General features: G+C 37.6%; 5 protein-coding genes and 2 pseudogenes across 7 annotated transcripts; 4 read left to right on the forward strand and 3 right to left on the reverse strand.

The window, feature by feature from the left end:
• The first annotated feature begins 1,291 nt into the window (after nt 1–1,291).
• LOC126631350 (uncharacterized) lies at nt 1,292–1,909 on the forward strand (annotated as a pseudogene).
• Nucleotides 1,910–7,314: 5,405 nt separating this feature from the next.
• Nucleotides 7,315–7,785, reverse strand: LOC126631351 (uncharacterized). Its single transcript, XM_050301506.1, has one exon. It carries the CDS (start codon nt 7,783–7,785, stop codon nt 7,315–7,317), a length of 471 nt encoding a protein of 156 aa, XP_050157463.1.
• A 9,871-nt stretch (nt 7,786–17,656) lies between these two features.
• LOC126631799 (uncharacterized) lies at nt 17,657–24,600 on the forward strand. The gene is made up of 19 exons (XM_050301946.1): nt 17,657–17,824; nt 18,291–18,407; nt 18,500–18,727; nt 18,817–18,903; nt 19,043–19,132; nt 19,220–19,346; nt 19,499–19,599; nt 19,859–20,027; nt 20,160–20,281; nt 20,797–20,925; nt 21,066–21,164; nt 21,292–21,349; nt 21,429–21,504; nt 21,582–21,711; nt 22,275–22,432; nt 22,758–22,830; nt 22,913–23,107; nt 23,258–23,351; nt 23,523–24,600. The coding sequence occupies exons 2-19, from the start codon at nt 18,333–18,335 to the stop codon at nt 24,401–24,403; spliced, it is 2,892 nt and encodes a 963-aa protein (XP_050157903.1). The 5' UTR covers nt 17,657–17,824; nt 18,291–18,332; the 3' UTR covers nt 24,404–24,600.
• Nucleotides 24,601–26,545: 1,945 nt separating this feature from the next.
• On the forward strand, nt 26,546–27,357 carry LOC126631802 (calmodulin-like protein 3; annotated as a pseudogene).
• A 4,801-nt stretch (nt 27,358–32,158) lies between these two features.
• LOC126631800 (basic leucine zipper 9-like) lies at nt 32,159–35,422 on the reverse strand. Its single transcript, XM_050301947.1, has 6 exons — nt 35,081–35,422; nt 33,946–34,066; nt 33,634–33,796; nt 33,351–33,426; nt 33,037–33,162; nt 32,159–32,666 (listed from the first exon to the last, which is right to left on the reverse strand). Exons 1-6 carry the CDS (start codon nt 35,342–35,344, stop codon nt 32,376–32,378), a joined length of 1,041 nt encoding a protein of 346 aa, XP_050157904.1. The 5' UTR covers nt 35,345–35,422; the 3' UTR covers nt 32,159–32,375.
• A 9,655-nt stretch (nt 35,423–45,077) lies between these two features.
• LOC126631801 (glycosyltransferase family protein 64 C3-like) lies at nt 45,078–47,321 on the reverse strand. Its single transcript, XM_050301948.1, has 2 exons — nt 47,174–47,321; nt 45,078–46,964 (listed from the first exon to the last, which is right to left on the reverse strand). Exon 2 carries the CDS (start codon nt 46,865–46,867, stop codon nt 45,842–45,844), a length of 1,026 nt encoding a protein of 341 aa, XP_050157905.1. The 5' UTR covers nt 46,868–46,964; nt 47,174–47,321; the 3' UTR covers nt 45,078–45,841.
• A 711-nt stretch (nt 47,322–48,032) lies between these two features.
• Nucleotides 48,033–49,858, forward strand: LOC126631803 (uncharacterized). Of its 3 annotated transcripts, none has more exons than XM_050301949.1 (4): nt 48,033–48,211; nt 48,348–48,401; nt 49,229–49,379; nt 49,470–49,858. In XM_050301949.1, exons 1-4 carry the CDS (start codon nt 48,126–48,128, stop codon nt 49,761–49,763), a joined length of 585 nt encoding a protein of 194 aa, XP_050157906.1. In that variant the 5' UTR covers nt 48,033–48,125; the 3' UTR covers nt 49,764–49,858. The 3 variants fall into 3 exon arrangements, with proteins under 3 accessions (XP_050157906.1, XP_050157908.1, XP_050157907.1); XM_050301951.1 differs by having other exon boundaries at nt 49,229–49,375; XM_050301950.1 differs by lacking the exons at nt 48,033–48,211; nt 48,348–48,401 and adding an exon at nt 48,939–49,108 and having other exon boundaries at nt 49,229–49,375.
• Nucleotides 49,859–71,645: the final 21,787 nt, after the last annotated feature.

Here is a 71,645-nt window from a genome sequence, read left to right on the forward strand (position 1 = left end):
CTGAGGTGGAGAAGAGGGCACCTCGACAGGCAAAGGCTACTGTGGTGAAGACTTCAGAGTCTATGCCCGATTAGAGGCCTCAGCCCCGACTTGCTTTGCCTGGCCCGAGGGCAACCATCACCAAGAAAATGACCAAGTCAGATATCTCTTAGGCTTCCGAATCTTCATCTACCCATCTAGATGAAGCGGGCAGGAAGAAGCAAAAATCCTCCAGTAAGTGGTTTCAGCCTTAGTCTTCCTTTCTCAATTTCGACTTTCCACAAGTTTGAACCAACATTCCCCATCTCTTGCTTCTACTTCCCAAGGATCGCAGTCAGGCTCATAAGTACGACAAGAAGACAATGAGGTCATCGACACGATCCTCGAGGAGTTGAAGGTACAGTTTTCATTCCTTTAGCACTAAGTTACTTTTGAAGTTCACTTTCTTTGACCCTTGTGTTAATCCTTTGCTTGCTTGCTTGAAATATGACACCCTAGGTGAAGGGATCTCCCAGCCCGATGCTTCTTCTCCTCTAGCCCGATTGGTGCATTTTTGCCCCTTCTCGGGCCAAGCTCTTAAAGGTATACTTCTTTTCTCAATCCTGGTCCAGTCTGTTGGTTTTATAACTCTAAAACTAACCACCACTTTTATTATTTTCTAGGCAAAGGTTGGGGTACCTACACCACAAGTCGGTCAAACCTCAGCCCCTGCCTCTTCTACTCCTCCTCATCCAGCTATGGTGGTGACTCCCACTTCTTAGTTTAGTCCAACAACTGGGGAGTTGCTACTCTTCGTGAAGGATGACAATACTTCAGTAAGCTTTCTTCTTTCTCAAGCTTTTTTGAATTTTCTTCAAATTTCTTTCCTTGACTTATACTTTGCTTTGTCTTTTCTCAGTCTTCTCTAGTGCATGAGGCCACCAAGAAACCACCACAAGCCTTTGAGGAACCTGTAGTCCCTGTGGTCTCAGAAGTGACTAGCCTGAAAGCTTCTCAAGCTGCTTCTCAGGCCAGTCCGCCTACTTCTCCCAAAGTAGCTACCACAACAGAGCCCCCACAACCTAAAACACAAGGGCCAGCTCAGGTATAAAAGTCTTCTCACTTCTGCTTCTTCTTTAATTTAAGTATATCTCAATTTGACTTATTTTTCCCTTGGCTTGTAACAGGTTCTGGCGAGGGCTTGGGCAAGTCTCCTTGGCTTGCAGCTCGTAAAGTGGTCATTGCTCGGCCTCTCAATGCCTTTGGATTTACATGGATCATCATCTCAACTGAAGCTGCCTCCGCTGTCGTTGCCTCCAAGTGTGCTGGAGTGATGCCTCTACCCCTTGCCTCCATTCCAGTTACGGGTTTCTTGCCCGAACTAGTCAGAAAGTTCGAGCAAATTAGGACCAAGCTGAGGTCCTCAAGGTGCCCCTTTGAGCCTCAATCTTCAAGATCAACACCAGGTTTTCAAATAGTGGATGCAAATGGACTTCACCGCCTTCTTCAGCCTCAAGGCTCTCCAAGAAGCTGAGAAAGCACTTACTGAGTTGTATCAAGCTCAATAAATGTTAAAGGTTCAATACGAGTCATTCCTTTCATTCTTCAATAACCTAAAGGCATTGAAGGACCAGCACATTCGAGCAGAGATGCAATCCAACAAAATCAAGTGCTACAAATAGAAGCACTCCAGAATTTCATTTCTCTGCAGCAATTGGTGGATGAGAGCTCAGCCATGGAAGACAGAATCATGGTGGTAGCCTTCATGATCCAGAAGTTGGAAGAACAACTCTCAGCATTAAAGGCTGAGCAAATGACCCTCTCGAGCAAACTCTACCGGAAGATTGAAGAAGTGAAGAGGGTCAATCAAAAGGTGGAGAATTTTGCGGCCCAACTTGCCAGCAGCAACATTGCCCTTGAAGAACCTGGCCAGATTTTTACCATTATATAAACCTATCATTCTAGGATAGCTGCATTAGCTAGGGATGTGAACTTGTTAGGCTAGAATTTTTGTAACTTTTCCATTATGAATGAAATATCCCATTTGCCTCATTTGACTTTTCCATCTTTATCTAACTATTTTAAATAAAAATGACCTAACATCTCTACCAATACTTAAACTTCATCAATGTAGCAGTCTCTAACATCCTACAGAGTTAGGTGATATTTCTTTAAAAACTTGGCATTAACTGGATGCCTTTGCAAGTTTCCTTCCAAATCTGCCAAGTAGTATCCCCATCTTCCTGTCACTTTATTAATGATAAAAGGGCCTTCCTAAGTAAGGCTCAATTTCCCAAATCCTCTAACTTGAGCTCTGAAAGGTAAAATTGCTTTCTAGACCAACTCTCATTCATTGAAGGTTTTCAACTTCACTCTCTCGTTATATGCTCGGGCAACAACCTTTTTCCCTTTTTGGATTTTGTTCAAAGCTTCAAATCAGGCTACATCTAAATCTTCAATCTCTTGACACATAGCCTTAATGTTTCCTTTACTGTGTAGACCAAACTGGTTTTAAAGCCTGACAGAACTTACATTGATTTCCATAGGGAGTACAACATCTTTCCTAAAGGTTAAGGCATAAGGGGTAGTCCTATTTCCTGCCCTCTTTGAGGTTTTGTAAGCCCAAAAAGTATCTCTTAACTTCTCATGCCATCTTTCAAGGCCATTTGCCACCATTCTCTTAATAATATTCACCAAAATCTTATTGCTAGTTCTGCTTGGCCATTTGATTAGGGATAATAAGGGCTAGACTATATCATCTTTATCTTGAATTTGTTTGCAAATTCCTCCACTTCCTTCGAGATAAAAGATGGCCCTCGGTCTGTAACAATTATCTCAAGCACTCTATATCTGTGTAAGATCTTGGTCTCAATGAATTTCTTCACAGCAGCTGAAGTGATAATCTTCACAGTTGAAGCTCCCACCCACTTGGTAAAGTAGTCAGTTGCCATAAGTATGAAGGTGTACCCCTTGCTGGAAGCTGGGTAAATTTGTTCGATGAAGTCTATTGCCCACTCTTTGAAAGGCCAAGGCTTCACCATTGAATTTAAGGTTATTGATAGTATGTGTTGGAGAGGCCCATGTCTTTAACATTCTTCACAACCTCTGGCATAAGCTTTACAATCTTTTTCCATGTTGGGCCAAAAGTAGCCATACCTTCTCAACAACCACTTTATCTTAGTTCTAGCTTGATATGCTTCACAGATGCCTTCATGCACTTCAGCCATCACTCTCATTGATTCTTCTAGGCCTAAGCATTTCAACAGAAGTCCATCTAGAGTCTTTCTTAACAGAATTTTGTCCTACATAACAAACTTAGTTGCTTGCTGCCTAATTTTCTTACTTGTGGGAGAAGAAAGGTATTTCAAGTACTGGATGATGGGTGTTCTCCAGTCTTCTATGTCAGCTTCTTTAGTCATTATATCTAGGTTGAATCATCTCTCAAAGATAGAAGGGAGACTTCTTCTCTGTACCCCTACATCCACCTCAAACCGTCTATTTTGAACTTGTGCTCCGAAAGCCAACTGTGCCATCTCATTAGCAATTAAATTTGCTTCCCTGGGAATATGATTGACTAATATTTCAGTACCTCAATAACTTAACAACTGAGTGGTTGCCAAATAATGACCTGCCATTGTGATGTGTCTGCACTTGTAATCTCCATTTAACTGATTAATCACTAACTCTAAATCACCAAACACCTCGACTTTAGTTGCCCCTAACTCTATCAGGATTTCCAAGCCAATTATCAGTGCCTCGTACTCTTCCTGATTGTTGGTAGTATCTTGATAATCTAGCAAGAATGAATAGCAATGTTGAACTCCTTTTGGATCAATAATGACAATCCCGGCTCCAGCAACATGTTGAGTACACGACCCATCAAAATACAACCTCCAAGGAGTGATCCATAGGCTGGTTATTGTCTTTACCTCTTGCTGAATCCATTCTTTCTTGCCCGAGTGATCTTTACATAGGTGGGATCCAAAGACTGGCCACTTCCAAAGTTCCTGGGATGTTGACAAATTCACCCTATGATTCTTGGTGCTCGATCAAGAAGTCTGCAATGCTTGCCTCTTTATTGCTCTTTGAGGCACATATTGAAAATTGAACTCTGAAAATGCTAGAATCCATTTCCTAATTTTTTCAGTTAGCATTGGTTTTGACAGCATATACTTGATCACCTCGGTCTTTTGACAATGATATGAATGTGGTAAGGCAACATGTAATACCTTAACTTGCAGACAGTGAAGTATATAGCCAAACATAGCTTCTCAATTAGGGTATATCTTGTTTCTACCTTAGTAAGGATCCTACTAAGGTAATATACTGCTTGCTCCTTCCCCCCTTCATTGTTCTGACCTAGCAGGCTTCCTATTGACTTTTCAGAGGTTGAAATATAGAGCTTCAAAGGTTTCCCCATCTAAAGGGGCATGAGCACTGGTGGAGAGGCTAGGCAAGTTTTTACTTTGTCAAAAGCCTCTTGGTGTTATGGGCCCCATTCAAACTCTTCTTGGCCTTGGTAAAGGAGCCAATGATTGGATTTTGCCCGCCAGATTAGCAATAAATCTTCTTAAAAAGTTGATTTTCCCCAATAGTCTTTGTAATTGCACTTTGTTGGTGGGGGAATATGACTCCATTATAGCCCGAGCCTTGTTCTTGTCTATCTCCACACCTCTCTGAATGACAAGGAATCCCAAAAAGTTGCCTGATTTGACTCCAAAAGCACATTTCTTAGGATTCATTTTCAACTTATGGGTCCTCATTCTTACTAAAGCTTGTCTGAGGTCTTCTAAGTGTTGCTCTTCAGTTTTAGACTTCACCACAATGTCATCAATGTATACCTCAATACTATGCACGATTAAATCATGAAAAATGACATTCATTGCTCTTTGATAGGTAGCACCATCATTTTTTAGCCCGAATGGCATGATTACATATTCATATGCTCATACATGTCCTTAGCACCTAAAAGTTGTTTTATGTATATCTTCTTTAGCCATTTTTATTTGATTATAACCAACATTCCTATCCATGAAAGATAAAACTGTGTGCTTTGCAACTACATCTATGGATAGGTCAGCCATATGCATGGGGTATTCATCTTTAGGCGTGGCTTCATTAATGTTTCTATAGTCGACACAACATCGAATTGCATTAGTTACAACTTTTAATACAGGTACAATGTTGGCCAACCATTTAACATACTTTGCAGGCCATATAAATCCTGCCTTCACTAGCCTCTCGATCTCTTCTTTGACCTTTTCTTCTATCTCATTCGACATTCTCCTTGGAGCTTGCTTCACAGGTTTGTATCATTCCTTGATAGGCATTATGTGTTCTACTAAATTGGGGACCAATCCAGGCATTTCTATGTAATGTCATGCAAAGTAATCTTTGAATTCATGCAGAAGGTCTACTATATTTGCCCGATCTCCAGTTTCAAACAAGCCACTTAGTTGTATTGGCCTTGATCCTCCTCAGTTCCCAAATTAATGGTTTCCAATGGGTCTTTTACTTCTGGTGTTGGCTTATCAGGCTCTGTACGCAAAAATTCAACTGACTTTAGACCCTCGGGCACTTCATCTGGCTAGTCCAAGTCATATATACACTCAGCCATGTGTATGGCTGCCTCTATTTCTTCTCCCAAAAACTCTTCTTCCTATCTGTTCTTGGTGCTTGAAGCCTCTTTCTCCCACTCTATTTCATCATTGACTGAGTTCTCTCTCACTTCTTTTCTCTCTCTTCCATACACCAATAGTTTCTTAATTAAGGACTTGATTGTAGTCACTTGGTCATTTGTCCTCTATTATGACATCATTAGTGTTGGTGGACTGGAACAATGTGAGGCCTGTCTCATTCCTCCTTAGTCAAAGACAATCCTTGTTCTATGAACTTATGGGCCGTCACCTTGGTAGGGCGGTCATTCTCATCAGCTCCTAAACACTTCAAGATTCTAATACTAGGGTTGTAGAAGTTTGCATCTGCAACATTGGCTGTGGGGAAAAATGGCCGTGACTTAGCCTCCACAATCTCCCAAAACCCTGGTTGATCGGCTCTGGACTTGTGGTTGACAACAACTTGTTAATGTAAAGTAGATGGCACAAACAGACTTTGTTGAATCCAATATCTCCCTGGCAATGCTCCATAAATAGAGCTACTATCCACCATAAAAAATGCCAAGTCAACCTCCAAGGGTAATATCCCATAGGTTTTGGTGATGGCTCCAAAGAAACTAGAAATTGTTAGATTAGTGGGAATAAGATATTCCTCTATTTTACACAGTCTCTTCATTTGCTTGAGTGGAAGCACATTGACCGCTGCTTCACCATCTATCAACACCATCTTGAAGGGTATTCCCTCTAGATGAGTTGTCACGTATATGGGATTGAGATGGTTGGCTAGGGCCAGACTTGGATTACTGAACACCATTTGGTCAGAATATACCCTATTGGGCTCATTTCGTGCAGGTTCGGGCAAGTCTGCCACACTTGATCCTTCTTTTCCACCTTTTTCAATGTTAACAAGTGCCATCATTGGTTTTGGTGCCAAGTAATCACCCTCCATTATGGCTGGTTGATTTGGTTCGGTGCAAAACATGGCTGATAAAACATAAGTCATGTTTACATAGAAGTTGTTGGGTTCAAGTACCCCTTATTTCTTTCCTTCAATTTGATACACAAACTTGTCCATCCAAGCCTGAGCATCCTTGGTTAGCATCAATTCGGGCACCTCATCCTCTACTGCTATGTCAAAGTTAAGCACCTGCTTTGGGGTTTCACATGGTGCATCTTCCAGTATAGGTGGGGTATCCCCCTCTCAAGGGAAATGGTCCCAAAACAGAGAGGTTCTGGTCTCCAGCCTGGTGTAAGCATCATCACTACACTCTTCTGAGCTCTTCTCAAGACTCTGTACTTTCCTGGATGGAGATTCTGAGGTACATGATCTCCTTGACCCTTTATTTTACTATTGGCTCTTTTTATCTTTTTTTTTTGCTCTTCCATTGGAGTTATCTTCTTCCACCTTTTGTGGCCTCCTCAAACTTAACATTCCCAGAAGCTTCTGAAATAGTGGGGATTTTCATTGAGTTTATGTGAGCCTTATGCTGTATTTAGACTTTGCTGATCATAGATGCCCTCATCTCTCAAACAGGTCTTCCATCTTTCCCAACTATGTACCACTTTCGGCCAAGTCGGGCTGAATCTTTCTTGGTAACTAGGGGAACTGGTTTTATGGTTCTCTCTTTCTCCATCCTTGCATTGCACTACCATGATAACTTGGCTGGGGATGTTTCACTTTTACCCACTTTGGCATCTTGGCTTCATTCTTGGCTGCCCAAATAACACATCTGCGGGTATCTTATTCTTTTATCTCTCTTCTTCTAACTAACTTTCGGTCAATAATGGCACCTAATGCTGGCACTTCTAATTCACATTCACATTGACATTTACTGCATAAGACCACTCCATTGATTACAGCCTTTTGTGGTCTATCGGGCAATCTTCTAACACCTTCAGAAGGTCTAACAACTTGCCTTCTCTCACCCTTCTCTTCCCAAGTAGTTTTTCTCTTTCCTTTCTCAACCCAGTTAAGGTTGATCATGTTAATGGAGGCTTCTGGGAAGGGGTCTGTGTCAATCATCATGTTAGCTTGGGGTTTTTCTAACAACAGCTTCCCCTTGACTATGAGATCGTGGATCCAATCCCTGAACTGCACACAATTGGCTATGGAATGGTTGAAGGTGAGGTGAAGTTTGCAATACTTTTTTCCTCTTAACTCTTCTGGTTTAGGCAACTTTTTAGTGTTGTCAAGCGCAATCACCCTAGTCATCACTAACTCTTCATAGATGTTAGTTGCCTTGGTCAAATTAAAAGAATAAGTCTAGTACTTTGGGGGCTTCATAGGCACAAAACCTTCATCATTCAAAACAACCTTCTGGTCTAAGACAGGCTGGACCAACCCTTTCATCATCAAAGGTTTGAAGGGAGTAGTCATCTCAGCTGAGCATAATTCAATTCCTTCTCTTACACTGCTATCATTTTCTCCTGGTTCTAAACTTTCAAACTCCAACTAGTGTATTGGGGCTTTGTTCTTGTAGAAAATGGGCACTTTGGATGAGTGCTTCAGTTGCTGTTCCTCGGTTAACAACTTTTCAAACTTGGTAGCAGCAATCACCAACTCTTGAAGTTCTTTAAAATGTACATCATAAAACTTTTTCCTCAAAGGTAGCCTTAGAGCCTTCTGAGCAATGGCTATGAGCTGGGCATGATTGATAAGGAACTGACATCTCATCCTTGTCCTTCTAAACCTTATCATGAAGTCCTCAGTAGACTCATGCTCATACTGTTTCACCTCCACTAAGTCATTGATGGTCATCTCAGGCTCCACCCTATAAAACTACTTGTGGAAAGCCATCTTCATTTGCCCCCAATTGGCAATAGAATTAGGGGGTAACAAAAAGTACCATTGAGATGCTAAGCCAACCAATGAATTTCCAAACAACCTCAACTTGTAGTTGGGATTGTCTTTAAATGCTACACAGTAGTTGGAAAACTTGAAAATGTGGTCTTTAGAAGACACATTACAGTCTTCCCCACTAAATGTTGGGAATGCGGGCATCTTCAGGTTGAGGGGAAAAGGGTTCTGCTCATCAATATACTCAGGGTAGGTTTTTTGATATGTTATTCTGAACAGTGGGCGAGCTTGCGGTTAAGCATTTTGGACCACCATCCTTCTCAGTTCTCCTAACTCATTTCTGAGTTGTTGGTTAACTACTTTGTTGTGCAGGGTATAAGAATGTCCCCACTTCGTGCTACGTTCATTTCCTGAGAAAGCTTCCCTCTGTGGCTCTGGTTGCCTCTACCTAACTTCCCCTCCCTTATTAGCCAACGGTGATGGCCTATAAGGGGGAAGTTGGCTCGCAGTTATGTGCAAACATTTTCCACTGGACTCCCTAACTTGTTGAGACATTCCAAACTTTCTTCCTTCTAGGTCGATCTGACTCCTACCATCTAGTGGGAGTAGTAGATGATTAGGCAAACTTGTTTCCAGGATCTCTTCTTCCTCTGGTCAACTGGTTCCAGGTTGCTCACTCTTCTTCCCCTTATCCTTCTTTTCTTCAAGTAAAGGAAATAGGGGAATCACTGGTTCTTTCTCAGGGTTTGCTTCTTTGATCACCTCTCTAGCAGAACCATCTCTTGGTGTGGAGTACTCTAACTCCAGCCTTCTCAGCAGAGTTCCTGTTAAGGAACAAAGTCTGCTCACTTCTCCTCTGGTCTCCAGAGTTATTTTCTCCATACTTTTCAACACTTGTACCATAGTAGCTTGTAGATCTTCGTTAGTAACTTTTCCACCCAACTTCTCAGAAGAAGTTGTGCTTTCTAGGATCGCAGAACCTCATAGGGAGGGGAAATCTTCTAGGTGGCCTGTCATGTTTACTTCTGTCGAACAATGAGGTTGTCCAAACTCTATTTTCCACTAGAAAGTTTGTTCCTTCCTTCTTCTTGGCATACAAGATTATTGTGGTCCCACCAGGCGTGCCAAAACTATGTTCGAGCAAGATTTCCCTCGCACAGCTCCCTAAGGGTGTGGCACTTTGTTTGTTGTCGGGCAGGCTCTTGCTGCTTGGTGTGCTGCAAGATAAGTTCGTAGTTAGTTTGAAAGGTGCCTTTGTGGGGTCTTTGGTGTAGGCCTTGAGGAGCACAATCAAAACTAACTAAGGTTTTAGAAGGGACTGGAAAACTTATCGACATGTATTCATGTTTTTGTAGCAAGAAAAATTCTTAAGGGCCTTGAGATGATATAGTACTATTGTTATTAATATTTTCTTATTTTGTATTCTAACAATGAAACTTTAAACAAACAGATGAAGAGGATGGTCTACGAAAGGCGATTGGAGACCCAATGGCTCGACTCAAACTCCAAAAAAAGCATAATTACTGTGAAGTTTGATGTGAGGTAGTTGAGGACCACAAGAGTAACGATTGCCCATGCTTTGTTTTGGTCCCAATGGGCGCTCGTGTTGGCGAACACTGTAATATATTTGCACATAATGTGGTGAACAAGTTTCTGAGCAAAAAGGGGAGCTTAACGTGGACTATGAAGGACGTGTTATTTTGAAGTACTGTGATTGTTGTGAGGATTATCATAGCCACTGGACTGAAGAATGCGAGTCCATGCCAGAATAGTGAATTGGTCCGGACCTTTTCTTGGTGAGTAACTAGTGGTAAGTTTGTTGGGACTGAGGTGCTGCTGGATGAAGATGACTGGTTCTCGTAGTCGGAGGAAGATCAAGTCCCTGTAGTTGGTATGTTTACAAATCTTGTAAGCGCATCACTTTGGGTGTAATGAATCTAATGATATGGTGTTATTTGTAGCATATGATTTTGTATATATAAAGAAGGCAACCCTACCTTTTTTTTAACTTGTTTCATTGCCCTTATCATTGCTTATGAATTTTTGTGCTAATAAATTAAACGGTTGGTATGATGACATTATGATGCTCTCAAACTCAATTACTAATTAATCTAATCATGACTCTTTGATTTTTTGGCATTTCTTGGCAATCCGTGGGCAAATCGGCTGTCATATAAAAGCATCTCCAATGGTGTAGACAATTGAGTAGGAAAATTCATTTTGATTAGCTACATAGCCATAGGCAAAAATTAGCTTCAATGGTATGGGTGTCTGGGTTTGCAAATTTTGCCTACTCTTTTAAGTAGGTAATGTTGCCTACAAGACTATGAGTGGCAAATGGAGCCCCATATCTATTTTTATCATACTATTTTATGTGGAACAAGATGACAAAACTTAAAGGTTAAAGTAGATGTTATAGACGAAAAAAAAATAAAATATAATTTTGCCTACTTTGGTTTGCCTAATCTATTGAAGCTCTATCATTGCACAATGTTAGCTGCTTTACTAATCCATTGTCTCAATAATGATTTGGTATACGAGAAAACTTTTGTGTGGACTTGAATTACTATTGGACCATGTTGAACAACACTACAACCCACTCAAAACTTGCCATTTGTTAACCCAAAATAAGAAAAACTCTCATTTTTAGTATCAACGCATGTGCACCATTCTACCTTCCCAAGAGAACAAGAGAGTATACTATCATCTCTCTTTTCTATCATCCACTACCATCTTAGTCTTCTGTAGGTGTCGAAAGTTAAAAGGGTTCGTAACTTGGAACCTTGGAGAAGTACACATGCAAGGAAGATCAAGAGCAAGAAGATTGGAGCTTGGAGAAGGAGGCTTGTGGCGTGGACTTTGTAGGAAGGAGCTTGGACAAACAACGAGGGCTTAGAAAGAAACAAAAGGAAGCTTCGAAACCTTCTTTATGTGTTTGGTTGAAGCATGCATGTATATATTTCTACTAAGCCATGATTCATGGAAGGGGATCTAGGAAGTTCGATATTCATGCTTCCGCTTTTATCTATTTGCATGTATGTTGATCTTGTTGAATCTTTGCATGCATGTTGTTCTAGAGCCCTTCATGAAATTCCATGGCTCAATTTAAAATAAATTTTTAATTGTCACCTTTTAAGACTAGCTAGCTTAGTCTCCCAAACAAAATATAGTTTAGAAACTTAATTTTTTCACTCGGGTACTTGTTCCAGATCAAATCGACAATTAATCTAACTTTATTTTACAGTGCCTTTTTATCGGTACCCAACTTTTAGTTAAGTTCACCCAATCCAATCTTTTCACCCAACCACCTTTAGTAAAACTTATAAAATTCTATAAGTGCACCCAGCACTTTCCACAAATACTCTTATTGAAACCCATTGCTATTCAACTCTTAAGTGTTTTGAACTTATTCTGATAAAAGGACTTTCGAGACATTCCGACTTTTTATAGTTATTTACTCAAATCATATCTTTTGTCTTTATTGTTAGTTTTGGATACATATTGTTCATTGTTTTTATATTAAATGTATACTTATATATATTGAAAAGGACAAGCATACTAGTATAACACAAAATTAATTGAATTTATACATATAAAGAACAATAAATTGCATGACTGAAAAAGTTAGAAAGTATTAAAAAAAACTTATAAATTATATGAATTTCTAAATTAAGTTTCAAGATTACTGAAATTACTCCGGTTCTGAAAATTCCAAATTTGAAAATTATGATCCAATCTAACCCAATTCCAAAATTTTGGAACAGAAGTTGAAAAGGCTATTTCTGATCTAATCCTTCCGACAAATACCCCTACAACAAACACCCTCATACAACCCACATGCCTCAACGTTCTTTAAAATCTTTGAAACAAAAAGTGAGAGATCTAGGTTGGAATTTGGGTGTATAAATATGTGTTTGTAATTGGATGACGAAAACATGGACAAAATGTTCGAGTTGAGTGCAGTCTTGGTTGACTGAACTCGTCCTTATGCGTTCAACTCTTGAGGTCTAAATATCAAGTAGTTGTTCAGCAAATGACTTTCCGAAAATTCAAGTAATTGTCTCAATCAGTATTATATACATGTTCTTTACAACTCTCTAGCATATACATGTTTAGCAAGAAAAACTCAGCTCAGTTTATATGCTATTTGGGCTTTGAGATGCCCACTTTGGTACGTATGGTGTGGAATCGGAAGGACATGTTAATATAAAGGAATGCAATTATTGTGGGAATATCGGTGTGCACTCGAGTCTAAGATCAACTCAAATGATTGGGTTAAAATTCAAAATTTAAGTTTTAAACTCGCCCCGTACTTTTCGAATCATTAGGCTAAAAAAAGATTTTGAGTTAAAACTTATTTTTGGACTAAATTTAGGCCACAAAATGCATCAAGGTTAATTGTTGGGACCTAGTTATTGATGTTGTTGGACACTTGGGCAATGACCCACGACTATTTTTTTTTATTGGACAGCCCATGTTGTTGAACAGTTGATTGAACCAATAATTTAGATTCAATTTAAAAAAAAAATCAAATTTATAAATACATTAAATCTAATAGTTGGGATCGAATATGAGTAAATCTAACCATAAAAAGAAGATCTAACAACCCAAAATTAAATTCAACAGCTAAAACAATTAAAAATTTTATTTAAATTGAAGTTCACTCAAAACCTCTATAAATACCTCTATATTTATTCAAACATCCACACAAAATTCACTTTTGTCAAACAATTCTTCATTTTTTTTCCTTTCTACCCATCTATGTATTTGTGTTTAATTAAGAATGGGGTAGGTTGTGCGGTTTCCCATGTTCTTTCTGTTGTGCATATGTGTAAAAATGAGGTAGTTTACTGATTTTTCATTATTTATCCTAATTTAAATATATTTAGGTTAAAATGTTCATAAAAATAAATTGTCCTAATTTACATAATATTTTTAAAAAAGTTACTAAAAAAAGTAGGTTAAAATCATTCTTTAATAATTTCCGGGTGAAATTTTAAGCCAAAACCATTACAGCATCTCCAATGGTTAGAAAATATGACATTGGAAAATAATAGAATTAGTAATTTGGTTTATTTTTATGTTTGGGTATTTTGGTGTGTATTAGCGTTATTTAGTATGTTAAGAATATTTTTATCTTCTGCAATAAGTTATCACTACGTTAGTTTGGCGATGATCTTACGAGAGACGAACAAAATTGAACGATATTCTCTTCTCCCTTAAGTATGCTTAGCGGAAATTTCTTTGTAGTTCCTGCGATCGAGGACATGTTCAATTCCAACTTGGTGCCTAGAAAAAACACACGCTTACTTTTCTTAAGAACGCTTTGTAATTAGTAAAATATGGTCCAACTTTTCTTTTCTAAAACACATTTGTCATTGACTATATATAAAGGTGTGTTGTTTTTGCTCAAATTCTTAATGTTGTTCCTGTGTTTTGAAGGTGGACAATTCTTGATCCATGTGTTTTACCGCATCAAAATCTTGGTCTCTTTTGCTCAACACCACGTTAAACTACTATGATGTGCCACATTTGTAGGCGACATATCTACACATTGAGGACATATTAATACTTAACTTTAATATATAAAGGAATGTGGTTACCAACTTGTTATTTATAAAAATCAAACTTAGATTTTCGATTTACAAGTGAAGACAACTACTACTAAACATCTCACTTACATTAATGCTCAATTTAATTATATGTGAAAAAAATTCAAAATGACTAGAGATTTTTCAGTTTGTCAGGAACACGGGTTATGTAACATCCCACATCGACCAACGGAGAGGGGGTGATGTGCCTTATATGTACATGCCCACCTCCATATAGCACGAGGTCTGGCTTCAGGTTCCATCGGAACTCCAAAGTTAAGCGAGTTCGGGCGAGAGCATTCCTAGGATGGGTGACCCACTGGGAAGTTCTCGTGTGAGTTCCCAGAAACAAAACTGTGAGGGTGTGGTCGGGGCCCAAAACGAACAATATCATGCTACGGCAAAGCCGAGATTGGGATGTGACTGAATGGTATTAGAGCCACTATGCCGTATGGTGCGAGTGTGCCGATGAAGACGTCGGGCCCCTAAGGGGGTGGATTATAACATCCCACATCGACCAACGGAGAGGGGGTGATGTGCCTTATATGTACATGCCCACCTCCATATAGCACGAGGCTTTTTGGGAACTCACTGGCTTCAGGTTCCATCGGAACTCTGAAGTTAAGCGAGTTCGGGCGAGAGCATTCCTATGATAGATGACCCACTGGGAAATTCTCGTGTGAGTTCTTATAAACAAAACCATGAGGGCGTGGTCGGGGCCCAAAGAGGACAATATCGTGCTACTGCGAAGCCGAGACTAGGATGTGACAGAATTATTGTGAGATCCCACATTGACCAACGAATAAGGGGTGATATGCCTTATATGTACATACTCCCCCTCCCTATAGCACGAGGTCTTTTGGAAACTCACTGGCTTCGGATTCCATCGGAACTCCAAACTTAAGTGAATTTGAGCTAGAGCATTCCTAGGATGGATGACCCATTGGAAAATTACTCGTGAGTTCTCAAAAACAAAACCGTGAAGGAATGGTAAGCTCAAAAAGGACAATATCGTGCTACGGCGGAGCCGAGATTGGGATGTGACATAATGGTATCAAAGCCACTCTACCGCTCGATACGGATGTGCCGGCGAGGACACCGGGTTCCCCTTAAGTAGGGTGGATTGTGAGATCCCACATTGACCAACAGATAAGGGGTGATATGCCTTATGTGTACATACTCCCCTCCCTATAGCATAAAGGCCTTTTGGGAACTCACTGGCTTCAGATTTTTCGGAACTCCGAACTTAAGCGAGTTTGGGCTAGAGCAATCCTAGGATGGGTGACCCACTAAGAAGTTGCTTATGAGTTCCCAGAAACAAAATCGTGAGGGAATGGTAAACCCAAAGCGGATAATATCGTTCTACAGTGGAGTCAAGATTGAGATGTAACAGGTTATACACCACAGTCTCGTTTGGCACGCCTATAAGACCATCGGATAATATTAATAATACAAAACGGATGTTTAATGAACTTCGTATTAAATAAGCACCGGATTATATAATCCGGGCCCACTCATTTTATACACATCTCACCCGTTTATTTATCCCAACCGAAACCTTTGTATAATTAGTCGGGTAGAAAATCTCTCTCAGCCTCGCTTACTCTGTCCCTTTTTCTCTCGCTCACTTCGTCCCTCTCCTTCTCTCGCAGCACTTTCCTGGCTCGACATCCACGCAAACAACACCACTATCCCTTCAACCCTATTGCTCTGCCGCTCATTCCTTCCCCAATAATACTGACCCCCGAACCCCCACATCTCCTCCGCCGCTCCCAGCAACCCAACTCTTTCTTTCTGCAGAATTCTCAGAACTTGAGTTGCAAAACGCTGACTTTTCAATTCGATCAAACAGATGAAGAAATGGAGGGTGTAATTATCTGGTTTTCGTCCCAAGTAAAAAGCTTGCAGCTTTTGGTTGGTGAATCGATGAGTGGGTTCGTATGCAGGGTGGGATTTGATGAGTGGGGAAAGATGGTGAAGACTGGGTAGAGACCTGGGTAGAGAGACCTAGGTTTTTTCTCCTTCCTCTTTAATTTTTATTTTTTTAATTTTGTCTGTGTAATGAAGTTATATATATATATATTAACAACAATTATTCTGTGAATTTAAAAAAAAAGGCCTAATCGGATAAATGGTCCCCGTGGTCAACAGGTATTCGGATGATAGCCCCTGTGGTAAAAAAATTCGGATTTAAACCCCTGTGGTCTAAGTCTGTTAGGATTTATGCCCTTCGGTTAAATAATGCTGACGTGGTTGCCACATATATGCCACGTGGCAAAAATAATAATTTTTAAAATACCTGAATTAAAAAAAAAAAAAAAAAAAAAAAAAAAAAAAAAAAACGCAGAAACCCAGAAAATCCCCCCCGCCCTCCGCCCTCCGCCCTCCGCCCGTTCCCCCACCCCGCCGGACTTCTTCTCCTTCTTCTTTTTCTTCTTCCCGCCGGAGACCAGCTCCCCCCCCCCGACGGAGCCCTCTCCCCGCGCGACCCTCCTCCCTCTCCTTCTTCCTTCTTCTTCTTCTTCCCGCCGGTCTCCCTGCGCGACTTCTTCTTCTTCTTCTTCTTCTTCTTCTTCTTGTTCTTCTTCTTCTTCTTCTTCTTCTTCCCGCCGGAGACTAGCTCCCCCCTCGCCGGAGCCGTCTCCTCGCGCCCTCCTCCCTCTCCCTCTTCCTTCTTCTTCTTGCAGATCCGGTTTGTTTGTTTGTTTTTTTTTTTTTTTTTTTTTTTTTTTTTAATTCAGGTTTTTTTTAAAAAAAAATTAAAAATTATTATTTTGCCACGTGGCAGCCATTTGGCAGCCACGTGGCAGCCACATCAGCATTATTTAACAGAAAGGTTTAAATCCTAACAGATTTAGACCACATGGGTTTAAATCCTAACAGACTTAGACCACAGGGGTTTAAATCCGAATTTTTTTACCACAGGGGCTATCATCCGAATACCTTATGACCACGGGGACCATTTATCCAATTAGGCCAAAAAAAAAATTACAGTCCAATGTATTATTTGATGTACAAATTAATTCGATACAATACCAAATGACCGACTAATTTAGTCAGTAATATCTGACAACTATTTATCCTATTCGACTGAAATAATTAATACAGTCCGAGCTGCCAAACAAGACTCATATATCACTATACAAGTGGGTGTGATACTTGTGTTAAAAACTAATAACTTAAAATATTGTGCTAAAAAAAAAAAAAGAGATGTCGAAGACTATAAAAAAACCCATTTTAAGAGTCTCGTCAACATTCCCATTTTGAGTAGAGGACCAACCAATGGAAAATTCAACCACTATGAACCGGAAAATGAAAAGAATTCAACACCGCGCCAGCCGGCTATAACCCCATTTTTGTTGTGGACCCACCACAGATAGTTCAGATTACAAAATACAAAGGCGGTTAGCTATGGGCCACGCCTTTCCAGAAATTCCACGGCTACGAATCTCCCTCACATTCAATCTAACGGCCACCCACATTCCTTTATTTCGCGCGACTAACCGTTAATTAGAATTCGACCACACTAACCTCACCCATACGCGCACTTGCCTAACTAATCACCTTACGACGCGTAATCCCTTATTTTTATTTTCCCACGTGTTCTTTTTTCCAATTGGACGAGCTCGCGATCTAAAAGTCACAGGCGGTGGGGAATCATGTTGGTCGTGTAGTTGAAGTTGGGGAAGGCCTACGCCAAAACAAAAAAGGAAAGTCGCGTGTCATTAAAACGACGCCGAATCTCGTCGTTTCGACGAAGTTACCTATGAGTCTCTTCGTCTCCTCAGCAATTTTCAGTTCCAAATTGTTCTGAGCTTTTCTTCTCCCTCTGCTTTCGCTTCCGGAGCTTTCTGGGACTTCAGGTGGGTTGCATTTCTCTGATTAATTTATCTAATTATTTTTGTTAACTTCGGTTTTTTCTTAAAATTATTGATTGGAATTTGCTGATTAATTGTGGTGTAGTTTGCTGATTAAGTTTTGGATGATGAATTTTATGTCAATTTTGATTGCTGACATACCTGTCGCTTTTGCTCCAATATTTATTTGGCATATTCTTTTAATATGAAGCTGTATACCTTTAACGTAGAAGGGCTTTCATTTCATGGTTTTATTAGCAACAAGTGTAAAACAGGAATTACAAATTTGAAAGATCTCAGAATGGTTTTTGTGTACAAATTTATACAATGATTGCTTGAGAGGTGCTTGGAGTTTGAGCTCACTTAGTTTCAAATTTGTGGTTTTGCATGAACTGTTCAAATTTTCCTTATTTAGTTATATCTAGGGTTCTCTAATTTTGGTTTTAAATTATTTTTCCTTCTCTTCCCTCAGGCAAAGATTTGTAAATTAAACTACTCGAGTCCATTTACACCGATGGGATGGGGAAACATCTACAAAAGACGCATGAAAGTATGCACAGTTGCTTTTCTGATATACCTAGATTACAAGGTAATTTTCATTCATTTCCTTTCACTTATAGGTTGCCTATTTTGTATAAAATACCGTTTAAACTTTTTTTTTTATTTTTGAAATCATTGAAGGCTTTGCAGCAAAGAGAGAAATGGGCTAACAAAACTAAAATAGATACTTTATGGGAAAATGCGCATAAGCGAAATGCTAAACGTGTTCTCAGTTTGATGGTGGAGTTGGAAGGTTTGTGGGTGAAACTTGGGCAGTATCTGTCTACACGGGCAGATGTACTTCCTGAGGCATACATACGCCTTCTCAAGCAATTGCAGGACTCTCTTCCTCCTCGTCCTTTAGAAGAGGTTGTCTCTATAGGTTTTGAAAGTTGTAATATCAATGTACAATTATCATCCGCTGCGTCAATTGCTAACTGACAATTTCATTTACACAGGTTTGTCGAACTATACAGAAAGAGTTGGGGAAATCAATGAACGAGTTGTTCTTAGATTTTGTAAATGTTCCTTTGGCAACAGCATCAGTAAGATTTTCAGACTCTTGGGTCTTGGAAGTAGAGTGAACAAATATAACCACTTAGCTCAGATTCATTGTTAATTATACTCTGATTTTTTAATTTTAAAAATGTTTATCTGATTGGTTTCCCATTCTAATTTATGTAGATAGCACAAGTCCACCGTGCCACCCTGCTCAATGGGCGGGAAGTAGTTGTTAAAGTTCAACATGAGGGCATCAAGACAATTATATTGGAGGTTTGTCATGCTTGGCTTTGAAGATTCAGGTTAAATAAAATTAAGAAGGGGTCACTAAATTATTGTCGGACATGCTTTTGTTTGCAGGACTTGAAGAATGCAAAGTCAATTGTTGACTGGATAGCATGGGCAGAGCCTCAGTACAATTTTAATCCTATGATAGATGAATGGTGCAAAGAATCTCCCAAAGAACTTGACTTCAATCATGAAGCTGGTACAATTAACTGTCATTCTTACTCCTGAATTTTCTCTTACTGCTGAGATCTTGTATGTTTTAGTTTGGCAACCTTGACGACTATTTGTATTACAGGCTTGTTTAATTTGTCTACTTTATTGATTTTGTTTATGTACTCTCTGTTTCTGTAGAGAACACCAGAACAGTGGCTAAAAATCTTGGCTGCAATACAAAATGTGATGATAACACACGCGCCGATCGAGTGGATGTTTTGATTCCAGAGGTTATTCAGGTACTATCTGTTCCATTCTCCTAATATATATGATTCTGCAGGCACAGTTTCATTTAACTGAGAACAGTGTGAGCAATTGTTCATAAAAAAAAAATAAAAAAAATCTGAAGATGATATATGGTGGAATAGAGTAGGGAGTGCCTCCTTTATTGCTGATCTTTACTGGTGGTTGATCGAATTCATTTCTTTCAACTATAGGTGCTGTCTTTCCTATTTCATACGTATTTGTTATTTACCATCCTGCTGCTTTTGTTTACAGTCAACAGAGAAAGTCCTCATTTCAGAGTTTATGGATGGTATTCGGATAAATGACATAGAAGCGCTGGAAGAATTTGGTGTTGACAAACAAAAAGTTGTTGAAGAAATCACACGTGCTTATGCCCATCAAATGTATGTTGACGGGTTTTTTAATGGAGATCCTCATCCTGGTATCCCTCTTCTCACCCCTTCCGTTATTTATTATTTTTTACTTAATTTTTTTTATTAGAACAAGTCAGTTCACAAGTCAACAAGTTTGTGAGATATTACATGGTTTACTGATCCTGGAGTCTTTTTTGCAGGGAACTTTCTTGTGAGCAAGGAACCTCCATATCGTCCTATTTTGCTTGACTTTGGGCTTACAAAGAAATTATCAAGCTCATTTAAAAAAGCACTAGCAAAGATGTTCTTGGCATCTACCGAGGTTTGTGCAAACTGTTATCAATTTTTCTTCTTTAAAACGAACTGTTATTTGATATCATGTGGTTACTTGATGTTAAGAATTTTAGGTGAGTAGGCTCATTGATTGAAAAGATTGACCTTGTAATATTTTGAGGTCTCAGAGCCCTTATGAATTCTTCTCCATGGAATGTAACAACGACTAGAACACAATGAAAATTTTTACTTTCTTGCCTTTCCTTTTAGATGCTGAGGATCATCTTTGTCAAACATATAAGAGCACTATAATGAGTAATAGCAATGCTTTTTTAAGTGATGACGGTAACACTGTTTGTAAGACTAAGTTAAGTGCACTGTAAATGTAAATAGGGATCAATCTGCATTCACCTTAAATTACTCATTGATGAATAGTACTGTTTGTAGATTATAGCTCCTCTCTGCGTATACTTTAGTTATCCATTTTCCCTTTTTCTTTTTTAGGAATATTGCTAAACAGTACTTTTTAAATATTAATTTTTTACTTTGCAATGCTTGTCACAGGGGGACCATGTTGCTCTATTGTCTGCCTTTGCAGAAATGGGACTTAAGTTGCGCCTAGATATTCCAGAGCAGGCAATGGAGATAACAACTGTATTCTTCCGAAGTACAACGCCTGCCAAAGAGTCTAGTGTAAGTATGCAATAATGTTTGTCTTTAATCACTTTGGACTTGTTAGATTGTTTCTATTTTTCCAATGTCATAATCCTATTCTATTCAGTTTGTCTTCCTACCCTGTTCAGTTTAATTAGTTAGCTTATTATTTTCCTTAGGAAACAATGAAATCTATGGTGGATCAAAGAGCAAAAAACATGAAGGTTATACAGGACAAGATGCAACTTAACCAGAAGGAGGCTAAACGCTTTAATCCTGTAAGTTCATGCATAATGTCCTCCTACCATCGTGTTTCATGCATAATGTCCTCCTACCGTCGTGCTTCTCTGCTATGTTTATTGATTATTTCATCTGTGCTAAATTTAGTAAGAATCCCTTTAACAGGTTGATGCATTTCCTGGTGATATTGTAATTTTTGCACGAGTCCTCAATCTTCTCAGAGGTCAGTATACGAAAATTTTCTCTGCTGTTTGGTGTTAAATAACTATACCTTTTTAATTTTACATTTGACTTGGTTGTAGGGCTTTCTTCCACAATGAATGTCCGGATTGTATATCAAGAGATCATGAGACCATTTGCTGAATCCGTTTTACAAGGGTAAGTGTATCTTGAATATTGTTTTGCATTGGTCTGTTGTCATATCTGGTTCTTTTCTGATCGACCCAAATTTTCAGAAACATTAATAGGGGACCAATGGAAAATGATCAGTGGGTCTATGACACACCTGCCCACTCTAATGTGGAGGCCAAGCTGAGGCAATTCCTAGTTGAGCTGGGGAATGAAAATAAAATACTTGGAATCCAGGTGTGCACCAATTTATCTGTTGAAATGATGCCATGAAAATTTGATTAGTCCTTTTCCATTCACATACATAAAGCTTGACATTGTAGGATATTTTTGTGCTCTCTTATATTCCAGTGCAAGTCTCAGTTTCGTTACAATGATGTTGCGTGTTCTTTGAATGCTGATCTTTTCTCGTTAAAGTTTTAAGTTAATAGTTCGAAGAGCTAGTTTTATGTTAGAAGGATTTGAGCTTGTAGATGCCCTTGAAATTTTCTATTTATTTAAACCTCTGTTTTTTTGTATTAAATGAAGAGGTACACAAGGTTCTTCATATTGTTACTTATTTTTTACTTCCAAAGTGTTGCTTGTTTGTTTTTAGTTTTTTTTTTTTTCTGTTGTTCTTTCAAATTATAGTTTAATCAAGCTTTCATGATTTTGGATGAAGGTATGTGCCTACAAAGATGGGGAAGTTATTATTGACACTTAGCCGACCCCACTTAGTGGGAAAAGGCTTTGTTGTTGTTGTTGTTGTTGTTGTTCTTTCAAATTATAGTTTAATCAAGCTTTCATGATTTTGGATGAAGGTATGTGCCTACAAAGATGGGGAAGTTATTATTGACACTGCTGCTGGAGTGCTTGGTAGATATGATCCTCGTCCAGTTCAACCCGACAGCCTTTTCCCAGTTTTTTCTGCTACAAAGGGTTTAACAGCTGGAATGTTACATTGGCTGGTTGACACTGGGTGCGTATTAGTATGTTTCCATGTTTCTTTTTGCTGTATTAAATCTGCGGCTGAGGCATTATACCTGATTCAAAATAAGCTCTCGTAGCATGTAGTTTATATCTAATTGTCCGAGGTTGTCTGGGATGCCCATTCCTTTCTGCACAACAAGGGATTCTATCATAGTATGGAAACTTCGATCATGTGATCCATAACGACAAATGATTGATATTTTAGATTACCTGCATGGCTTCAGTAGTAGTTTGATAAAATAACAATCATGTATGTTAATTTCTGCATTGTTGGTAAATACGGGTAAATTGTTTTAACTATTTTGCCTTTTCAGAAAATTGAGCCTTGAGGAAGATGTGGCAAATATATGGCCAGAATTTGGATCATTTAGAAAACATCAGATAAAGGTATAAACTTTGTGATTCAATTCCTGATATTCTTAATCCAATAAAGCTATAAGTTTTGTTTGTTTTTTTATTTTAATTTTAGGTCCATCACGTCCTAAACCATACCTCTGGACTGCACAATGCTTTGGGAGAGCTTGGCACAGAGAACCCTTTGCTTATGGCCGACTGGGAGGAGTGTTTAAACCGTGTTGCCCTTTCAGAACCTGAGACTGAACCTGGCCAGGAGCAGCTGTATCACTATCTATCTTTTGGTTGGATATGCGGTGGGATTATCGAGGTACAATTGCCTACTATTCAGAACAGTTATTGGCACCTATTATTTTCAGTGCTTTTAAATATGTGGTGGAATCACTGTTTGTGTGACCGAGAATCTAATGTTCAAAACTTGCTTTGATCATTTTTCTAATTATCTATTCGGGTGGAACAGCATGCATCGAAGAGGAAATTCAAGGAAATTCTTGAAGAAGCATTTGTTCACCCCCTCCAAATTGAAGGGGAGTTTTATATTGGAATACCTCCAGGCAAGTTTACTATGTTTTTTGCTTCATTAAACGCGAGCAATACATGTCTATTTTACTTTCTGTTGTTTTCTGTTAATGTGAAAGTATTGCTTCGGCTATATATCAGAATGTATTCTGGTAATCGTGAATCTGGGATTTCATAATTACCATGCCTTTTTCCTCCTATACTAGGTGTGGAATCTCGACTTGCAACCCTTACACCCAATACAGAAGACCTGAAGAAGCTTTCAGGGATTAGCGGTCGTACTGATCTGCCCTCCACTTTCCAGCCAGACAAAATTATGCAAGTTGCAACTGCATTGCCCGCTCTATTTAACATGCTAAATATTCGCCGTGCCATGATACCTGCAGCTAATGGACATTTCTCAGCACGTGCACTTGCACGTTACTATGCAACCTTAGTTGATGGTGGTGTTGTTCCGCCGCCTCATTCCTCTTCCTCAAAGCCAGCTCTTGGTAGCCACCCTCACATTCCCAAATTTGCTGATCAACCGTCACTGAAAAAACAGAAGGGTAACAGAAGCAAGAAGATAGCTGCTGCTTTTAGGAACAAGAGAACTAATAAGTATGAGAAGACCCCGCAAGATAGCAAGGACCAGGACATTGGTAGTCATAGTAGAAACACGAGCGGCGACAGTAACACTTGCAACGGAAGTGACACTGTGTTGGATGAGATCATTGTGAATCCTAATCCTCAAAAGGACGTCGTTAAGATATTTAACAACCCCAGAATTCATGATGCCTTCATGGGCATCGGCGAGTATTCAAACTTGGCTAAACCAGATGGGAGTTTCGGACTGGGATTTAAGAGGTATTATTCAAAGGACAGGTCCCTTATCGGCTTTGGCCACTCGGGCATGGGTGGCTCAACTGGTTTCTGTGACATAAAGAATCGGTTCTCCATTGCTGTAACATTGAATAAAATGTCGATTGGTTTAGAGACCGCAAAGATAATCCAGTTAGTTTGTTCGGAGTTAAATATCCCGGTGCCAGAGGATTATCTGAGATACGCCGAAACAGGACCTAGTGATGGAAAACCTCTTATCAATTGAGGCTGGTAAATGGTAATTAAGCCTTTTTACCCTTCATCATCATTACAACCTTGTATTACACATTTTGATTCGATTATATTCTTCTGGTTTTTACCCCAGATGAATGAGTGTAAGCAGTTATGTTGATTTCAATTTTATACAACAATTATTTAAAAGTGAAACTTTGAACACAATTGAGATGGTTCATTTTCTGTCAATTTTCTTGTCCAGTATTTTAGCATTTGAAAAATTACTTAATAAACTGGACTCTGAAATTCCATCACAACGAGAAAATCTGTCATATGACTAGTTTTATACAAATGTGTGTATCTCGTGAGAGTTTGAAAGTTGACTATATGATTACAGAGATGGACATACAATTGTATAAACTACCATTTAAAAGCAACCCAACATAAAAAAAAATTCCGACATGAAGTTGACTATATGATTACAGAGATGGACATACAATTGTATAAACTACCATTTAAAAGCAACCCAACATAAAAAAAAATTCCGACATATATAATTTAATGCATTTCTCTTATCACATTAAAGAACTTTTTTGTCCATAAAAACTTAAAAAGTTGGAGATATAATATGAGAAATAAACATATAAATATATACAATCTGTTACACTTCAGAATCTCTCGTATAAAACGATTTAAAAGCTGGACGATCCAAAATATTTTTTTCTCATTTTGTAAATATTATTCTTGAAAGAATTTGCATCCACATGAAAGATTAGAAGTTTAAAATAGTGTGTTGCAGATCCCACGTGAGATGGTGAGCAGTGCATGCATTAGACCGAGAACATTGTTTAATTTAATTAGGAAATAAGTGAACAAATTAATGTTGCAAGTACGATTAAATAACTACAAAACGCGGTTTCTGGCATTTCTGTTCCTTCATGTGCACTCTACAATAGGTGGAAGAAAAAGGAAAATCATATCTGCAATAACAAATATGATTTCTTTGAGCTTCTTCGTTTATAAAGAAACATTTTATCAGTGTGCTTCATGGCTCCATGCTTCCACCAAGTGCCATATATCGTTGTTTTTGTTTTTTTGTTTTTTTTTTTTGGCTTCAAATTGGAAGTAGATGCAATACCATATACAAGGAAACGAAATGGTTGTGTGATCGATCTGACACTCACAACAAGAGTTCAATATCACTGCTAAAACAAGTCATTAGATCAAAACCACTGGACTATGCTATATACTAACCATCATCTATCACAGTGGCTTTTCACTTATTTCACTATATTGAAAGGAAAAAAAAAATTGTTGATTCGACATGTTGAACCAAACTTTAGATTTCTAATCGACCATTTAGATTAAAGTTCCAAATAAATGTATCAAAAATTATTTGACATATTTGCTTGATTTTTCATAGCAAATGACAAGCTAATTGTTATAACAACATTTGTTGGTGTACAAAATTAGTGAGGACTTCGGTACAACAGAAAATGTCAAGTTTGTGACATTCGCTAGATTGCTTCGGTCACTAGTGTGGATAAGTATGTAAATGGATGGAGGCAGATAAGCAAACATAAGATGTACGTGGTTTACCCAAATTGGCTACGTCCACGGAGTAGATGAGTTTTCATTAATTGTGAAGGGTTTACACAAGTACATAGGTTCAAGCTCTCCTTTAGTGAGTACTAATGAATGATTTAGTATAAATGACATTAGGCAATATTGTGGGAGAATGATCTCCGTTTATAGAAGAGTTTCTAGCTTTGTTCTGACATTGACACGTGTCGTGTTGTGATTGGCTTCTGATGTCGACACGTGTTGCACTGTGATTGGCCTCCTGGTTGGAGGGAAACTCTTCTGGGTCCTTGACGGTATAACGTTGACCGGTGCTCAATAGTTTCGGGCTTAGTCAAGTATAGTACGGACAAACATTAATCTCAAGTGTCGATTAAAATACAACTAATTTATTTTGATCCAGATTTATTTAAACCGACCAACCCTAAAACAAGTATGACAGCATCCCTTGTGTAATGCACCAGTTCCACATAAAAGTTCATATTCTATACCATTTGCCAGCTTCTTAGGAATCTTAAAGATTTATCAAACAATAATTGTCACAATTATCATGATTAAGTATTGTTGCAATGGTACTCGTGTAATTTACCAAAAAAAACTTGGGCATTTCGCCATGGCAAACACTATAAAAACTGTGGACACTTTTGAAGGAAATCACACACATTTCATATTTCTCCATATTTGCAAACTTCATTAGGGTTTCTGTGCAGTGGCATTATGGGAATTACAGGAGTTTGCTCTAGGTTACTTGGTGACCTGGTTCAAGCCATTGGAGGAGTCCCATCCAGTTCAGCAAGCAAAGGAGCTCACATTGATCAGTGTGATCAGTACTCCAATTGCAAACCACAAAGCATTGCAACCAAAGTTGATGAGTCCATGGCAAGGGCACTGATCACAGTGTTTGGGATGGAAACAAATGGAAGAATCAAGAAGGAAAAAGTGCGGCGCGTCGTTGAAAATCTTGGACTAATACGTAATGAGGAAGACCAGACGGGCTTCGATTTGCCTGGGGATGATCATGAAGTGCCAGTGGAGGAGGTCCTTGGTGGATTGGAGGATAACGAGTCCGAGCGCAGCGAGCTCCTGCGTGAAGCATTCAAGATTTTCGACGAGGATGGCAACGGGTTCATAGAGGCTGTGGAGTTGAAAAGGGTTTTAGAGTGCTTGGGGTTGGGTAGTGGGTGGGAGATGGATCAGGTGGAGAAGATGGTCAAGGTTGTGGATTTGAATTTGGATGGTAAGGTTGATTTTGGAGAGTTTGAGTTAATGATGGGGTAATTGAATTGTAATTAGCTTTTTGATTAAGATCAAGATGCTTAATTATTATTCTTTTATTTTCTTCAAACAAATGTTGTCCTAATTGTAAATTCAATGGATTCATAACCTTTTTTCCTCATCAATGTGCAATTTTTGTTGTTTCTTCTTTTCCTTTATTTTAAGGGTCATTTTGGTTCCGCTTCCTAGTTAACTTAATTGTTAGATTGAAATCTTATTGTTTTTTTTTTATTTTTTATTAAAGTCCTTTGACTTTGTACATCTCAGCATTTTAGTATTACTATATTTCCATGTCATCTTTTTGATATCTTAAATAAAAAACTGTAATTTAAAATATTGATTGCAGTCCAACATTTAAGGGATTAAAATCCAAGAATTTATGTAATTCAAAATCCTAGTATTATGAGATTCAATCTATCGATCAAGTCTAAAAGAGATTTAAAATTTTAAAAATTCAAAAATTTGTGGGATCATATATGTACAAATCTCAAGAATTATGAGACTTAAAAAAAAAACTATTTCTACAATAAAAATTCATGCACACTGCACGTATTTTTGTGAATTATATTGATTAGTATTAAGGGAAATAATGTACCCCATGAATTCATACATACAAAAGCAATGTCCCCACGAACTTAGACCAAAAATAATGTATGTACCCATACATTAATAGCATATGGGTACATACCGAATTTACAAGAAAACTCATGGGTACATTTGAAAACTCAAGGAAAAAAATGTACATCATACCACATTGTTTTATAGACATGCACATGTGGGTACATAAAATGCAGCAACCTTAAAAACCATGTTACATAATATTCTCCAAAAATTTTGTACCCACATATTTATGTAAAACGAATTTGAACCAACCAAAACATATTATAGCAATAGATATATTAAAACGAAACATGTAAATTAAAAATGTACCCATGGATATAAGTGTAGCCAACCAAACATTGAATAATCAAGACTAATATATAATAATAAAAGGAAGAAAAAATAAAGGGTAAATTACATAGTAGCCCCTTAGGTTTGAGGTCTATTTGCAATCTTATACAACATCTTTAAAACATTTCACTTTCATACCTCAAGTACTATTTTATTTCAATTTCATACAACCGTTACATTTTCTATCCATAGATCTGTTAAATGCTGATGTGGCTGCCAAATGTCTGCTACGTGGCAAATAAAATAATTTTTTAATTTTTTTTAAAAAACCTGAAATTGGAAGGAAAAAAAAAAAAGGGACCGAACCCCTGCAACCCAGAAGAAGAAGGAGGAAGAAGAAGAAGAGAAGAAGAAAGAGGAGGAGGAGGAAGAAGAAGAAGAAGAAGAAAGGGACCGAACCCAAAAGAAGAAGGAGGAAGAAGAAGAAGAGAAGAAGAAAGAGGAGGAGGAGGAAGAAGAAGAAGAAGAAGAAAAAAAGAAAAAAAAAGGGACCGAACCCAGAAGAAGAAGGAGGAAGAAGAAGAAGAGAAGAAGAAAGAGGAGGAGGAGGAAGAAGAAGAAAGAGGAGGAGGAGGAGGAAGAAGAAGAAGAAGAAAAAAAAAAAAAAAAAAGGGATCGAACCCAGAAGAGAAGAAGAAAGAGGAGGAAGAGAAGAAGAAAGAGGAGGAGGAGGAAGAAGAAGAAGAAGAAGAAAAAAAGAAAAAAAAGGGACCGAACCCAGAAGAGAAGAAGAAAGAGGAGGAAGAGAAAAAGAAAGAGGAGGATGAGGAGGAAGAAGAAGAAGAAGTAAAAAAAAAAAAAAAAAGGGACCGAACCCAGAAGAGAAGAAGAAAGAGGAGGATGAGAAAAAGAAAGAGGAGGATGAGGAGGAAGAAGAAGAAGAAGAAAAAAAAAAAAAGGGACCGAACCCAGAAGAGAAGAAGAAAGAGGAGGAAGGGGACCGAACCCAGAAGAGAAGAAGAAAGAGGAGGAGGAGGAAGAAGAAGAAGAAGAAGAAAAAAAAAAAGGGACCGAACTCATAAGAGAAGAAGAAAGAGGAGGAAGAGAAGAAGAAAGAGGAGGAGGAGGAAGAAGAAGAAGAAGAAGAAAAAAAAAAAGAAGGGACCAAACCAGAAGGAGGAAGAAGAAGAAGAGAAGAAGAAAGAAGAGGAGGAAGAAGAAGAAGAAGAGAAAAAAAAAAAAAAAAAGATCGAACCCCTGCAACCCAGAGGAAGAAGGAGGAAGAAGAAGAAGAGAAGGATGAGGAGGAGGAGGAAGAAGAAGAAAAAGAAGAAGAAGAAAAAAAAGGGACCGAACCCAGAAGAAGAAGAAGAAAGAGAGAGAAAAAAAAAATGGCAGGTTTTTTTAAAAAAATTATTTTATTTGCCATGTGGTAGACATTTGGCAGCCATGTGGCATATATGTGGCAGCCACGTCAACATTTAACAGATCCATGGATGGAAAATGTAACGGTTGTATGAAATTGAAATAAAATAGTACTTGAGGTATGAAAGTGAAATGTTTTAAAAATGTTGTATAAGATTGCAATAGACCTCAAACCTGAGGGACTACTATGTAATTTACCCAAAAATAAAAGAACAAAAGAAGACAACTTCAGAATGGTACAGTTTTAACATAGCCCGCTCACTTTACAGTCTCTACATATTTGAATCAACCAAATTCCTTGAGAAAGCGACGCCTGCATTGCCTTGCCTATGCCACACAAATCTCACAAGCCAATAAAACCATTGATGCTAATTTGTATTTTAATCACAATAGGTTTATTCAACATATATGCATTGGATCAATTCAGGAATGAAGAAAATGGAGAAAATTGGGTTTGGGGTGTTGTAGATTCTGAATGTGCACAAGGGAAGAAGAACCTTGTTTTAAACTTACTCATATAATTTATTTTTCCTTAAATGAAGAAAGAAATGAGATTTCATTTATGATGACATGTAATATTTTAAATACTAAAATGATGACATGGAATAAGTCAAAGGACCTTGATCTAAAATAGAAAAACAATATGGTTTCAATAAATGTAATATGAAAATAAGGGATGGGAGCCTAATTTTTCTTTATTTTATTTTTTTGAAAAGGTACGATATTCATTAATAAGAAATGCATACATACACCAATGAGGATAGGGTGCTAACAAAGGGCCTCTATAAAAACCTTGCCGAGGTTTTCAACTCGGTCGAAGGGAAAAAGAGTGTCCCGCACCAACATAATTAATTAGGAATTACTATCCTCAAAGAGAAGATCAAGAATTACATCAGGGGGTTCCTCAAACCCAGTCACAATATTACCATAACTCAAGCTCATACGCGCTAGCCTGTGTGCCACCTTGTTCGTCTCCCTTCCACTTTGGCAATGAATGAACAATTGACCGCATGTCATTTAGAATGTTTCCAGATGTGAGGTGACATCACTTCCTCCATTTTTTAGTCCTACCATCACAAACAAAACATCACCTTCAAGAACCAAAGCTGGGAATTGCCACTCCTTGACAAACACAGCCGGGTCCCTTGCTGCCATCATCTTAGCCAGCTGCGGGGAACAAATGGCAGTGTGTTATGTCCCTTTTGCTGCTATAAACTCCCCCTTCTCATTTCGAATCACCACCCCAACACCACCAACCTTGTGTTGTTCATCCCAGGCTGCATCAAAGTTACATTTTACCCAGCCCAATTCCGGTTTCTTCCATTTCTTTGGTTTGTTGCTGCTACGTGTTTGATTCTTCCCATGCCATCGCTGGAATTCCTGTAACCAACTTTGTGCTTTGGAAACCAACTCCAACGGTTGAAGTGCCTTTCCCTGCCATAAAAACGAGTTCCATTCCTTCCAAATGCTCCAAATAATCACAAGTAACAAATCAAAGCTTTCTCTTGATAAATCACTAGCCAGTCTTGTGAACCAATCCACCAAATGTGATCTCAATCATTCAACCTCAAATAAAGAAATCATTTTTTTTTCTTTCTTTTGTCTAACAAAGACATGAGGTTTATATAGAGGGAATGTTGAGAATCGAACCACTGAAGCTACAAGTGCCCTTACACGATTACATAATTTTGCGTGAACAATTAATTTTACACAAACAAATTATGATTACGATAAGATTGAGTGTTATTAGCAGTGATGATAGAACAATATATAATCGAAAATAAAAATACTAAATTATCCATAAATCGTTGTCAAGTATTCAGCTATACTGGCATAGTTGCAACCTTGCACCTTCCCTTAGTGCAGGCACACCCAAAAAAAGAGAGTGAATTGTCTGACATTTTTGTAAATGACATCAAACTTCATCAGTTGGACTACTTAACTTAAGTCAGCGCCACTAGATATGGGATCATGCCTAAATAATAAAAATGAGGTTGATCATGGAGGCGATTTTTTACCATTAATTAAATATCGGATCAAATGCCCGAATAGTATAAACGAGGTTGATCATTTGCGCGATTTTTACCATTGATTAAATGTGAGATCAAATGCCTGAATAATATAAATGAGGCTGATCATTCGTGAGATTTTTGACCGTTGATCAAATATGAGATCAAATGCGATTTCTAACTATTGATCAAATATGGATTATTTAGTGATCCACGGTCAAAAATCACCACCTGCAGACTCGTAGACGAATGCCTGTAGCATAGCAGGGCTTGAATATAAAATCTTTGACATTAAGTTGAGTGCAGCGTGCAACTCTGGATGTGCGTGCTTTGCTAACTAAGGAGGTGACAAGCATATGTGGATGGATCCAAACGTTTCAACTACAAAACGCGGTTTCTGTGCCTTTCATGTGGGCACTTCCTCAAGTAAAAGGAAAAGCATTTTCCTTAATTATATAACACAGTTGGCACCATGATCTTCCCTCTTTGCAACCTCAATTATTATACAGAAACAAAAAGAAAGAAGAATCTGTGGACTTATGGAGTTTGTGCGTCAAAATCGAAAATAATTGAAAATTCTATAATGTACTGGTGTATGAGGTTCGTCAATGTAATGGATGGTTAGATTTGCATGTTGCAATTAAAACATTCCAATTTCTTCACTAAAATGCAACACTTTACATGAGAACAAGCTAGGAAACCATAAAAATGAAAGAAGAAAAGTGAAAGAAAAAAGGAGACACTTAGAACTACTTAGAGATCTGCCTAAAGCATATTATAAGACATATTCGATCCATTCGATCCAATTGACAGGGCTACGGGCGTTACAATCGTTTTACTTTATCACCACATATCCGAGACACAGCTAACAGTATCGCTCATCATCAGGTTACTCAGATTGCTATTAGCCATACCAGCATTTCCGAGTCCAAGGCCTGCGTTCTGTCCAGAGACTGCAATTCCAGCATACGGAGCATCCTGTCCGTGAACCGTAATGGTTGGTGAGACGTGTGCTGCTACCCCGCGCACATTGTGAGGGTTGAGTGGTTGCGGCGTGCCTAGATGACCTTGAAGAATTTGATTCAAACTAGAGGTTATCGAGACCCGAGCAACCAGATCTTCAGCTAGCTTCACCTAAAATTAAATCATCATTCCTTAGTGACATCCCTTAACGTTTTACAACTGTTACGTTGTCTTTAAATACGCATACATACCCATGATTAGTACTTTTTTTTTCTGTGTATTATAATTTGATATAGAATTCGTTAATCGCTGATAGCCGTGTCAGTAAATTGTCATGGTTTGGCTATATATGTACTACTACACTCACTTGCAAGCACAAGGCAAATTAGAGGCTCTGTTCCAGAGTCTATTCACCCTCTTTAAACCTCTATAAGTTTGCTTCTTTTCTGTTTTCTTTTTATCATCTTGTTCACCGTCACGATTGCTTTGCCTAACATTTTGATAGTTTCGCGTTTAAACACTCTCCGATGTTATTTTATACCTTGGCTTTCAAGGCTTCCACGTCCGATTTCAATACTCTATTATTTGTATCAGCGTCACGGAACTGTTGAGAAGCATCCGTAAGCTGCATACATAGGGTTGAATTTTCTCGTCTCAGTTGTTCAGCCTGAAATAAAACCATGAAGAGAGCTTATGCATCAGACTTTGTTCAAATTACTCAGTGGATAATTACAAACTTGACAAGTTCAAGTTACTCAATGGATTATCATAAACTTGACGCGGAAAACAATTAATCACTAGTCACTGCACACTAAACATTGTTCTGGTCAAGACTCCACCAAAAATATTTGATACCTGCAACTCGAGCTCCGCCAGATGTGCTTGCTTTCTTCTTCTTGATCGCCTAGCAGACTCCCTGTTTGAGACCATCCTGCAGGGTGGTGACAAGGTAATGCAGCTTTGGATCAATTCCCACCTTTAAATGAATGGAAACAATAGAATATCGATAATATGATAAGCAATTTAGCCTCGTTTTTTTGTCCCTCGATTTTCCTTTTGATATATTCAATCTAAAAGCCAATAAGAAAAAGTATGCATGAGGAGAAAAGGGGCGTGAATCGTTTCCCATATGGAATACCTTCTAATGCGTTTTATATCGAGGGGGTCTGTGCTGTCTCCACATGGACCAAATTCCATCTCAAAATCATCCTCATCGGATTGTTCTCCGGACGAGCCACTGTAGGCTCCTCTTGCTTGGTTATCTCTGCCAATCGGTTTAGCAGCCGATGTTGGACAGCCAACTGATAAACCATATATCAAAACCACTAAATCACACAACAAGCAACAAATGGCACCCGAAACACAAACATAGCACGCATAAAAAAAGTGATGAAAACAAAGACAAGCAAGCGTAAAGGTGTAAGCTTGACGTGTTTTTCTGAAACCATACCACAAATCGATGACTGGGAATCCATGGTTGCCGAGATGCAGGAGTTTTTTGGAGTGAGATTTTGAGTGCAGAGTAGGGTCTCTGTCAGTTCACCAAAGCTTGAAAACCCATCCATTATATCCTGCATATATGGAATACATCAGGGGTGGGCAAACGGGTCCTGGATCCGCAGGCCGGGGCGGATCCTGTGGTTCGGGGCGGGTCCAAAAATTATAAATACAAAACGGGACGGGCAGGGCCGGTTCCTTGTAAATAACGAGGCGGGCCGGTTCTAAAAATTAGATAAAAGGGGTACCCGGCCCGGACCATTCATTCCAACTGATTAAATCTCTACCGTTCATTCAATACATATATATACACTTTGTGAATCAAGTGACTGCAGCTAGAAATCAAAATTTGATACTTCATTTTATGCTTGTCTTGTAATGGCTGCTATGAGCTTTAGGTAGAGTCTCAAAAAGTCACTCACAAAGAAACCAACTTAATTATGGAAAACTAAATAAGATTACAAAATAGAGTATTAATAATATAATCAGAAATTATTCACGCGAATGGACAACTAACTATTCCATACCTTAACCTAACTCGATTGTCCAAATATAAGATTGGTAATTTTTTTCACACCCAACTTGTATTAGATAATGCATTCCTATGTGTATTAGTTTTGAGCGTCTAAATAACATTACAATATCAACTTATCCATAGAAAATATTTTGTTATGTGCTGAAAGTAAATCCATAATTTTTTTTTTCCAAAAATAAAACATCTCTAGGATTTAGAATTCTATGTGTTTCACAAACAATTGACATAAGCCTCCCCATCACCAATGACTTGTTAAACTGGAACCCCTCGAGCATGATTAATTACCAGTTGAAGTATGATTAATTACCCAAGAAAAATTAATTAATTAACCAAATCTACCATCACCTTTTTCTTGAAATAATTAAACAAAATAATTATGCTTTCATTTTCGACCCCACTACGACGACGTTTGAGTCAAAATATTAAAACCACATATATAAACATGTCAAATTTGTTCCAAAAAAATTTACATGTCAAATTGCATTGGTTGACGTGGCACTGGACTACGGCGTCCGAAAGTCCCGGAAGGTGAGAAAGAGCGAGCGTGACTAACCTCATTTTTGAAAGCGAAGCTGAGGTCGCCGGCGCAAACATCGCCGGGAAATACATCTGCACTGGCTAAATTCCGGTACTTCGCCCAATATTCGTCCATTTTTTCATCCTGGTGCCCTTGAGTATCAGCGCCCTCCTGACCGATCATGGACTTGTCCATTAAGTACTCCAAGGCCTCGCCAAGAGAAAACTCCCGCTTCAATTCGAAGGGAGACGACGCCGTTTGGGAGTGCACCGACACATCGCAAGCCGGATTTTGCTCCATTTGGGATCTCCGTGCTACCTCCGGTGGGATTAGCGCAGAGAGAGAGGGGGGAGAGAGAAGGGGGAGGGAATAAGAGCGGAGGGAGTGGGTTTAAATAGCAAAAATGGGATGCGGGAAAGTACGCAAGGAAAAAGTGGGCGGCAGATGAAGTTAAAGTTTAGTGGTAGGTTAGATTACGGAAATGCCCTTGGGAATTGTACGAAATGGCGCGAGATGTAGGTTTTGTGGTAAATGCACATGACGGGATCTTCGTGTGCAAGTAATGCAATACTTTATTTATTTTATGAAGATCTGGACCGTTGATTTCTAGAATCTGAAAAGAATCATTATGCTGACACGAAACAAGTTGGTTGTTTGGTGGCCACCTGAATCTGGAAGGGTTTTCAGTTTTTTTTTTTTTTTGACAAACGATAATGTTAATGGGTTAAATTGTTAATTGTTAGGGTTTTGGGTTCTTTGGTTAGAAGACGAAAAATTTGTTTGAATGAAGCTTACGAAAACATCGATTAGGCAAAGGCAATTGCTTACTTAGTAGTTATGTCTGATTCTTTTCTTTTTTTCAATAGTGTAATTTGAGCTTAAGACTTCTCAAAATATTTATACTAAGAGCTAGTTCAAAATGTTTTACAATTTTCATATATTATGCTGTCAAATTGCTCAAATTTATTGTTTATTTACGTTTCTATGTTATGTTTTCAGATTACTTAAAGTTATTGTTTATGTCAAACTATGTTTTAGGGTATGGCCTTGATAAATAAAGTTTGTCAAAATAGCATATCAAAACAGAATGACATGTTAAATTCTAAAATGAGATTATCAATATGTTCGTTTTGACACGAACACGAAACGATCAGTCAATCCGAACGCATACGTACTTAATGTGTGACATGATTAAACTGTTTAATATTCATAAGTACAAAATGGCATGTAAAATCAAAGATGAAATTAGATGCAAGATTATTTGGGGCCACATATTTAAATAGGTTACCTAATAGAATTGTTATAGTGAATTATTGGTCCTTATATGTGTAATGGAAGGTCTAACTAATTTATTCAACCATTTTCACTATAAGGCTATATTTGATGATGTCCTTCTATAGACTTGGCTCTTCTTATTTGATAGGTCCTTGTCAATAGTAATTTGACATGCTTTCAAGTAGTGAGGAGCTAGAACTATGAATAATAATAATAATTTTTTTAAATGGTGATGCTAAGTCCACACAACCTAGCCTTTTAGAGTTCCTTAGGTGGGCTGAATGAGATTGAGCCTTAGAGACAGGATTAGATTGGCAGACGCTTGTAAAACAAGACTTGTAACTCAAATACAAGGATAGGTTAAATAACCCACTTTATTGTGGATTTATAACCCATCATGTTCAGTCATGTCCGTCTCACATTTTGACACACCAAACAATAAACGAAACTTAAGTCCATTTTAATTGATCACAACATATCCCATCTGGCCCACCAAACGGGACCTTACATCATACTCTTTAATCACAACACTAGCTAGTGCATATCATTAGCAGTATGATATTGCTTTAAGCGATACTAGCATCAGTTATTCATATGTTTGTAACGGCTGTAAGTCATCAATGCATTACGAATGGGCCACAATTTTTTACGGATGTGTAAGTGACTAATATATTAAAGACAAGTGTGTTAAAGATATTCTTATAGATGGGCTAAGTGTAATGCAGTCAAAAAACCAACAAAAGATCACACTATGTAATCTTCCATCTTTATGTGCAAAACATATAAATTAAATTAAATTAATGCCTTGAAGGCAAAGCATATAGCTAGGGTTGAATGGTTTGTTTAGGTAAATAGAGTGGATCTCTAAGGACTTTTTTTAAGTGTGGAAAAGCAATGAGGGAAGCTTGATTTGGGCAAGCACCGACCTAAAGAATAAGTGTAGTGATATCCACAAACCTCTTTTATTTCTCACAAGTTTCTCTCAATTTTCAACTGTCGTAATGAATAAATTGAAAAAGATCAATGCCAAAAAATTATTAAGTATGTGTACAACGTAAAAATGAATGTGTGAATAGCACTTTCTAAAGACATGGATGCTTTGCATGCCTTGCTTAAAAGGAGGGTTTTCTCCTCCACTTTCTTTTGAGTTTTCCTTGTTTTTTAAAGAAATTAGCTTTGGATTTTGCTTTTTCATGGCTTTATTTACTCTTATTTAAGACCAGGTAATACCTAACTTTTTTTCAAGGCGAATCAGAAAAGCCCCCACGTCAGAATCACCACGAAAAAGTAGTCTAAATTCTTGCAAATATAAAAATGACCAAGTGGCCAAAAAGAAAAACATCACAAGTTTTCGAATGGTTTAATTGTAGCAATAGTCTGTGAATTTTATCTCCAGTTTAATTTAGTTTTTGAATTTTTATGTTAGTTTCTCTAGTTTTTCGAATTTAACAATGTTTTGTACCTTTGGTGATTTTCACGAATGCTCTTTTTTTCCCATTAAATCTAGGGATATAAAAGGAACTTCAACTTAAAACTTCACAAAAAAAAAGGCTAAAAAAATGAAAATTTATACATTAATATCTAAAAGTTAAAACAAAATGACATTAGAACTATAAAATAAAGAATTAAAATGGTTAGATTTTAGCAACTTGTAAATATTAGACAATGTGATTTCGAAGTTGGTAGGAGATCGAACTGTGGCTGAACTTAAACAATTAAAAAAAATCAAAAATTAGACTATGGAAAAAAAAATTGTACGTATTCAATTTTCTAACACAAAAAAATCTGGTTCGTTTAGGTTTTTTTTTTTTTTTTTCCTTTCTCATTTCTCATTTTTTAATTGATTTTTTGTGATGTGGGATGAAGTTACTAATATACTCGTAAATTTAACCAAAAGATAGATGACGTTAGTGAAAATGACAAATTGTCACATTGTTAAGTTCAAGGACCAAAGAAATTAATATGAGAATTTAGGGACTAAAATTAAACTAAGGGTAAAATTCAGAGACCATTGCTACAATTAATTTCTTTAATGAAAGTGAAATATTGGACTAAATTTTCTATACCAAAAATGTGACAGCCCCTCCCGAAATATATTTTATCGATGGTGTGAATTGACTAAATTACCCTTAAATGTTGAGTTGTGTTGCGTGGAATGAGCTTAGTATTTGGACCAATTAAATCCATTTCCTGAGTTTTTGGGACCCAATAGGAAACTTAAAATTTGTTTTAGTGTTTTGTGGTTTGTGGGGTGACAAATCTGGACCACACACACCAACCAATCCCGTTGACTCTCTCTCTCTCTCCCCTTCTCGATTTCCTTCTATTGTCCGTACAATACGTACGGTCAACCTCCCAACTAGCTTAATCACTAATGGATCGAGCTAGATGAGGACGTTTTTGAACTCCTTGTAAGCTTAGGAGCAGAGTCGTACCTTTTGTTTGAGGAAGGGACCTGTAGAAATCGATATATCCGAACTCCAGTGAGGGGTGATTTTTCCTCTGACGTGATTACGAAGGTTTTAAGTTGTTTTGAGACCTAAGAAGGTATTATTCTTGCTTTTCTAGCACGTTGGATCAATTTTGGAGTGGTTTTGACGTAAGAACACTCAGGTTTATATAGTTGCAAGGTTTGGCCGGTTTCCTCGAGTTTTTCCGGCGAGTTTCTGTTGAATTTAGGTCCCCCAAAGTGGTAAGAATGTGTTCTACTCGTTGTAAGCTTCAGTTTGGTACAAATTTCATCAAATTTGGTTAAGCATTGGATGAGATATTGAAGTTTAAAGATTTTTCCAGTTTCCAGCGATAACAGCCGCACCGACGGCGGACTCCGGCGAACCAAGGAAGAAGGAGGAGAATATTCCGTCAAAGTTGACGGAATATCCTAACGGCGTAAGGTATCTTTAACAGTATATGCCGATTTTTAACAGAATATTCCTTAATGCCGTTAGGGAATTCGTCAGTGTGCCAAGCACGTGCCTACGCGTAAGGGCGCGTGGGTGCTGGGAAATTTTTTCTAAAAATATGAGGTTGTTCCTGAGGTGGAGTAGGTCATGGTGGAATATTCAAATACCCCAATTGAGCTATGTATGAGAAGTTATTACCTAGTTTTGTGTATACTCTTTAAAATAACGTTTATATAGTTGTTTCACATATAGGTGAGACCTATCCTGAGGACGAGCGCAGTCAAGTAAGGCTCGGGGGTTACAACCCTTCCACATATCAGTGAGTGGGCTTTTGGTTTTCAGTATATACTTATATACTTGGTATTTTTCCTAGAAAATGTGTTTAAATGAAATTATGTTTTGAAATGCTATGCCTATTGATTTATACTTAGATTATGAATTAGTATAGCATGCATAAATGTGATTTGACGTTGTGGACACTCATGTAAGTACCAGGTAAGTTGTAGACAGTTTATATTTGAATTGATGATTATGTGAAATGTGTTGAGAGTTTATAAACCTGCACCCCGGTGTTAGTGCTCCCGCCCGTGGCCAGGGCACAAGCCTTCACGTGATGTTCACCTCCCGCACCGCACACTCACCTTGGATCCAAGTTAGGTGCACAGTCATGTCGTACAGACCACTATAGGTGGTTCCGACTCATAGGTGACCCGCGATTATTCGCACAGTCTTCACGTGATCGTAGCATTAGAGCGTATTTATTTACACCCAGTCCTGTTGTACAGACCACTTTAGGTGGTTCCGACTCGTGTGCAGGCGTACTTGTTGAGTTATAAATTCAGCCATACATGCCACTTTAGGTAGATCCGGCTGATATGTTATTTCACCTGAGTTACTTATTCTGTTATTTTCAGATATTTGGCATGGCCTACTTATGAATATCGTTTTCTGAGAATGGTTTTGAGATATGTATATATATATATATTCTATTTTCTGGGAACTTATACAGGTTTTACGGCGAGGGGTTAGAACTTTTGATAAATGAAATGGTTTTGAAAAGCTTTGTTTTTGCCCACTCACACTTTCTGTTTTGCGCCTCTCCAGGTTCTAGTTAGGAGTGCTTATTGGTGGCTTACAAGGAATTCACGGCATCTCTGACAGATTATCACTCATGTAGGATTACCTTGGTGTTGTATAATTAGTATTCGTCCTACTGGATTGCACTTAGGCTACTTATGCTCTGATTGTGAACTCACACTTAATATCACACTTGCATCTTATCTTATCTAATGCTCTAGTTAGTTTGGTTTTTATTTATTCGCATTTCTTTATATCTTTATTGCTTCCACACTGTGCATATGGCTATGTCACCCTCACGTAACGACCATCATGCCTCGATCTAGGTCGAGGTGTATCATTTTGGTATCGGAGCTTAGGTTTGGCAATCCTACATATTTTGTGAATATTATAATTATTTTGGTTTCTTCTATCAGAATTATGCCGCCTCGTAGAGAGCCACGTCCTTCAGTTGAGCCTAGTTTCCTTGATATTGCTCAGTTAGGTTAAGCTATAGCTAATGCTATTCAGTCTTCGCTTCGTCCTCCCCAAAGGACTTCTCTGGACACTGTATATAATTTGAAGTTGAATCATTTCATGGGTAATGAAGGGTCTGAAGGAGCAGAGAAATGGCTTAATCATCTTGAGAAGAATTTCCGTTTGATGCATATGCAGGGGAATCTTCCAGAGGATAGGTGGATTGAGACGACTACCTAGTTTTTAGGTGAGCAGCCTGCATCCGGGTGGAGATAGTAGTCTTATCAGTTGTCACCAGAGGAAGCTGCTGATTGGGAAAATTTTAAGCAGCTATTTCAAAAAAGATTCATTCCTGCAGAGTATATAGATCGCAAGAAACAAGAGTTTACAAATTTGAAACAAGGGAAGATGACGGCTAATGAGTACTACAGGAGGTTTACTAACTTATCTCGCTATCACCCGGAGGTTGCTGCTAATCCGGTTGAGATGCTTCATCACTTTAGATTGGGTACTAAAAAGAAGTGGCGTTCGATGGCGACCACATCTTCCTGTGCTACTTACCAAGAGTTTTATGAGGTTCTGCTGTGAATTGAAGATTCAGAAAATATGCCTAGTGATAGTGAGGAGGAACAAAATGATGCAAATCAGAAGAAAAATGATAAAGGGAAAGGTTAATCATCTTTGGGACCTCACAAGACTCAGAGTTTTAAGAGATGTGGAACTAGTTCCAGTTCTTCTAGTGGAGGTATGAGCTCCACTGGTCAGAAGAGAGGTGGTAGATTTTCTGGGGGTCCTCGTTTTCAGAGGCAGAGAGATTCTGGTGGCACATGTGCACCTTTTATGTCGTAGGTGTAATAATTGGCACTTTGGAGAGCGTAGGCGAGGCAGTAGCGGATGCTATACTTGTGGTCAAATGGGGCATAGGGCTATGCATTGTCCCCAGAATCAGTAGAGGCCCCAACAACCTTCTTTACCACCACCAGTGTCGATTCAGCAAGTTCAAGGATCTAGTAATTATGGCCAAACGGGTCGTGGATGTGCTTATCATTACCAGGGGATGTAGCTCCTTATTTTGTAGGGCAGTATCAGCACCCACATGACCCATATCAACAGAGTGGGTATCCTCAGTATCCTGGAGATTATACGTCATATCCTCCCTATTCAGCTGGTGGATCTCAGAAGTTTGATGTTGCTTTAAGCAATACTAACATCAGTCATTCATGTAGTTGTAAGTTGTAACGACTGTAAGATTGTAAGTTGTCAATGCACTACAAATAAGCTACAATTATTTACGGATGTGTAAGCGACTAATATATTAAAGACAAGTCTATTGAAGACAATTATTATAGATGGACCAAGTGTTTCTTTATGCCCTTGGCGTTGGAGCCAATATGGAAATGATAGTGGCATATGCCCTTATCATATTTCATAAAGTTTCCTTGTAATTTCATGGATCTAAAGTTTGAATTATAGAGTATAATCAAGCAAGGACTCTCTATGTTCTTCAATCAATTTGGATAAGCTTTAAACTAAGGTGGTCACCAATGAAATGCAGTCAAAAACCAACAAAAGATCACACTATGTAGTCTTCCATCTTATATGCAAAAGCTATAAATTAAATTAATGCCTTGATAGGCAAAGCATATAGCTAGGGTTAGTGGCTTGTTTAGGTAAATAGAGTGGATCTCTAAGTTTTTTTTTTTAAGTGCGGCAAAGCAATGAGGGAAGCTTGATTTGGAAAAGCGCCAACATAAAAATAAGGGTAGTGATATCCACATATTAATTTTTATTTCTCAAACACTCTTTTTAATTTTCAACAATCAGATTAAATGAATTGAAAAAAAAATCAATGATAAAAAATTTAGTGCAAGACATAAAAGTGAGTTTATGGATAGCACTTTCCAAAAACAAAGATGCTGATGGATGCTTTGCATGCCTTGCTTAAAAGGAGGGTTTTCTCCTTCACTTTCTTTTGAGTTTTTTTTTTCCTTTAAAAGCAATTAGCTTTGGATTTTTCGTTTTCATGGCCTTATTACTCTTATTTAAGACCAGGTAATGCCTAACTTTTTTCGAAGGGGAACTATCAGAAAAGCCCCCACGTCTGAACCACCATGAAAAAGTAGTCTAATTTCTTGCATAAAAATGACCAAGTGGCCGAAAGGAAAACATCACAAGTTTTTCGTTGGTTTAATTGTAGCAATAGTCCATGAATTTTATTTATAGTTCAATGTCTAGGTGTGAGAAGCTAGCAATAGCTACTTAATACTACAGTCTAGTGGTATTTCACTTCACTGGTAAGTGAGAGGTCTTATATTCGATTCTCATCAACGAATTTGAACCACATTATTGCTAGCTTCTCACACCCATACACTGAAGCTCTCAAGCCTATGAAACTCCCAAATTTCTAAATACTCTAACATTCAAGAACACTCAGAAAATTCTCTGCATTCTTCATCAAAGTCGTTAAGAATCATCAAGCATCACTACATGCGCCGATTCTTCCATCGCCACAAGACAAACTCTTGCGGCATCCGTTCATTCGAGATCAAGACATCACGACCCTTGGATCAACAACCTCCTACATACACACTTTGTATTTTGGTGATCGAATCAGAGGATTCAAATTGTACACACAGATTGTAACCTTAATGTAACCTTAAACCTACATTAATAAAATACATTTATTTTGTACACGTGTTCTTGTCTCATTTGTTGCAGAAAATTCGTGTTTACATATTGGGCCCATTATGAGGCTTAGCCCATTCTCTCACCCCCTTAATGTAGATAATATTGTTTGTTCAAAAAACTTATAACAAAATTAAATTTGAACTATAAAATTACAGAATTAAAATTGTTAGAATTTAGCAACTTGTAAATATTAGGCAATGTGATTTCAAAGTTGGTAGGAGATCAAACTGTGACTGAACTCAAACAACTAAGAAATCACATATTAAACTACCAAAAAGAATTCGTATGTATTCAATATTCTAACACAAAAAAATTTAGGTTTTTTTTTTCTTTCTCATTTCTCATTTTTTAATTCAATTTTAGTGATGTGGGATGAAATTCCTATTATATCCCTAAATTCAACCAAAAAATAGACAACATTAATAAAAATGACCAATGGTTCAACACATTGTTAAGTTCGAGAACAAAAGAAACAAATATAAGAGTTCATGGTCTAAAATTAAACTAAGGGTAAAGTTCAAAGACCACTACCACAATTAATCCTTTTCGATTTCATGACAGTGAAATGTTGGACTAAATTTTCTATACCAAAAATGGACTTAATTTCTACACTCTACTTGTGGTAGTAATGTCTTTCTCACACTACAAGGTTTCTTTTGAGTTCTTATCATTGGATTCCCTTAGGGCTTAGGGGCAGGGCACCTTTTTTGTTTGTTTGAATCGTTCGAGTCCTAGGGTTTCTTGATTTCTACTTTCTTCACATTAATAGTAATGGCCCTTCAATTATTTACAGCTCCATTTCATTATCCTTTAATGTATTCCTTTTTTCTGAGTAAGTGTGCACTTAGCCCATCATTACCATCCATTTCTATAGGTGTTTGAAGGAAGAGAAACTTGAGTACTGCAGTCTGACTAGCTAAAACTATATTTTGGTTACTATTAGAACTCACATAAGTGCAACTACCAATGCACAAAGCCTTACCCTTTATGAGAATGCCCTTACAAGCTAGCTAACTGGTTAAACTGCCATACTCAAATTTAAAGAGTCGTCAAACAAGTTCATAGAGAAAAGAGCATGCATGCATAAATTGCAAGCGGCCAACAATATCCCACTATCTCTACAATACTCAACTCACCTAATTGAGTGTTACTAGATACAAGAGATATACCCCTACGACACAACAGTTTTTTCTCGTTCCTTAAACATATAGGGTTTCAAATGTTGATGCATGACTTAACGGGCGCTCCACCGGAAGCCGAGCCGCCGAAGCCCAACCAGTAGGGTTTCGTGAAGTAGAAAGGCTAGTTGGCGCAAGGTGTTTGATTGACTCCGAATTTGGTTGCTTCCTGGCAAGCATATTCCTGGAATCGTGCGATTTGCTGATTGCGTTCTACCAACAATTCATAGCCAATCCTAGTTTTGATTCATGCATTAGGTTTGCATTTTGAGGATTTTTTAGTATGCTCCAAAATATCTTATACTCTGAGATTTTTAGCGGTTAGATCGTTAATTAAAATGAGAATCAAAATTAAGCTTTGAAATTTTAAAGGTCGAGATGAAACAAAAATGCCGGCAGCCGGTAACCAGGTTACCGAACTTGAGACTTATTTCAGTATTAAAACTGAAAACATGATTAGACAAAAGAGCTAGTTGGTTACTTATGTCACGTAAATCGGTGAAACAATTGGCATATACATGGCTAGGATGATCCTTTTTAACGAGGCAGCCCAATCCATTCAATTGGATCAAACAGCACCAACGTTGCAGAAGTAGCTTTACTCTTCCAGGCCCAAGCCCACCGCATACGGAAAAGAATATCAACTTTCATTTATGGAATTGCTTTCTAATAAATCAACCCCACTTTCATTTCTGTGCTGAATCAAACAAACTAAGAACATTCTTGCACTGTCAACCAATCTGATTCTGACATTGAAAGCAGCACCGGTTGAGTAATCTAAGCAGTGCATCAGCTTTTCTTCGAGTTTCAAAGGATCCATCAGCAGCCAAGCTTTGCAGTCTCCACGGAAGAGTGATCGAATTTTCCTGCCCTCTTCGAGAAAAGATGACAAAGAATAGGCACTAAAATACTGCTCTTTTCAATCTCCTCCAACTCTTCGAGCAAGCACTGGCAAGGCATTGTCGATAACGCCTGCCTTGTTATCCATCAACAGCGCAATAAGTAGAGGAATTTCCTCGACAAACACAACCTGACCTTGTTAGCATTGTAAACTGCAAGACTGAAGAGTGCTATGGCAGCATCTTTTTACCAGCTGGAGCGCCTTCTTTCAAAAGTCCACCGATTCTGAAATGGGTCCAGGGTGCTACACCATAAAACTTAAGACTATGAGATTTCAATCCTTCTAATATTTGAAAATTTCTGTTCTTCCAGAAAAACAACTATGATTGATCACAAAACACCAATTTCCCTCCTTTTTGACACAGCCCTTGTTCGCCAACGGAGTTGACAACCTTCCCATAACTGAACCTCAAAGGCATTCTCCCCAGCACCCTATGAAACTCACCTATACACTCCCCTCTCCTCTTCCTATGCTTTGTTTTCCTACTACTCAATCCCACCTGTGCAACCTCCCCAATCAATCCTCGTCGTGCATCACCATCATCATGATCATTGCGCGCATCCCCCCAATCCCTAACCCTTTCGGCTCCGACCAATATAGGCCCTGCATTAACCTCATCCGCTGCCACAAAATTCATCAATATGTCCTCGCAGTTTTGCATCCTATCCACGATCTTCCTCATGCTGGCCATCACCGGTCCTCCTGCACAGCTGTACCGAAACAAATACTCGCTTTTCAAAAGCATAAACTTGGTGAGCATGATAGAGTACTTGTCTGGATGAACAGTGTAGATCCACTCTTTCCTTGACAAATCTATGTCATGTGACCTGACAAAGAACCCAACCAGCCGATCCGGGTTTGATCCCCACATTTTAAATGCAAATTCGAAGGATTTCGGGTCAACTTCAACATCATCATCACAGACCAAGACTGCTCGGGTCTTAATTTCGGGCCTGGGGAGGAACCGATTATTGAGGCTGTCAGATGCTTGGCGGATTACAGAGATGCCACCAAATCCAAAGGAGGAGTCTGTGAGATTGCGAGCCAGTTGGGACAAGGTCTGGGATGGGGTGGAAGGGTTTCCCCAAAGCACAAGAATGTATGAAACCAAAGACGAGGCCGCATACGTGGAGACGATGGATTGAAGGAGAGGGATGCGAGACTCGGAGTAGCCATTGATGAGTACGGTTAGCTGGTCAGAAATGAGATTTTGCGGGTCCTGTTGGGCTTTGGGGTTGCAAGGATCAGTCGAAAGTGTACGAACAGATAGCACATGAACACCCCCAGAGCTCAAGATGACTAAAAACATGAGAATTACAAAGATAGTTGGACATGAATTCATCATCTCTAGTGCCTCCTTGTTTTTCTAACTCATAAGAACTTATGCATTAACAAAACCCTAACCCTTTCGATTTCGGAACATTCTCGAATACAAAAACTCCCTGTTTGTGAAAAGATTAAAAAAAACAAGATTATCAGTCACACGCACAAACAAAATTCACCGAAACAAATCGCATTCTTATTCTTTCCAATAAATTTCATCTCAACAGCAACAAACAAATCGAAGAAAACATAAAATTAAATTTAAATTTATACTCGCAAATTGTAATCAAGCTAACAAATCAAAATATGAGATTGGAGATGGCGGTACCTGGAATCGAAGGTGGAGAATTGAATCGACGCAGAGGAATCAAGGTTTGCGATGGAGAAGGGAATATCGATTTGGGCATCAGTTCCGTCAGATTTGAAATGCACAGTTTTATTATTATTAAAAAAAAATTATAATGTTTAAAACTACGAACCAGATCCTTTTCGGATCCCAAAAAACCTGAGCAGCCTGAGAAATGATTCTGGACCGTTGAAATTTAATCCAACGGTTAAAAAAAAGAGTTTCTTAATTGTAACCGTTGGATTAAATTTCAAGGATCCTGATTGATTTCTCAAGCTGCTCAGTTTTTGGGGATCCGGTTCCTAAAACTACAGCTGGACGTTGTCGTTTTGAGTATACCTCTTTCGAAAAAGGCGCGCGTAACTCAAAGTGCGGTTTTGGGAAAATCAACATTAAATCATCCTAAGCTAGTAACTAATTAGGGTTTGAGAAGTGATTAAAATGGAAATTATTATAGTTGGGCCCATGGGAAAATTTTTTGATAGCCCTAAATGTTTAATCATGCTTGCCGTTTTTGATTAATTTTTTCAATTGGATGATCAAAAATAAAGGAAAACTAAAACTCACCTCACTTTATGTGTAAATCAGTTCTTAGTGACGTCCACTTAAATGACACAGGTACATTGTCATATTGGGATCCTATACCAATAAAATAAAGATGTATGGATAAAAATTTACACATTTATTTTAATGCAAAACATTACTGTAGCAGTATATTCATGTCATATAAGTAATTTCAGTTCTCAATATAAGGCTTTGTGTAAATCAGTTGTCAATAGGGATTTTGTAGTGTAATTCGGGGGATAGTAGAGTGTTCGCGTGTAATAAGTAGAATAGAGCCGATCATAATTCATAAGAGAGGAATGCGACAAAAACAGGAGAAATAAGAAAAAGAGGCCCTATTTTGGTGGAAGTGTGCTTATTTCAGCGGGAAATGAAGAGACCATTGCGATTTGCGACTACTGATAATCCCCCATTTGCCCTAGCAGAGCAAACCCACTTCTCCCCAACCCACTCCAGGTATTTATTTTTATTTGGGTTATTCATATCTGTGATTTTTTTCCTTCTAAATTTTGTTTTGGGTTTTGAATTGTTTGAATTTGTTGGCATAATTCGACTTGTAAGTTGATTTCTTTTACTGATTTTCCCATTTCAGTTGTTATTGGCGGCTGAGGTGGTCTCCGCCGCTCACGGTGGCGAGTCGACACTGGTAAAGCTCCCGCCAAGCTTCAATTTTTTTTTTTAACTTTTAATTTGATTTTTTATTCATGCATAATTCTAACTTTTTTTTTGGGTGAATAGTTGCACCCAGAGATGTTTAGATTTGTTTTTTTTTTCTCTTCCATCTCCCATCTATCCATTTTCTTTAGTTATTCACTGTTAAGAACAAGATCAAATATACTATAACGAAGAGAACAACCAGACTTATCATTCACTAGAGCAATTATGATATGGAAGTTGATCCGAGGCAAATGTTCGAATCTATTATAACATAGCCGTGAGGCGCTTAACGTTTTTATTTTGTAAATTGTCTATTTTATTGATGTTGAAGTGTTTTTGGCTGTGCATTATGTTATGTAAATTTGTATGACTTTTTTTCGAGTTTTGTGACCATAATCTTTTAGAGTTGCATCTTAATGTTGTACGACTTTTTTACTTGATGGGTTTTTCGTATACCTATAGTTTAAAACTCTAGAAAAAAACCAAATCGAAATCGCCATTGCTGTATTTCAACCAAGGATTCTATTTCTACCCATCAAATCAAGAATTTCAACAGCACTTCTTTGATCTTATTATTTCAACTTCCCCTGTTGTGAATCATATGTACGCAGCTTTCGATTTGTAAAGCATTGAGAATGTGATTGCTTTGGACTATAAACATCAATGTCAATGCATGCATCAATCCGACACCACTTGGTAGGATAATACTTTGTTGTTGTTTTTATAGGTGCATGCATCGCAACTGTTGTTAATTAACTGTTCTATGCCAATATGGATTTTTTGGTTAAACGTTTCAATCTTTTTTTGTATTTTTAGGAACACCATGGATCCGAACATCATCCTCAGGGAGTTAAAGAAGCGTTTCAAGAACAAAATCAGGGAGGTGGAAATGGAGACTGGCAGCCAAGATTTGGATCTCACCCGTCTTCTAGCATCCGCTATGAATTTGAACCTTTTTTACATGTGGGTGCAACTGTTAATTTTGCGTGGGTTCATTAGCAAGTTTATAGTGAACTTTAAGCTCATGCTAACTATTGATCTTTTGCTATCGGTACAGGTTCTGGTGATGATTTATAAGAAGGGGTTCGCCTACGATAACACCAAACCGAAATATGATCGGACCCTGTATGATTTGAAGAAGCTAAAAAGACAGCTCCGAAGGATTAAGGCGGCCCTACATGGAATGAATTTGGAGGCTGGTGAAGATGAAGATGAAGATGAAAAGTTCGCAACTCTTCAAAAGTGGAAACACGCCGGTCGTAATGTTGTGTTGTTTCTCTGTTGTTTCGGCTTGAAAGCCTTTTTCGTCCTCGTCTGGGCCACTATATATCAGGAATTATACATTCCATGAATGAAAAATGATAATTGTGTTTGTTAGTCTGCTGTGTAATGACTTCTCAGGATGCTACATAGTTTAATTAATGGTGAATTATGTTTTCCTTTCAAGTTGGTTCTGCATATATCGTACCTGTGTGGATCACAGTTTTTTATGATTACAAATAAAATCGTCCCAGCTAGTACCTAGCCTCGTCCTGCAATGGACTCCTCTGTCGCCATAAGGATTGAGAAGTAATGGAAGACATGAGGCATTATACGGCGGGAAAGATCTGATGTGTGTCCCATCCTTTTGTTTTGAGCTGTTTTTAACAGTTACTTGTAGTTGTCAACTTGTTCAGGCGAGAACAACTTAGATGGTACCCCAACCATATGGTTGCATGGGAGCCTTGGATGTTCTTGTCGGGGGTTACCATTGGCTGGACTCCAATGGAACCCTGGTAGGATAGGCTCATTACGTGACTGGTGCTGGCAAGGCCGTTCATGCAAGGTCCCTTGTTTCATCAATGTGAGATTTATTCCCAATAGACACTCTGTACTTTCGTCGTCCGATTCAGTTGAGGCTTCTGTTTCAATGATAAAAGTCATGGCGGCAAAGCAACGTTGGGGAAAGAGTGACGATAGGCTGGGGGCAGAGGACTGACTTGATCTCTTCCCTGAGACCAAATGAAAAGGAAAAAGGTTAATAAATATTAAAACATTAACAAAACAAGCTATAAACTCATATAAACAAAATCAAGAATTGTGATGAAATCAAACTTAAAAAAAAAGACATTACATAAATGCTTCAATTGCAAAGCTAAAAGCTTGACAATGAAACCAAACAATAAAAATGAAAAACTACTTGCAGAAGGAGAAGTGGAGAAGTGGGGTGCTCAAAGACTAAAGCCATCTTCAATCGAAGGCTGGCCAGAGGACACGTTTTAACCTTCTGGCTCTCCAAGAAATTAATATTTTAAAGAACAGTACAGGACCATATTTGTCTCCATCTTCAACCGAGGGCCAAAGGGCAATAGGGCTCGTTTTAGCTCTATCACAAAAAATCGTCTCCAACCGAGGGCCAAACATAATTTATTATTAATTTTTTTTTACTACAACTTAAATTCAAATCCAACAGCTAAGTGATGTCAGCTAGCTGTTGGATTTGAATTTTTTTTTTGGCTATAAATAGGATGGATATTGGGCTATAATTCACACAACTTTAAATTCAATCTATTTCAATTCAATCTCTTTCACTTCAAGTTTGCAATGAATTCCAACTTTGGATCTTCTTTGAATTCCAACTAGAGGTCCTCATCCAATTCCAAATTGGAAGAAAAATGGGCGCAAATGAGATGAGAAGATAAGGAGCCTGATGAAGAAGTTCAAGCAAGGCGCAACAAACAAAACAGAGTAGCAGCCATGGTGTGTCAGCCAACTGAGGAACAACCTCAATGGGGTGGCTATGTTGTTGGTCACTCTTACAAACCATGAAACAGAGCAATGACGCATGCCAATCTGATGAACAACTACTTCAACCCCAACTCGGTGTACATAGAAGAGGATTTCAGGGGTCGCTTCCAGATGAGGCGTCATGTCTTCGAGCATTTACTTCATGATGTCTAGCAAGTCAATCCATACTTTTGACAAAAATGAGACAGAGCAGGCCGCCCTGGCTTCTCACCTCATCATAAAGTTACTATTGCACTCCGAATGATGGCCTATGGCTCCCTAGCTGATTCGATGGATAAAACCCATGGTATGTCTGAGTATACATGCCTTGATACTCTTGAACAATTCTATGACACAATTGTTCAGGCTTACAAAGAAGAGTACCTCCCGAGCCAAATCAAGAAGATCTTAATCGGCTCATTCGCAAAGCTGAAGATCGTGGGTTTCTGGGCATGATAGGATCATTAGACTGCATGCATTGGGATTGGAAGAACTGTTCCACCGGATGGCAATGAGACTTCTGCGGAAGGTCGAGAAAGCCAATTGTTGTGTTAGAGACGGTTGCCTCATATGACACATGGATTTGGCATGCTTTCTTTGGAGTCCTTGGATCCCAAAATTACATTACAGTTCTTGGGCGTTCACTCTTCAATCGCTTGACAGAAGGTAAAACACCTTAACTTGACTACTACATCAACGATCGTTAATATAATATGGGGTATTACTTGGCAGATGACATCTACCCAAAGTGGGTGACACTTGTCCAAGCAATTCCAAACCCTAGGAATGATGTGGAAAAGTTTTTTACCTTACACCAAGAGGCATACTGGAAAGATGTTGAGAGAGCTTTTGATATTCTACAAATACGATGGAAGATCATCAGCAAACCGGCAAGAGGGTGGAGTCAAGAAAATTTGGACTCCATCATGATGTCTTGCATTATATTACACAATATGATAGTGGAGGATGAGCGAGATGGGTATATTGATGGAGAGTTCGATGATGACCAAGAAGATCCAAATAGGTCAAGAAGGGCTCGTGCAAAAATATATGATAGGCCTAATTTGCCTTTCAATCCAAGAAGTGGTAGTATCTCTATAAATGACTACATGAGGCGCAATAGAATGATATGTTCTAGTGCCATAAACAAGTACCTACATTAGGATCTTGTTGCACATTTTTGGGCCAAAAATAGCATGGAGTGGGCGTTTAAGTTTTATGTTGTATAATTTTTATGTTGATTAATGTTATTTAATGTTGTTTCATATTGTTTAATTAGGCCTGGTAATTCTTGACACGACACGACATGACACGAAATTAACAGGTGTTCGAGTTGACACGATAACGAATCAGGTGTTATCAAGTAACTCGATAAGCACCTGTTAAGATAACGGGTTGGTTCGCGTATACACGTGGGTAACACAATACACAATAAACAAAATATTAATTTAATAATTTTATAACCCTAAAAAATACTATAATAATTATATATATATATATATTAATTTAACAATTTTATATCCCTAAAATCTATATATATATATATATATATATATATATATATCTACATAATAAATATATATGGCCTCGTTTGACAGCTCGGACTGTATTGACTATTTCAGTCGAATAGGATAATTTGTCATCGGATAGTACTGACTATTTAGTCGAGCGTACTGACTATTTAATCGGGCGTTTGGTGCAGTACCGGATTAAAAACTCAATTCATAAAAAATTATCATGTTCATTTACTTCCTCGAAAGGATTGAAGAACATTTAGGGCATTGAGTTTCACAATTTAAAACTAGCAAGAGAGATGGAAAAAGAGCCAGCTTGATTTTGTTTTCAGCGACCCGACTAATTAATACCGACGATTTGGAGTGTATAAGTTATCCGGCGTACGTCATATAAAATAGGCCGGACCGCATAAATAATCCGGTGCTTATTAAATAGGGAATGACACCAAACACCATATAATATTAAATAGTACTATCTGGTGTGTTATCCGGCATGCCAAACACGCCCTATATATATCATTGAACTTGATGAGATACGAATTATACAAAACTAATTTCAACGATCCAATAGTCAAACTTGTTTGTATATGCTTTGAGATCGCATCAGCAAAAAATCGCAAAAAACAAACATTTAGAGATCAAGTAACGGGACAAAACTTTTCGACGGTTATAAAACAAAAAATCACGATATAATAATTATTTTAACTCCGATTTTGATGCTTTTTTACAGCTACACTCCTTGACCCTATATGAATACAATAAATGAATTCGATCTTCAATTTAAAATATTTACACTAGTGAATACCACAAAATCTTATGCTATACTTAATGAAAGTATGAATAAACTCTTAAGTGTTAGTGAATCTATTGTTTTGATGTGGTACACACATTCTACGAAACTAGTTTCAACGATCCAACCGTCCAACATGTTGTATATACTTCGAGATTGTATACAACCAAAATTGCAAAAAAACAAATATTCAGAGATCAAGTAACGTGACAAAACTTTTCGATGGTTATAAAATGAAAAATCATGATTTAACGGTTATTTTAACTCCGATTTTGATGATTTTTTTACAGCTACACTCCTTGACCCTATATGAATACAATGAATGAATTCGATCTTCAATTTAAAATATTTACACTAGTGGATACGACAAAATCTTATGTTATACTTAATGAAAGTATGAATAAACTCTTAAGTGTTAGTGAATCTATTGTTTATATGGGATACGCATTCTACGAAACTAGTTTCAACGATCCAACCGTCAAACATGTTTGTATATACTTCGAGATCGCATACGCCAAAAATTACAAAAAAATAAACATTCAGAGATCAAGTAACATGACACAACTCTTTGACGGTTATAAAATGAAAAATCACGATTTAACGGTTATTTTAACTTCGATTTTGATGAGTTTTTACAGCTATACTCCTTGACCCTATATGAATACAATGAATGAATTTGATCTTCAATTTAAAATATTTACACTAGTGTTAGTGAATCTATTGTTTTGATGTGATACGCATTATACGAAACTAGTTTCAACGATACAACCGTCAAACATGTTTGTATATACTTCGAGATTGTATACGCCAAAAATTGCAAAAAACAAACATTCAGAGATCAAGTAACAGGACAAAACTTTTCGACGGTTATAAAAAGAAAAATCACGATTTAACGGTTATTTTAACTCCGATTTTGATGATTTTTTACAGTTACACTCCTTAACCCTATATGAATACAATGAATGAATTCAATCTTCAATTAAAATATTTACACGAGTGGATACAACAAAGTCTTATGTTATACATAATGAAAGTATGAATAAACTCTTAAGTGTTAGTGAATCTATTGTTTTGATGGGATACGCATTATACGAAACTAGTTTCAACGATCCAACCGTCAAACATGTTTGTATATACTTCGAGATTGTATACGCCAAAAATTGCAAAAAAGAAACATTCAGAGATCAAGTAACAGGACAAAACTTTTCGACGGTTATAAAACAAAAAATCACGATTTAACGGTTATTTTAACTCCGATTTTGATGATTTTTTATAGCTACACTCCTTGACCCTATATGAATACAATGAATGAATTCGATCTTCAATTTAAAATGTTTACACTAGTGGATACCACAAAATCTTATGTTATACTTAATGAAAGTGTGAATAAACTCTTAAATGTTAGTGAATCTATTGTTTTTATGGGATACGCATTCTACGAAACTAATTTCAATGATCCAACCATCAAACATGTTTATATATACTTCGAGATCGTATACGCCAAAAATTGCAAAAAACAAACATTCAGAGATCAAGATCAAGTAACGGGATAAAACTTTTCGACGGTTATAAAACAAAAAATCATGATTTTAAGGTTATTTTAACTCCGATTTTGATGATTTTTTATTGCTACACTCCTTAACCCTATATGAATACAATGAATGAATTCGATCTTCAATTTAAAATATTTACACTAGTGGATACCACAAAATCTTATGTTATACTTAATGAAAGTATGAATAAACTATAATAATTATATATATATATATATATATATATATATATATATATTAATTTAACAATTTTATACCCCTAAAAACTATAATAATTAAATTTAAAAAATTAATGACCATTAGATCGGCTGAGATTTAATCTCAGCCGTCCATTGTGGGCTATCATTCTCTTCTCTCTCATTAACTTAGAGACTCAAATCATTCTCTTTGTCTCTCTCGATCGACCTCACGCGGTGCCTCACCCTTACCTCAGTCTCAGTGACCTCACCGGCTCACCTTCCTCGTTGTCCTCGACCTCACCCAGATTATCACCCTCACTCAGTCACTCTGTCAGTCCTCACTCTTCACCTAAATTGCGACTTCACCGATTCACCCACTATCCATACCAGTACCACCCAAATCCAGCTCCTGAATTGAGCTCTCGGTCTCAGTCCGCACTCCTCTTCACCACACAAGGTAAGAAATTCCTGCAATAAACTCAAAGGTTTCTGAATTAGGGCTTTTGGAATTACGAATTTCTGAAATTAGGGTTTCTAAATTAGGGCTTTTGGAATGAGGAATTTCTGAAATTAAGGTTTTTGAACAGGCACTCTGAATTAGGGATTTTGAATCGACGGGATTTTGAATAGTCATTAGAGCAAATGTTGTGCTGATCTATTTGCTATAAATAATAATCACAACTGTTTGGTTACATATTGCAACTTGCAAGCTACCTACGTAACCGGATCAAGTATTTGGTCTAGACAATTGTTGGTCTAAACTTGCGAAGAATCCCTTGGCCAAATATTGAACTTTAGAGTAAAAACGTAATTGTTTTTGTGAAGTTCTGCAAATTATAGTATACCTTTTTGCTAATTTGAATAGTGTACGTTTTTGCAAATTATAGTATTTTGGCTAATTTGAATATAGTGTACCTTTTGTAGCAGTATGTTATATATGAAGATGCTTACTATTTGCCAGTGCAATTGATATGGATATGGGAAATTTGCTTACTGTTTTCCAGTGCAATTATATATGCGAAATTGAAATAGAAATGGATATGTGAATTTGAAATGGATATGGTATGAAATTGAAATTATAGTATTTTGGCTAATTTGAATATATTTTTCTTAACTGGTCATAATGGGTCGGGTCACTTTACCAGTTGGGTAAAGTGACCCGACTTGTTAAGGACTTGTTAAGATAACAGGTGTGACACGACACAACCCGTTAAGATAACAGGTGTTACATGAAAACGACACGAACATGACTGACACGACCCGTTTACCAGGCCTATGTTTAATGTTGTTTCATGTTACTTAATTTAATTTAATGTTGTATAATGGCATAGGAAGTTATAGGAAAAAAATAGAATTTAAAAAATATATGAAACGAATTTTGTAAAATAGAAGTTATAGGAAAAAAAATAGAATTTAAAAAAGATATGAAACAAATTTTGTAAAATAGAAGTTATAGGAAAAAAAATAATTTAGAAAAAATATAAAACAAATTTTGTAAAATAGAAGTTGTAGGAAAAAAAATAATTTAGAAAAAATATAAAACAAATTTTGTAAAATAGAAGTTATAGGAAGTTATAGAAAAAAAATAGAAGTTATAGGAAAAAAATTGAGTAAATAATAAAAAAAATTAAACTGTAAAAAATAAAAAATAAAAAAAAAGGGCTAACTGACGTCAGCTAGCTGTTGCATTTGAAATTTGGCCTGTCGGTTATATCCAACAGAAATGCTAAAAATTTTAACCTAACTCGAGGCTGGTTGGATTGGGCCAGCCGGTTGGCCCTTTGGCCCTTTCAGATTCCGTGGGGCCCATAAGCCCTTTGGCCTAGCCCTCGGTTGGAGACGGTTTTCGTGCTATTTTCTGCACTCTAACCCTCTAGACCCTTCGGTTGGAAATGGCCTAAGAGGCCAGAAATGGGAAAAGAGATAGAGAGAGAGAGGGGCAAATCCAATAGCTAATTTGAAATGTCATATCACTCGCCCAATAACTTGGCTTCTCAATAGACGAGGAGTTCCTCCTCAAAATTCTTTATAACCGATTGACGAAATTTCGTGTTTATGTTTGCAATTGTTTATAGGAACACTTTGGATGCGGTCCTTAGCTATCAATATTCTTTGATTGAAACCTTGTTAGTTTTTAGTTTTTGATTGAGATCCCTAACATTAATGTAATAATGTAAGTTACTATATTTTTTAAATTAAAAATTAAAATTTGAAATTTGTAATTGTTTATATTAATGAGATTTTAAATAAAACCCATAATTTATGGGATTAAAAATAATAAAATATAAATTATAATCTCTATTATATTGTGTGTGTGTGTGTGTACATACATGTATGGGTACATTAACCAAAATTAACAAAAAAAGTTATTGTACCAAAACATGGATACATTCTCAAATCGACGAAAAAGAATGTACCCATATAAGTTTAAACATGGATTAAAAAAATTGAATGGATTTTATATTAAAAAAAAAGGGTACATTTTACATATAACAAATTGATATATTTGAGAAGAATGGGTACATTTAAGATTAAAAAAATTGAAAAATTATATGAATGGGTACATTTAAGATTAAAAAATTGAGAATCTTTTTATATATAAAAAAAAACTAATAGGTACAAACTTAATTTAATTTAATTTTTTATTATTTGGGAAATGTTTGAATTGAAAATTAATGAGAAGTTTACTAGAGGTGTGAGTATTAAACCCTAAATTAATTACTAATTTTTATATTAAAAAATTATATAATAAACATGTAAATTCATTATCACATTAATGCTAGAGACTTGAATCAAAATTTGAGAACTAATAAGGTCTTAGTCAATGAAGAGTAAGAACTAGGGACTGGATACTAATTTTTCCTTGTTTATATTATAGAATACTTAGCAAATCTCTACAAAAATCAATAAAATATGAGATTGTTTAGTGATCGGATTGTATAAAAAAGGATGATTGGATTCGATAAAAGTATTACAAATTGTCCATCTATTTGCGAGAATTTGATTGACTAAATAACTTTATTTTTAATTGATTGTTTATAGAAATATCTTTAGAGAATGATTTATACTATAACTGATTTCGATTATAATCCACAAACTTCTGTAAATCGCGACAAAATATTTTAAAAGAGGAACTAAGTAGCCAAAGGATTTCTCATATAAACAAGCTGAAGATTCTCTGTCTTCTTCCACATGAGTTGTTCTCTCGTGCATGATGCATCACTTCATACATGCTTTTTTTTTAATTAATCAGGCTTTGTTTTCTCCCATCGCACTGTGACTCTCGCGCATGATGCATCACTTTTTAGTGAAGAAAGTTATTGTATCATCATAAAACAATTGATAATATAAATAGTAATCTGATCTTTTAATTATAGGGAGTTTTAACGACAAGCTCGTAATAGTATTCATTTAATGAAAAACCATTTTTGTACACTAAAAAGTCAAATCTGATACTATTCATTTTACCCTTTATTTTGTCTGTATCGTTAAAACTCAAAATTTTCAAACTCTTTTCATTAGTTTTCCTTTAATTATATGAGCCCATTTAAAGTTTATTCTTCTATTAATGTGTGATTCATTCTCAACAAGTGTTCTCACGTGTAACAAATTTTCAAGCCAAACACGTAAACAACACAAACGAGGTAATGTGGAACACGTGTGAGCATTGAACTTCAAACGTGAGACAACATACTCTAATACCATGAAGAAAGTTGAGATTCTACTATAAAACTAATTGTCAATATGAAATAACCCAAATCCTTATATGTCCATGCAAAATCCCTTCACTCATTAATGTGGGATTCATTCTCAACACTTATTAGGTATAGCTTATGATATGTTGGAAACTCTAAGGACCTGAAAGTTTTAACTTAATTCAAAAGTTTTTAACATGTTACATTCTCTTTTCGTATTGATGACCAATCTATCAAAATGTACATTTCTACTTGGACTTTATATTGATATTATGTTCAATTACTTGTATTTGTTCTATTTAGCTATGTTTGGATGAGGAATTTTAGACCCATTTGTTAAAAATGCATTATAAGAATATTGTTAAGCACTACAAATTCAGTGTTCTAAGGCCTTACATCTTCGGGCTAGATGGATGGTTTTGTAACTTTAGTTTCTTATATTTTTTTTATGGATTTTTATCATCAATGGTTCTTGAAATTGACTCACCTCATCAAGATGGTTCCTGAAATTGAAAATCGATCAATGTAGTCCCTGAAAATGGATGTTACGAATCATGTGGTCATTCCGTCACAATTCCGTCAACAACTCTGTTACGTGCTGATGTGGCACATAACTGGATCCCACAATTTAATTAAATATTTTCCATGTGGATTTAAAATATTGAAAAAAAGATTTTTATTTTGTAAAATTAAAAACTTGGAAAAAAAAATGATAAAGAAGTGGGTGATGACCTAGAACTTGTTGTTGTGGCTACTGATTTGGGCGTCGGCGATGGGGCTATTGGATCGACTCAGGGTGGCGAGTAGGCGGAACTTTGTAGGGAGGAGTAGCCGAGAGTGAGGATGTGTTGTGAGTGATGGTGGTGATGGGGGTGCTGATTGGGGCAGATATGCAGAAGGTGATTGGGAGTGCGATTACAATAAGATTTTGAGTAATGGGGCTTTGCTGCTCTGGTCTAGAGTTGTCATAACAACTTTGGATTTGGGAATTTACCCTTTGTATATTTGGATAGTTTTAATCTTTGAATTTTTTTGGTTTATGAAATGGGGTTTCTTTGAATTTTTTTTGGGTTTCAGAGGTCAAATTTTGTCTTTTTTGGAGAATTGAAAATTTTGGTTGTACAATGGTGCTGAAATTACGACGACGGTGTCGATGAAGGTGGTGAATGGAAACTCGTTGTTGAGAAAAATGGAGATGGAGGGATTGCAAAGCGATTGGTATGTTCAGTTGCGGTGGGAGGGGAAGAAGCTGAGTAGATGAAGTACATGGTTTTTAAGTTATTTTTCTTTTCTCTTTTTCCTTTTTTTTTAAGTTTTTAATTATATAAAAAACATATGTTTTTTATTTTTAAATATTTTAAATCCATATAGACAATATTTAATTAGATTGTGGGACTTAGTTATATGCCACATCAGCACATAACATAATTTTTTTACGAAATTGTGAAGGAAGGACAATGTTGATTTGCGACACCTATTTTAAGAGACTACATTGATTGATTTTCAATTTCAGAGATCATCTTGATGAGGTGAGTCAATTTTAGGGATCATTTGTGATAAAAACCATTTTTTATTTAAGGAAATTTCTAGGTTTAAGACTCTCACCTTGATAGAGAATAGATAATTCATTTTGCTTTTATGTTTTCAATAATTTGTAAAATACTTGTTAGATACTTAGATGAACACTCATTATATGCATGTTCTTCATGTTTCTACATGTTCCTACATGTTCTAGTATTTAATGATGTATATATCATTCTATTTTACAATTTATGTTTTCTAATACAAATTTTTTTAGTATATGTAGACATTATATGTTGTATAATAAATTTTGTTGATGCACAAAACCGGAGGGGACTTTGGTACAACAGAAAGTGTTAAATTTGTGACCTTCGCTAGATTGCTCCGGTCATTAGTGTGGATAAGTATGTAAATGGATAGAGACAGGGAAGCAAACGCAAGATGTACGTGGTTCACCCAGATTGGCTACATCCACGGAGTAGAGGAGTTCTCATTAATTGTGAAGGGTTTATACATGTACATAGGTTCAAGCTCTCCTTTAGTGAGTATAAGTGAATGATTTAGTACAAATGAAAAAGGCCAAAGGAAAAGATAAGGAAAAAGCATGATATTGGATACTCTTGCTTTTAACCCTGATGATATGAGATACTCTTGCTCTGGTGTGGCTTGTTTGCAGAGGTATTATCGGGAGGAAAAAAAGCTAAGTATTTCGAGAGACTCTGCTGAGAGTGCCCTCTCGGATGTGAAGAAAAGTTGAGCATTTTTTTTATTTATAGGTTTGCCTGGTTGTTGAGGATGGAGGTAGACATATATAGGAGTCTCCCTAACAACAAGTAGTAGTGCTAGTCCTTTACCCTTCTTGGTCATAGCAATGTAGTGAGAGCTGCAAGCTTCACGTGTTTTAACTTTGTCAGAGCACTTTGAAAAAGTGGTCTGTGGTATCTGGAAAGTTGATGTTGCATGTGAAGATTGCAGATAAGCTTTATCCAAGGAAATCTGGCTTTCGAAGTTCAGAGAGCGGTGCCTCTTCCGTTTTCGAACAAGCAATCTTGTCGGGGATCTGGCTCTCGAGATTCAGAGAATGGTGCTTCTTCGATTTTTGAGAAAGCAATCATGTTGGGAGTCTGACTCTTGAGATTCGGAGAGCAGTGTCTTTTCGATTTTTGAGAAAGTAATCCTGTTGGGAGTCTGACTCTTGAGATTCGGAGAGCAGTGTCTCTTCGATTTTTAAGAAAGTAATCCTGTTGGGAGTCTGGCTCTCGAGATTCGGAGGGCGGTGCCTCTTTGGTTTTTAAGCACGTAATCCTGTTGGGAGTCTGGCTATCGAGATTCGGAGAGCGGCGCCTCTTCGATTTTTAAGCAAGCAATCTTGTTAGGAGTGTTTTCTCAAATGTGAGTAAAGGTTGAGCGTTTTTGTCAATCTGCCTTGCCATGGAGCATGGAGGTTGACACACATTGAGACTTTCTAGTTATCAAGCAGTGGTGCTGTTCCTTTACCTTTGTGGGTAATAGTATGGTAGCTGGACCTTCAAAATTTATGTGTCTAAACTTTGTCAGAGATCTTTGGTAAAGTTATCTGTGGTACCCGAGAAGCTGATGTTGCGTGTGGAAAGTGGTGCCTCTTCGAAATCCGGAGAGTGGTGCCTCTTCAATTTTTGAACCAATGACCCTGTTGCCCTTTCTTTTATAAGGGCACCAATTGTGTGTAAGAAGTACATTCAGAGAGTTATTGCTTGTAGGAATTTTTCCCTTACTTCAGAGATTTATTCCACCTCATTTCTCTTTCATCATTTCTGAGAATGTCTAGCCCATCCGACCGTCGTTTTGACTTGAACTTTGGTGAAGAGGCAGTCATGCCTTCTCAAGACAACATATGGCGCCCATCCTTCTTATCCCCTACTGGTCCTCTTATCGTTGGGGACTTTGTGATGAAGAATGATATGACCACTGCGGTGGTGGCCAGGAACTTTCTCACTCCCAAAGATAACAGACTACTTTCCAAACGGTCTGATGAGTTGACTGTTAAGGATTCTCTGGCTCTCAGTGTTCAGTGTGCAGGTTATGTGTCTAATATGTCCCAACGCCTATTTGCTCGAACTCGCCAAGTTGAATCATTGGCGGCTGAAGTGATAAGTCTCAAACAGGAGATTAGAGGGATCAAGCATAAGAATAAACAATTGCACAAGCTTGCACATGACTATGCTATAAACATGAAGAGGAAGCTCGACCAGCTGCAGGAATCTGATGGTCAGATTTTACTTGATCATCAGAGGTTTGTGGGTTTGTTCCAAAGGCATTTATTGCTTTCGTCTTTTGGGGCTGTATTACGTAATTAAACTCCAAATGATCAAACTTCAGTGCCTCCTCCTTCTGGGGTTCTGCCTAGTACTGAGGCTCCGAATAATCATCCTCTGGTGCCTTCTCTTTCTGGGGCTCTGCTGACTGCTGAGACTTCTCCTGAGCAACCTTTGTGAAAGCTCCCTCTTGTTTGTTTATTTTGATTCATGTATATGTACATATTTGTAACTTATCGGAGATATCAATAAACAAGCTTTGCTTCATTTCAACGTATTGTGTTAAATACACCAAGGCCTTCTTCACTAAGTTCTTTGAATTTTTCCTTTTGTTGAAGCTTGTATGTTGAAGTTTTGTGAGTGAAGCATATAGGTTGAGGTAGTGCTCCCTTAATTTCCCTAGTGAGGAAAACTTCTCGTTTGGAGACTTGAAAATTCAAGTCACTGAGTGGTCGTGAGATTTCCGAGTATCAAGGTGCAGTAGCATATGGTAGGAGTCCCCCAAGTCTCCGGTCGAGGGAGTTGACAAATGAGGCATTTTCTTTCTATGTGGTAGCCTAAAACTCCTTCGTCATATATATTTGTTATGAAAGTTGTTAGACCCAAAGAAGAGGAGGTCTAGGCATTTTTTTTTTGAAATTTGTTTTTTAATTTTCGAATTTTTGAATTTTTGAATTTTTGAATTTCTGAAAATATATATATATATATATATATATATATATATATATATTTTAAAGCTCTATAGGTGAAGCTTTGGTGTTGAAGCTTTAAGGTTGAAACTTTGTTGGGTACCATGAATTGATTTTGCTTCACACTATCTCGATCAAGATAGTGTGAAGCTTTTGTAGGTGAAGCTTTTGTGTTGAAGCTTTGTAGGTGAAGCTTTTGTAGGTGAAGCTTTGGAGTTGAAGCTTTGTTGGTGAAGCTTTTGTGGTGGGTGAAGCTTTTGTGGATGAAGCTTTTATGGGTGAAGTTTTCGTAGGTGAAGCTTTCGTAGGTGAAGCTATTGTGGGTGAAGCTATTGTGGGTGAAGCTTTTGTAGGTGAAGCTTCGGAGTTGAAGCTTTGTAGGTTAAGCTTTGGAGTTGAAGCTTTTGTTGGGTACCATGAATTGATTTTGCTTCACACTATCTTGATCAAGATAGTGTGAAGCTTTTCTAGGTGAACCTTTTGTGTTGAAGCTTTGTAGGTGAAGCTTTTGTGGTGGGTGAAGCTTTTGTTGGTGAAGCTTTTATGGGTGAAGCTTTTGTGGTAGGGGAAGCTTTTGTGGGTGAAGCTTATGTGATGGGGAAGCTTTTGTGGTGGGGGAAGCTTTTGTGGGTGAAACTTTTGTTGGTGAAGCTTTTGTGGGTGAAACTTTTGTTGGTGAAGCTTTTGTGGGTAAAGCTTTTGTGGTGGGTGAAGCTTTTATGGGTGAAGCTTTTGTAGGTGAAGCTTTTGTGGGTGAAGCTTTTATGGGTGAAGCTTTTGTAGGTGAAGCTATTGTGGGTGAAACTTTTGTAGGTGAAGCTTTGGAGTTGAAGCTTTTGTTGGGTACCATGAATTGATTTTGTTTCACACTATCTTGATCAAGATAGTGTGAAGCTTTTGAGAATTTATAGTTGTCTTCCATTGATGAAGCTTTTGTTGGTGAAGCTTTTGTGGTGAAGCTTTGTTGGGTACCACGAATTGATTTTGCTTCACACTATCTTGATTAAGATAGTGTGAAGCTTTTAAGAATTTGTAGTTGTCCTCCATTGATGAAGCTTTGTTGAATTTCCCAATTTTTTTTTTTTTTTTTTTTTTTTTTTTGTGGAAAACTAGAAATTTGAAAATGTGGGAGAGACAACATATACAAATTTTGCTTCCACACTGTTGAGCAAGAGATTGTGATGCAAGCCACACCTTGTAGTAGTCAAAGGTTTGGATGAACCATATAAATTGAATTTGCTTGGAACGTTCTTGAATTTGCTTCGAAGGTTTGAGAATTGTAGTTGCCCTCCATTGATGAAGCTCTTGTTGGCACCATAAATTGGCTTTGCTTCACAGTGTCTTGATCAAGAGTGTGTGAAGCTTTTGAGAATTATGGTTGAACTCCTTTGATGAAGCTCTTATTGGCACCATAAATTGGTTTTGCTTCACACTGTCTTGATCAAGAGTGTGTGAAGCTTTTAAGAATTGTGGTTGCCCTCCATTGATGAAGCTTTTGTTGGCACCATAAATTGGTTTTGCTTCACATTGTCTTGATCAAGAGTGTGTGAAGCTTTTGAGAATTGTGGTTGAACTCCTTTGATGAAACTCTTGTTGGCACCATAAATTGGTTTTGCTTCACACTGTCTCGATTAAGAGTGTGTGAAGCTTTTGAGAATTGTGGTTTCCCTCCATTGATGAAGCTCTTGTTGGCACCATAAATTGGTCTTGCTTCACACTGTCTTGATCAAGAGTGTGTAAAGCTTTTGAGAATTGTGGTTGAACTCCTTTGATAAAGCTCTTGTTGGCACCATAAATTGGTTTTGCTTCACACTGTCTTGATCAAGAGTGTGTGAAGCTTTCTAAGAGTTGTAGTGTTTGCATTGTTATAGAGGGGAAATGTTTGAAGCAGATGCAAAAGGGCTGAATAGCTTGATCTTCGTATGTCATGCACTGAAGTTGTTGTTGGCTTGCAATACGACTTTGTTGGTGACATAACTTTTGTTGGGCATAAGTGCTCCCCTAGTTGATTTGTCAAGCTTGAGGGTTTTTGATTATTTGTGAATGCTAGGAGTTCACATGTACAAGTTGTACCACTCGTCTTTTGGTAGGTGGAATGAATGGTGAGTTGTTTTCATCACTTGGTTGGTGGTACGAATGTGAGTTCCTTCATCACCTTTCATCACATTTCATCACCTGGTTGATGGCACGAGGATGAGTTCATTCTTCACCTGGTTGGTGGCATGAATGAGAGTACAGGTTTTACCTTTCATCACCTGGTTGGTGGCATGAAGATTAGTTCATTCTTCACTTGGTTGGTAGCATGAGTGGCAAGTTGCCAAATGATATTAAAGTACTGGTTGTACATTTCATCACCTGGTTGATGGCATGAAAGAGAGTACGGGTTGTACATTTCATCACCTGGTTGGTGGCATGAAGATGAGTTCCTTCTTCACTTGGTTGGTGGCATGAGTGACAAGTTGCCAAATGATATTAGAGTATGGGTTGTACATTTCATCACCTGGTTGGTGGCATGAAAGAGAGTATGGGTTGTACATTTCATCATTTGGTTGGTGGCACGAAGTTGAGTTCCTTATTCACCTGGTTGGTGGCATGAGTGGCAAGTTGCCAAATGATATTGGAGTATAGGTTGTACATTTCATCACCTGGTTGGTGGCATGAAGGAGAGTACGGGTTGTACATTTCATCACCTGGTTGGTGGCACGAAGATGAGTTCCTTCTTCACCTGGTTGGTGGCATGAGTAGCAAGTTGTCAAATGATATTAAAGTACGGGTTGTAGATTTCATCACCTGGTTGGTGGCATGAAGGAGAGTACCGGTTGTACATTTCATCACCTGGTTGGTGGCAAGAAGATGAGTTCATTCTTCACCTGGTTGGTGGCATGAGTGACAAATTGCCAAATGATATTAGAGTACGGGTTGTACATTTCAACACCTGGTTAGTGGCATGAAAATGAGTTCCTTCTTCACATTTCATCACCTGGTTGGTGAGAATAAGGGCAAGGTGTCGAGGCATATTGTATCAAGTGTTGAAGACATAAAGTATGTTGAACCCTTTCGAAGCACAATTGGCTTATATATAGATGTGTTGGAATGTATGATGTTTATGTATGAATGTGTTGGAATGTATGATGTTTATGTATGAATGTGTTGTAATGTATAATGTTTATGTTGATTGATATGAGTGATGCTTATGAATGTTTTGCTATGCATGAAGGGATCCATGTTTTTGATATGTGAACCATGTTGGTTGTAACACTTAGTATCACATACTTTGTGTCAAAATATGCATGTTGAAGCTTTGAGTTGGAGTATAAGGGTAGGTCAACGTAAACCAAGTGTTCCAGTGCTAGAAACGCAAAAGACTCAGAAGAAGTTGTCTGAATTCCCTCTTTTTTAAATATTTTCCGAATGGCTTGTATGACAAAATATCTCAAACAGTTGAGAGTCAAAACATTTGTAATGTGTATGCCTTCTTATAATAGCATTTCCTTCAGTACATAGTCCTCTACTTTGAAAGAGTAAGGCCATAGTCATAATAGTCGACGGTACGTTCACCCCTGGTTGTCTTGATACGAAATTTTATCCCTCTTGTTGTAATGGGCTTGCTGAGAGTAAAAATCCTTCCTTTTACCAAGAGATAGATACGTTTGGTGACTTAACGAGTAGCTAAATGAAGCAGGAGATGATGCAATAGGTGTCTGAATGGCCAATATCTCCTCACTTGGTAGAACTTGACTTCCACTTCCCATTTGTTGATAAGGGTTAACCATATGGGGGTTCCCTTGGTATGTCTTTACTTCCACGGAGGCGTGGTTGTAAGCTTGTGCCATCACCTCAAAGTAAGCCTTCCAAATGTTGGCATTGATCATGTACTTGAAGAAACAATCACGTAGGCCTGCTGTGAAGGCCTTGAGGGCGGTCTTGTCATCTGCCTCAGCACAGCAAGAATACTCATGGCTGAAGCGACCGGCATACTCTCGTAGTGACTCATCCGGCTTCTGGCGAATAATGTACAAGTCATCTGCAGAATGCAAGTGATCGGTCTGGAAGATGTGTTGAGAGACAAATAGTTTCCTCAATTTCTCAAATAAATCTACTGTCTTAGGTGGAAGACGGCAATACCAGTTTAAAGCTTCGCTAGAGAGGGTGGAGGGGAAGAGAAGACATCGCTCTTCGTTGGTGTGCATCCGATATGCCATGGTGGACTCAAAAAGGTTAAGGTGTTCAATTGGGTCATCCCTTCCATTATAGAGTTGTAAACCAAGCTTTTGTTTTGTCTTCGCTTGAAGGGGGGTGTCGAGGATCCTTCTTGTGAGAAGGCCAGGCCTGGGTTTGTTCCAGTCAGGTATCTCGGCCTGACGTTCGGCCTTCAACTTGTTTACTTCCTCAAGGAGCTGTAGGACAAGGGGGTCCTGAGTGAAGTCATGTACCACTGAAATTTTCTTTCGTAAGTCTCCATCGCCTCTTGGAAGTAAGAAAGTTTGAGCAAGGGCATGTGGTTTTTTCTTGGACTCGTCGTACTAACTTCTAGGGCGAGTCTGTTGGAATACCTCAGAGTCCCCCGTACCTTCATGTTCCTCTGGGACCTGTCGTTCCTTCCCTAGATTAGCAGCTGGCCTGGGTCGTGGGAAGGGACTGAGTCTTTCAAAAACCCTTGGGTCATTGATTTCCGAGCATATGTGGAGGGGATTCTCTGGACGTTGCTTTAGGAAGTATCGACAGTCACGATAAACGGCTTTTGATCCTTCCAACCCTTCTGCAAGGAAGTGTATTCCTTCACTTCTTGTACTTCGGGTCGAAGTATTTGGGTTGAGAGAAGTCTGATGTTGATCAATGTTTTGATGATTAGCTCGCTCCTCATCAGGGATACCCATGTCGAAGGGAGGTGACCCTCCGTGTTGGGGGGCACCTAGATAATAGTTGATGTCCACAGGGGCAACGAGCTCGCATGTTTAAGTACACCTAGTTTCGTGGAGCGTCTCAAAGAGCTTCTCATACTGCTCCTGGAGGACCTCATTCTTCATTGCTATCTTGTTGTTCTGAGCTTCTAGCTCATCGACTTTAGCTTGAAGAGCAACCCTCTTTCCTTCCTTCTTTTGTTGCTTCGCACTAGGTGCAAGAGGGGTGTCATTCTGTGTGCTATGGCTTCCTTCGCTCCCCATGTTGGAGAGGGATGCCTGGTCAAAAGAGAATGTACGAATGGTGGAAACTAGCTTGGCAAAGCTGAAGAGAGTGGGAATAAGTGTCGTTCCCACAGACGGCGTACTTGACTAATCCAGAAACTACTGAGCACCGATCAACGTTATACCGTCAAGGACCCAGAAGAGTTTCCTTTCAACCAGGAAGCCAATCACAGCGCGACACGTGTCGACATCAGAAGCCAATCATAGCACGACACGTGTCAACATCAGAAGCCAATCACAACACGACACGTGTCAATGTCATAATGAAACTAGAAACTCTCTTCTATAAATAGAGATCATTCTCTCACAATATTTCCTAATGTCATTTGTACTAAATCATTCACTTATACTCACTAAAGGAGAGCTTGAACCTATGTACATGAGTAAACCCTTCACAATTAATGAGAACTCCTCTACTCCGTGGACGTAGCAAATCTGGGTGAACCATGTACATCTTGTGTTTGCTTCCCTGTCTCTATCCATTTACATACTTATCCACACTAATGATCGGAGCAATCTAGCAAAGGTCACAAACTTAACACTTTTTGTTGTACCAAAGTCCCCTCCGGTTTTGTGCATCAACAAATTTAACTAAAAAAAAAAAAAAACCGCTTATGTCTAGGCTCCTACCCACTACCCGACTAGCGTCAAGTGCCTTTTAGAACTTTGTACAAAGCTAATACTTAATACCATAAATGCCTACGAGCACACCTTGAAACTTGTCATTTGAATTCTCTCCTATATATTGCATCTAGTAATTTCCAAATCTCTCTATCGAGTTTTGTAGTGTATAATTAAGTCTACGTTCAAAGAATGTTAATCTCTTGTTCCAAACACTCCATTATTTTCGAATTTATCATTAATTTGAGCCAAATGAAGGTTAAGCTCATTTGAAATGAGCCGAGCCAAGCCAGCAATGCGCTCGGTCTTTATAGGCTTTGCTCGAGCTTGAAAGCCTTGGTATTCAGGAATTGACTCAGCTTATTTACATCCTTAATCTTTGTTTGGGGTCACAAGTTTCATAAAAAATATGGATGCAAATTTCCGCCTTATTCTCATTTGACTAAAATGCACCTGCAAAATAATAATACATAAGATCACTGGCCACTTATGGTGGTTTTATGAGTTTAATTACAAGATATTATGTGAAATAATATCTTACAATTAACTTGGTAATCAATCCTAGTTTAAATAGGATAATTGGGAGTTACCTTTTGAGTGAGGATTTGATGAGGAGTAATGAGAGGGTTTTGAATAAATACTATTTTGATCACCTTTCACTCTTTCTTGATTGAGCCGTTATTGTTCGTTGCATGCGTGTGAGAATCCCGGTGTGTCTTGAGGGTAATTTTGTCTTTTTATCCCAAAAGTTCACGTGTCACCTCCATAATTTTCTTAATTATTTTTGGCTCCACAAAAAAAGTTTTGGACAAAAATGCCCCCAAAACAAAATTTCAAAAGCAACCCAAAATAATGCACCAAATAATGAGGGGTATTTTCATTATTTTAATAGTGTTTTTTAATAATTAATTCTTTTTGTACAATTTTTTTTAAAATTTTTTTAATTAGTACCTCACAATAGGCTATCAATAATGTGATTCAATCAGTTGTTCATTAAATATTATTTTCTCTATTTTTAAACACGTTCAAAACATATTAAGAGGCGTGTAATGCGGGTTATAAAAAAAGGTCTTTCGCACATGCATAATAAAGTGATTAAATTAGTTGTCAAATGATTGTTTGTTTTAACAAACGATATTATCTACACTAATGGGGTGAGGGGTGAGCTTGACCTCACAATGGGCTAGCACTAATGTGATTCAATCAGTTATTTATTAATATTATTTTCTCTATTCTTAAAGTAAATTCAATGGAATGGAGATGGAAATTGAAATACCGGATTTATTATGTGAATTTAGCTGCTTTGATTGGTTTGTGATCTAAGATTATTCATTTACTTCAAAATTTGACTTTTCTTTTATCAATTCATGCATATAAATACATTTAAAACGTGTAAGTCGTGCGTAGCACGCCAAGATTCAAAATATGCCTTTTGCAAGTGCATGAGCGTGTGCATGAAGGCTAGTGATTACATAATGCTGTTGTGAGTTATATATTAGTTAAAGTGTAAATAGTGTTGAAATTTATTTGGTTTATTTAGGAAATTAATTAGAGATTTGATTTAATTTTGTAGTTGGGTATTTTTGGCATTTAAGCATTGGGGTTTCTTAGGTTTATTGCTCTATAAATAGAGCTTGTAATTTAGTTTGAGGATCAAGTTATTCACAATGTAGTCTCTTAAGGTTTTGTAGCCGTTCCGGCATTCTCGGTTGTTTAATAATATTTCTATTATTTTTGTTAATCTCGTTTGTTGCGCACTCTGATATTCAACTAATAGTAGTCTGTTGTCCCACATTGACGAAGTGCATATGTAATACCAATTGTAACTCCTATATATACTCCACTTTGGAGATTAATGAATATATAAGAAATTCCCAAATATTATCATATATATTTTTGGTATTTACCATGTTTAGTTTGACATGGCATCAGAGTAGTTCGCTCTTAATGACCTGTGTGCTTTAATTTTGTGCCCACCTTTGTTATGATTTCCTTCGTTAAAAAAAAAAAAGTAATTAGTGTCGCGATACAGTACAGTGAACAACGCCTGCTACAGTTTCGTGAACAGTGTTCTGGTAAATTGTTTTCATTCCCCTGCGTATCTTTTGTGCCTTTATTGTTCATGATTTAGTTCAATGGCTCAAAATAATTAGTGTTGTTATGCATCTTGGTGGAACAAATATATGGATAATTGACACTAGGGCCATTGATTATGTGACTAGTGACCCTAGAGTGTTTGATAAGTTACGTGACTATGTTCATGATTCGTATATTACTAGTGCAAATGGTGCACCTTCCCCTGTGAAGGGTGAAGGCACTATCTCTCTTACTTCGACCTTATCATTGGTCCGTGCTTTACTTGTTCCTGATGTTAAGTACAATCTTCTGTCGGTAGAAAAACTAGTTGATACCTTATATTGTTCTG

The sequence above is a fragment of the Malus sylvestris genome, chromosome 8, assembly GCF_916048215.2.
Source record: "Malus sylvestris chromosome 8, drMalSylv7.2, whole genome shotgun sequence".
NCBI lineage: Eukaryota > Viridiplantae > Streptophyta > Magnoliopsida > Rosales > Rosaceae > Malus > Malus sylvestris.

Coding starts and splice junctions, on each gene's coding strand:
- LOC126631803 (XM_050301949.1), top strand. CDS start 48,126: ATGAAGAGACCATTGCGATTTGCGACTACTGATAATCCCCCATTTGCC. Junction 48,402..49,228: donor ACGGTGGCGAGTCGACACTG/GTAAAGCTCCCG, acceptor TTGTATTTTTAG/GAACACCATGGATCCGAACA. Junction 49,380..49,469: donor TGAACCTTTTTTACATGTGG/GTGCAACTGTTA, acceptor CTATCGGTACAG/GTTCTGGTGATGATTTATAA.
- LOC126631800 (XM_050301947.1), bottom strand. CDS start 35,344: ATGGAGCAAAATCCGGCTTGCGATGTGTCGGTGCACTCCCAAACGGCG. Junction 33,427..33,633: donor GATATAAAACGCATTAGAAG/GTATTCCATATG, acceptor ACCACCCTGCAG/GATGGTCTCAAACAGGGAGT. Junction 33,163..33,350: donor TGGCGGAGCTCGAGTTGCAG/GTATCAAATATT, acceptor GTTTTATTTCAG/GCTGAACAACTGAGACGAGA.
- LOC126631801 (XM_050301948.1), bottom strand. CDS start 46,867: ATGATGAATTCATGTCCAACTATCTTTGTAATTCTCATGTTTTTAGTC.
- LOC126631351 (XM_050301506.1), bottom strand. CDS start 7,785: ATGACTAGGGTGATTGCGCTTGACAACACTAAAAAGTTGCCTAAACCA.
- LOC126631799 (XM_050301946.1), top strand. CDS start 18,333: ATGGGATGGGGAAACATCTACAAAAGACGCATGAAAGTATGCACAGTT. Junction 19,133..19,219: donor TCAAGACAATTATATTGGAG/GTTTGTCATGCT, acceptor TTTTGTTTGCAG/GACTTGAAGAATGCAAAGTC. Junction 20,926..21,065: donor CGCCTGCCAAAGAGTCTAGT/GTAAGTATGCAA, acceptor TATTTTCCTTAG/GAAACAATGAAATCTATGGT.